General features: G+C 42.0%; 2 protein-coding genes across 2 annotated transcripts; both read right to left on the bottom strand.

The window, feature by feature from the left end:
- Nucleotides 1-4,546: 4,546 nt before the first annotated feature.
- Nucleotides 4,547-39,817, bottom strand: LOC308290734 (pleckstrin homology domain-containing family G member 4B-like; the record flags this gene model as incomplete). Its single annotated transcript, XM_080732643.1, has 25 exons — nt 4,547-4,558; nt 6,141-6,289; nt 7,200-7,316; nt 8,041-8,218; nt 8,335-8,505; nt 8,609-8,914; nt 9,347-9,436; nt 11,649-11,898; nt 12,415-12,879; nt 13,755-14,527; nt 14,845-15,042; nt 15,527-15,649; nt 15,923-16,061; nt 16,707-16,858; nt 17,059-17,157; nt 18,460-18,576; nt 18,945-19,031; nt 19,287-19,380; nt 19,889-20,009; nt 20,622-20,816; nt 21,092-21,271; nt 22,125-22,212; nt 23,190-23,564; nt 23,816-24,013; nt 39,704-39,817. 25 exons carry the CDS (start codon nt 39,815-39,817, stop codon nt 4,547-4,549), a joined length of 4,791 nt encoding a protein of 1,596 aa, XP_080588769.1.
- A 9,859-nt stretch (nt 39,818-49,676) lies between these two features.
- nsun5 (NOP2/Sun RNA methyltransferase 5) lies at nt 49,677-53,094 on the bottom strand. The gene is made up of 4 exons (XM_080732482.1): nt 51,888-53,094; nt 51,101-51,308; nt 50,642-50,806; nt 49,677-50,026 (listed from the first exon to the last, which is right to left on the bottom strand). The coding sequence occupies exons 1-4, from the start codon at nt 52,810-52,812 to the stop codon at nt 49,819-49,821; spliced, it is 1,506 nt and encodes a 501-aa protein (XP_080588608.1). The 5' UTR covers nt 52,813-53,094; the 3' UTR covers nt 49,677-49,818.
- Between the last annotated feature and the right edge of the window lie 10,623 nt (nt 53,095-63,717).

Here is a 63,717-nt window from a genome sequence, read left to right as displayed (position 1 = left end):
CACAAAAATCCTACGGAAGTACACATCGTACCACACTATACGGTATATACTCATCACTGTTTCATATGGATATTGGTTTGTTTAGGGAGTGATAACTGTCAATAAGCTGGGCGATTGGAAGAGTTATCATACCAAAATGTAAACTAGAGACATGTACGAAGACGAAAATGTAAAAAACGTACGGTCACCTTGGGTGGTACCAATTTGTGCCAATTTCAAAATTGGCCCCCGGCCTATTATTTATTAATTACTTCCCTAAAGTAGGCCTACTGCATATTTATTAGATCTCTTATCTGAACACTGTGGCTCACTTTACTATTATTTATTTAGCTGAATTACTGGACTGTAATGCTCCTGAAATCCCATTCTTTCATATTTTACATGACTCGTGCTGCACTGCGATTTTATTTTCTTATTTGTTTTATTTAAATGTATTCTCCTAACTCTTTAAAATATATTTTATTGTAAAGCATTTAAATTGCTTTAATTGTTGACATTTTCTATAGACATAACTAGCCTAGTAAACTAGACTCCTGCCGAGAGTCTGGTTTACAAGGCTATAACTTCCCTGGAGACAAACTGGTTCCATAAACACAGACCAGTTGTTCCCAAACCTTTCAGGTCAAGACCCAAAAGAGAAATTAGACATTTGCCCGGGACCCCAAACTAGTGAAAACAGCAGATCTACAAGCACTGCCTCATGACATGTAGAACGGCTATCTTATTTATAATATTTTTTGAAATGTCTTAAGATTTGTAATAATAAAAAATATATAATAAACTATATAATAAAGATAATATAATAAATGATAATATAATAAAATATAAAATAAAATCCATCAAAAATGGTCGTGACCCACAAATGAGTTCCTATCCACTGTTTGGTAAACAGTGACATACAAAGACCATGGACAGCCATCAGGAGTACAGTTTTAGGTGTTGCACAATGCAGCTTTAGCTATTTTTTTGTTGCCCAGGTCATTAGGATGCTGATGAGAGGGTTGTCCCAGTTACAGAATAGCTGAACAATCCACTCCATTTATCCAGAGTTGGAAAGGGTTGAGAGAACTTGTACATTCTCTTCATAAACCATCATCACGCCTCAGAAAGCACAGCACAGATTACTAGTACACAACACAATAGAACTGATGGGAAGGAATGACCAGGGTTGTGAAGGTTCTTTTGGAAAGAGTAACAAATACACAGCAAAACAAGTATATTATATACTTGTTTTGCTGTATTATATGCATTTGTATATTCTGTATATATACAAATGTTGATATAAGTGTATGATGTGAATACAAGTGATGCAAGTGTAAATCCAGGTGTACTGTAAGCTTGTCAACTGTATTAGAAGTAAATGATTTGTTTAGTTGTAATGTTGGTGAACTAGTAAATTATAGAACAGATTCTAGATTAGTTTAAAATAAATTGCAAACAAATCACCTAACTGCCACAACTAAAAGAACATCATAACAGGTTTATGACATGCACGCATGCACACACACACACACACACACACACACACACACACACACACACACACACACACACACACAAAACATTTACATTTACTTTTTTTCCACCATAAATAATTTATAGTATTTTTGTAGGTGATACAACATATATTACTGAGATTTTACAAAGTCAAAAGTAATAATAAAGAAATCAAAACCTTTTACAAGATTAATAAATCACATTTCACAATGTATCTTTTCAGAAGATTTCACTGACACAATTCAGCAATTTTCTTTACAATGCAAACATATATCTTTCTTACAAACTTGATCAGGTCAGCATTTTGACAGCTGCCTGGGTGGACTTGGAGTGTTCAGTTTAACAGTTTTCACTTTCACTTTGATTTGGGGGTTGTTCCCACCATACAACAATATTGCAGTCACTCTAAAAACTAAAATCCTGTGTCCAATCCTTCTTTAGAAAACTGACAAACTAAACAATATTTTAAGTTAAACAAAGCTGGAATCATAAATCACAACATACCGGTAGTTAATAATCATTAAAACCACTTGTGCAATAAGATGACACAGTGGTCATGCTGAACACTCACAACTTCCACTTGCTAAAATTACATTTATAATCATTGGTCTTGCCACTGATTATTAGTCCTGCAATCTATATGCTATGCAAACAATATTAAAGAATCCTCACTCTAATATTGAATTGCTGAAGACACTATCCCTACAGTAAGTAACCATAACACTTTAGCTTGTTGGTCATCATTACCTTTTCAGAGTCTGTTGGTTTTGAAAAAGCACCTGCACTCAAAACGTGGGGTAGATTAAAACACAGAATATACAGTAAGTAATGAGAAGACGTACCGGTAGCATATATAAGACACAAAACTCCACCCCACAAGGCATTACAGAATCAGTGAGTCTTGTAATCACGTTGCCACGGTACTCTGTCTGGAATAGGAAGTATCATTTTGCTGCGGCAAATTGTAGTCATACTAGTATCACATCCCCAAGTTAATGATAGTTCACACTCACAGAGAACTGAAAGTTGAAAAAAGTACAAGTTGAGAATGAGTGACAGGATGTGTGAAAGAGTGAAAGCAAGAAATAAAGCTATAATCTTTTACATTTGTAGGTGGACTGCCATATACTGTTACAGTGGTTCTGAAGAAGAAAACACAGCATCATGGCTAAATAATTAAAAACGACAACATAAAAAAGAAACATGAATGATCTTGCAAAGAGCACGTATTTACAATCATAAATATACAATAGGTTTTCTAATGGTCATTCTTCAAGAAGATGGCAAAGCTGGTAAATTGATGCATTTGGAACCAAAGGATGGACCCCAAATAGTGTATTAAGTGGTCTGTGCCCCATCTCTGAACAGTAGTTGTGAGCCTCCCTTGCTTAACATTGTATAGACCCATTTATTGAACACAACATTCAGATAGACCATGCAAATATTTTCAAAAGATGTTTTGGGGAAAGAAAAATCACCAATAATAGCATGCCCAAAATAGGGACACCCAACTGAAAGTGGCTGTCCAAAAGGCAAAAGCTAACAAGGTCTGGCAGAGACCCTGGGGTGGGTCTGCCAAACGGCAGGCCGGGTGATTTTCAACTGGTGGAAGGTATTGCTTGATTGTGGTCCCTGACCATGCATTTAGTAATGTAGGTGGGGTGATTTTTTCATCAGGTCGTCCAGACCTGATCTACATATCATCTGGCACCTAGTCTACTTGTCATCATTTCGTCATTTCGTGTTACTTTCTCCTTATTGGCTGGCCCCATAGCCAATGAGCCACAATCAACTGGTGACGTATGGTGACACATCAATGTTGTCAGTAACTGAGAAGTCGGACGTCAAGAACTTCTTAAAAGGGAGTTAAGGGAGTCTCAAAGGAAAGTTTACCGGATTGCCTGGTTGAATCACCATTATTAGGAAATGTGCCCAAGGCCAGGTCAAAGTGTATTTGGGGGTCCGTGAAATGTAAAGGTTTAGGGCAGTTATGCAGGCCTGTGTTGGCTTGTTGCGGAGGGAGAAACCTGTAGAGTTCTGAAAAGGATACCATTAACCTAAACCCATTCCTTTTCATGTTTGAGTAAATTCATTTTTGACAATCGGTCCATTGTACCGTAGTTTCTATGTACTGTACAGTATACAATATAAGGCCAATTATTGCAGGGAAAATTGTGATCATGCTTTCATGGTCAGTGTTAGCTACCTTTGTCCTAGCCTGCCAGACTGACAATGTGGATTCATTCACACATTCCTCACACAGTATCATGTGAGTGGTCGTACATCCCACAGACATGCTTGCTTATCATAACAAAATATACCAAACCACAAATAAAAGCAGGCTGGGTAATAGTGTACGATGCATCCCAGGTCATAATAATCCTATTCAGGCTCTGTGATACAACTTGGCTTCACGTTTCATCCCAGTCTCCCAGACAATGCTACCTGTGCTAAATCACCAGGGCAGCTTATTAGTCCGATTTTTGGAAGGTGTGTACACCTTAATTCATCGCACTACCAAAAAGGCCCTTTGCGTGGCTAGTGGTCTCACCTTATCTCCATGAGTTATTCAAAGAAAGGACTACCGTAGCAATCTCAGAGCAAATAAAGCGATATGAACAAAAAGAAAACTTGCCAAAAGAACAGCAGTATAAAAAGCTTCAAAGAAATTAAATCAAAAATACATTAGCGCAAATACAAAATCCTCTTTGATCCCTGCTTAAAAATAATTGTACAGAAGGTACAGTACAGTGGATCTGAAAGTAAAAGAAATGTATTAACTAATAAGACATGCATATCTCTTTAACAAACTAATTTGATGACTGTGTAACAAGAAGGCATGAGAATTCAACACATTTATAAGTTTCAGCACGAGACCCATTTTACATTTACACATTTCAAATGTTTGTAAATGTGACATAAAATAGGCAACTGATAAAGTGGTTCTTACCAAATATTGCTGCAGTTATATACGCTCATTTTCATTTTGTGCGGTCTGGTATCAAACATATTTTATTTTCTTTGTACATATTTTATCTACTTTGCAGGGTCAGTGCAGCAGCTGACAGAATCACATGCAAAGAGATTAATGTTGGGTATGCCAATAGGCTCAAAGGTCTCGGAGACAAAGCATGTTTTCAGGAAGTTGTGGGTTTACTTTGTGGCACTGGCAATCAAGCTTGCAACTTCCACATTTCCTGTCTGCCTCTTTACTTTCACATTTGTCTGCCTCCACAAAAGAGCATATTCTTCCTCAAATGAGAGTGGTTGCATCCTCCTCTATCAGTCCCATCTCTTCTCTTGTTACGGAACCAGACCTCATATATGCATATTTCACTGAGTGGCTGGAAAGTCATTTGAATTCAAACAGTGGCAGTTGAATTGGTGAACAGGTGTTCCTCCTTTCTCCTCAGAGTCAAAGATGACAGCTGCAATGAAGTAGATTCCCCAAATAGCCTGTTATATTTAATGTAACCGTCTGGCTTGGATGAAGTTAATCTGGTTTGGATGGAGATAATCCATCCCTCCATCCTCCAGGATATATATGGTGACCAGTAGACTTCAATGTGCTAATCTGAAAAGCAATAGATTATAAAACATCAAGCGCATCAGATCCACATACTGTATCATTGGAAAATGTATATTATGCCTTTTCTTACCGATAGTAACTTATCCACACTTTAAACCTCTGTTGATTTTCCAATGACAATGTCATCGCCCTGTTACAAGAAAGATATCACACATCAGATACATACAGTACATATAAAAACGATGATAGACTTCATGATAGCTTCAACTTCAGCTTCAACATACAATATAACTAAACATATACATCTTCCTGTATTCAATCAGTACAGTCTTCTTTTGCAAAAATGAGAATTCATTTTCATGGGACCAGGGAATATTAAAATAGCCTGGCAAGCCAGCCTCATACTGTGCATTCACTCACTCGTTCGTTCCCACAATATGAGTCTGGGCTTTGAGCTATAGGCAGCTTGAAAAGTGGGCCGGAGTACTTGCCTTGACAGACAGACTCCTCTAACCAATCAGCGTAGCAAAACAGCTGACGTCATCACAACAGCCAGTCGGAAAAACGGCAAACTAAACACATCTTTTCGTCCGATGAACTCCGCTAGGGCATACTCCTGATCCTTTTTAATTGTTGTAATTGATTCCAACTCTGAAATAACTTCACTTATTGCTTGTTTTATCGTTTAAGCGTTACTGTTACACTTGCTGCATCGAAGGTAGCCATTGTTGTTTTGAAAATGCCACAGCATGTATTCTACGTCACCATCTACACATGGACCAATCAGGGGAAGCTTTTCACTTGTTGTGCGGACAGTAGTTGAAACGCAGTCACTGATTGGCCCCGATCATTTTCTGATTTCTCATACTCGGTGCCTATAAGTCCAGACCTGAAACTGGGGAAGGAACGAGTGAGTGAGCACAGTAGGGCTGGCTTGCCAGGCTATTATTAAAATACAGTATACAGCATTTGTAATGTAAGAATTCAGAAACCGGCTCCCAAATTATTTTGGTCTGTATTGACTGATGGATGATCACATATAATATTATGTTTGTACCTGAGAGGTAGCCAGGCCTGGTGGCTTGGGTGCAATAGTTGTTTTTTTCCTGTTTACCATTGGTGACTCATTTGTCCTCAGGCTAGGTGTTCTACTGAGTGATGGGCGGGGCTTGGAAGTATGGGACGCAAATGAGGATTCAAGGCAGCTGTGTTCTGAGTTGCCAAAGAGGCTGACATGTTGTCCTGAGGATTCTGTGTTCTCCACTAGGTTAGAAAAACACACAATTATAGAAAACAATGAGATTATTTTAGGTTTAGATGCACATTTACTTACTGAATAAACACAACAGGGAATTAGTATGATACAATTTGGAACAATGGTTTCACAATTTCATATGGTTCATGATTGAAATAGCAAAAACAGAAGAAACAAAATGTACGATTCTGTCACAGCTAAAGAGCATTGCGGATAGATAATGACTATTTGTGTTTGTACAGTAGAAAATGTCCATTTGTAAAGAGTGCTATATACTAATATATACTAATTTTCCAAAAGGCTATAGGGCTGGCAAAGAAAGCCAGAGATAAAGGGGAATAAACTCACTCAGAAGATAGCCATTTGGTTTCTGCTGTTCACAGTTATGATGAAGATGATGGTGATAAAGATGATGGTTGTTGATTTCATTTTCAGTCACTGCCTCAGGGGAGGAACAGCCAATGTGATTGGTTTCCACTCCTTGCGACTGGTTTCCAATAGGGGGTAAAGAGCCCCGACCCGATGACGAAGATGATTGGCTAAGGGTGGTGGATGCCGTGCTGCCTGAGCCAATGGAGTGAGGCCGTGGGTATTCTAAACCCCTGTGTGAACAACACGCCACAGGGACTAAAAAAACATAAACAATAGATGTCATATTATGAGATATTAATATGGCAGGTGAATAAGCACAATAGCACACCGCTTTTAGTTGCTGTAAGTAAAATATAGTTAGTTTAGATTAGTTTGGTTTAGTTTAGTTTAGTAAATTGGAGATTTAGGAAACACCAAGAGCTGTTGGGAGATTTGTATCTCCACCTGACCATATTCGTGTATCAGCAAAAGGACCATCACATGAATATTGTCAATAGAAATGTCTTTGGTCTATTCCTGCTAAGTGTCATTTGTAGAACTACTTACTTCTCCCAGGCAGAACATAGTTGACGGCACGGTCACAAATGGCAGCTTCACTGGGTTGGATGTCCATGAATGGTTTCTTGCCCATTCCCATAAAAACTCTCTCCTGCATGCGAAGCTCTGGAAATATGTAGTCAATAATTCAATGGGCTGATTGGCAACAAGGTTATCATAGTTTTGTCATTCGTTTTTAATTAATTTAGTTTGACTTGATCAATTTCAGTTAGTTTTATTTCATTTTTTTAAAGTAGGTTTGGAAATATAGTTTTATTTTGTGAAAATTCATAGTTTTAGTTTAGTTTTTCATTAGGTTTAGTGTTAGCTTTAGTTTTTATCATAATATTCGATATTTCCGGGGTGAGATTCAAGTTAAGGTAAGAACAAGTTTTATGTATTAATAACATACCATTTAAAAACGTATTCACGGTTAATAGTTGGCATCAAATAAGAAATAGAAGATAGATTTCATATACAACCAAAATACTAGTCTTTTGTATGGAATAAATAAAAAATAAAAAAAAGACTTTGTGAATTTAGTTAGTTTTAGTTAGTAAGTTTTGTAAGCAAACAATACAGTTTCAGTTAATTATGTTTTTTTTTGTAAAGCCTATTCTATGTATAGTTATCTGTGATTGATTGATTGATTAATTGAATAATTCACTCTTGCATTAATCCACTTAACAACTTGCATATACTGTACTCACAGATACAGCTCCTACATTGCTACAGAGACTACAAACAACCTATTCCCCACATTCACAGTTCACACACAGACATTAATGCCCATAGTACAGTATACATATACAGGTACTGTACTGTAAAAAAAATTGCTGTACATGTTTACCTCGACTGTGGGCTGCCTGTTCCCATAGGATCCTCTCCAGGTCTGTGGTCCAGGCTTTCTTGACCTCCATGCTGTATGCTCTCAGTGTGTAAGTGTCCTCACTCTTCCTCCTGCGGAACCAGATCTCAAAACTCAGACCGGTGACCCCAGCATTGTGCGTCATCCCAATGTCACATGTCTGCAGAAATGAGAGAGTGGTGGACAAAAAGGTGAACAAATGGTTCCAGCTGACTCTTTAAAGTGTGTTCACGTCGATCACGAAATCATTTTTATTTTTTAACGTTGTGTACAAACCTTGAAAGACTGTTTGTAGACGTAAACATCGTTGCCAATGTCAGTTCTCTTGGTTTTGCTGAAGAGAATGAGGTGTTCAAAGAGAAAGATGCGGCGGACACATTTCTTCTTCCTGAAAAACACAGTGAACTCATCCTGGCGAATGAGTTGTCCCTGTTCCTTCAAATTCACCTGGAGAGGAGAGGAGAGGAGAGGAGAGGAGAGGAGATTCATTTACTCATCTCTTGAATTTAAATTCTCAGTTATTCTGTCTACTCTTTAAAGGCTATCTTACATCACAATCCCGGATGGCGTCCATGGTGAGGAGATCGTTGCCATGGCGCATCTGAAACCGAACCAGGTCTGCAGCAGCCTGGATGTCAGCCTTCTCCCTCTCATGGTTCATCATTTCAGAAGCACGCAAACTTTCATCACATACACTTGGGCCACATGTACCATCGTGGACCATATCGTGTGTCTTGTGCGAGCTGGTCAGGGCTAACATGTCCAAGAGCAGCAGGCTGTACTTGCTGATCCTCTGTATGGGTCTCAACAGGTAGGATGACAGGTCCATCATATCTCCTAACTCCTGTTGTTTTCTCTAGGAGAGAAAACAATGTGGTCTGTCAAAATGTGTGCCTTGGATCTGTGTAGTTTGATACAGGTGAAGTAGTGTCGGGTGTCCAAAACCGTTTGTTTTGTATAATTCTTAAAATTATTTAAACTAGTGAAAACAGCCGATCTACAAGCACACAATGCCTCGCACTGCGAGGCGTTGTGTGCTTGTAGATCAGCTGTTTTCACTACTTTTGTGCGATGGCTTTATAGATGAAGCAGTGCTTTACTTTGCGAAAAAATTACAAATTTGAAACTTGGAGATACAAGGCCTGACAGTGACGATATACAGTAAATATGAATATTGCATGAACTTCACACTCCTGCTTAGAATTGTAATGCAGATGCATTCACCACATGGCATTTGTTGAAAATGAAATGTACACAGTAGGAAGAGGGGACAAATGGAGAGGCTGACCTTGAAGATGTCGTGGCGTCGGTGGAGGATCAGGGCATCTGACTGGGGCTTGTTTTTACTGTAGTGAGCATACAGGCCAAAGCTTTCGCTCTGCAGAAAGAATTGCAGTAGATTAGAGTTTATCATGATTGATTATGTATGACGTTATAGAGTAGATCATGTATTCATTGACTATATTAATATCTAGGTCTGTACAGTATGATGATACTAATACTTGATAGTTAGGAGTCGAGAGGTCTTCAGAAGGCCTCAGTAACTATTGTTTTGATAAAGCCTATCTTGTTATGGTACAGCTTGTTCCAGAGGCCTTGAAGCCACAGTATAACTCTAGTGTTTGACCATTCTTCTGGGCAGAACTCTTTTACCACTGACCAGAGTGTTAATTGTACTTCTGTCCATGATATCATGTTATATATAAACTTGACCACACACACACCACCTAATATAATTGTCTTGTCTCCTCATTTTCTCATGATTATTGATTGATCTGAATTCCACCACAGTTGGCGTCACGGAACAGGATTCCAAACCCGTTGACAGATCCATGGACACAGAGAAGGAGTCGCAGCTGCAGTTAAGGTAAGGCATTGGCCTTCCCTCCTTTCTCTGTGTGGTTGGATGTTATATTTATTGTCATGCAATTAGTTGAGCCACACAAAGCATACGAGCAAAACTATTGCAACGAGGCTTTCTTATTTTATGCGTATGTTTATGTGTTTGTTCAATATATCGCTCTGCATGTGTCCACTTAACTCATACCTCGCGATCCCCGTAGAGACCGTAGATTTCCCGCTGTACCGCGCTGCCATGCCCGTAGAGCCCGCAAAGTTTAATTAGCTTTAATCATTATGAAAGGATTAAAAGTATTAGCGCAGATTTTCGCTGATTCTGGCTCTTTAGGCCCGCCCCCCTAACTGTATCCGGTCATTTCCGGTCTGGACCGGATCCAGCTTTCCGTATCCAGTCTGAGCCTGGGCCATAGTCCCGCCTCCATTGGTTTACTGTGTAACAGAAGTGGAAGCTACTGGGCGATGGAACACTCGTTTTTCAATCGGATTCTTGCGTTTGGAAACTTTGATCCAGTCTCTACACGCCTGGATTATGATCCCCGCACATATCGTGCGTTTTGTGCGCGAACGTGTCCACGTGTTACCATAGCGCACAGTTGGCTTTTTTCAATGCTTTTTCATGTAAACACTGGCTGATAAGCAGAGATACAGCGTGGCAACGGATATGTCTTTTTCAATGGAGTTTTTTGTATTCGAAAGCTTGTCACCGAGTCTACACGTCTACTAGATGAGTCGCGCACAGATTGTGCACGATGCGTGCGCGTGCCCACGTTAAAAGGTAAGGACAATTTGGCAGCTGCTTACTACAGCTATGTTTAAAATGGCAGAGAAAAGGTTAAGAAGCAAATGTAAACATATGAAGAAAGCAATTATGGGAAAATGGTTAGTTACTATGTCAATATGTGGCCAATATAAATGGACATCAGTATGGTCCTTCAAACGCTATCCCTCTAGTAGGCTACTACTCACTAGGGCATTAACCAAAAGATCGACAAATCGACTCAATCGACTTCGAAGTTGAAGGGAAAAAAAAGGAGAAAGAGACAGTTTAGACTGCATGCCTAATTGCCTGTTTCATGTAATCAATTCCCCAAATGTGTTATTTTGGGGACCGTTCAGTCTCAGCGCATGTTTCAGTTCATTCGTACCTCTTCTTTGTTGGCTGGTGAGACGTGTGGTATGCTCCTAGCGAGACATTTAACTTCACCCGGGCGCCGTGACGGATGGCATTGCGCTGAGAACAGCTGACTGAAGGTTACAAGCTTCACTGCTTCACTCGTACAGTAGCCTACAAGTCACTCACATTGCATCACGGATGTGCCCGTTATGAGGGCTTGCCTTGGAGATCTGCTATTCTCTGCACGCAACACCGTCGCGGGACGGAGAATAAATTAATTAGGCTTGATCATGGGCTGCAGCTGCTTTGATCATTGCAGCGCGACGCGCTGTGAGCTTGTAGATTGTCTATTTTTAAATAGCCTGGCTATAGGGCTAAAGGTAGGCCTACTATGTTTTATAATATAATAATTTATATTGAATGTCAGTTGTCAAGACACAGATCTTTTAATACAAGATGCTCAAGTTAAACAGCAGTGTGTCAGTGTGGTTTCTCCGCCTGACCGTCCGACGGTCCGACCCCCCGTCAATATGATGACATCATACAATGACGGACCGACTCAACTTCGACTTTAAAAGTCGAGTCGACGTAATGTTGTTAATGCCCTACTACTCACATGTCTGAGAAAGCAGCGTGCGATTAGTGCAGGCTCCCGCTGGCAGGCCTCCAGCTCTGGGAGGAAGTAGTGACAGTGGAAGTCATAAAGCTTCTCCAGGTTACCAAAGATAACCCCCCTCTTCCCCCTCAGGTCCTGGGGAATGTCTGGCCTGTCCAGCAGGGGGTGGTAGTGGGTCAGAATGTAGCCCAGGGAGCGGACGTACTCCCTCTCTGTGAACACCAACTCCTCCAATACACGCTGTAGCCTCCTGTAAATACACACACAACCATTTTATAAGAACAAAACACAGACAGAAACGCTACATGTTTGTTAAGGCAAGAGAATCACTTGACTTATACATTTACTGCTTTTATGGCATGCCAATGACAAGATGGTCTTGGGATATAGGAATTCAAAAAGAAACAAGTAACACAAACAAACACATTTTAGTAAATAAATCAACAGCCACGACACAGAGACAGAGATACTGAGCTTCTCTCATAATCTCAGCAGATATATAACAGAAAATAGAATAGAATAGAATAGAATAGAATAGAATAGAATAGAATATAATAGAATAATTCCATATCAGTTCAGGCAAGACTGTACCTGTGTTACTTCAATGTAAGCTTAGAGACAGATGAAGAAAAAGAATACACAAAAAGTCAGTCTCACATGGGTGAAGACGTTATCAAGTAGGTTAGAGACACACACACACACACACACACGCGCACGCACGCACGCACACACACACACACACACAAAACATTTATCATAAACTTACAGGGCATTGCTGGTGCTCTCCTCTGCACTTGCCACACACTCTGAGCCCTCGCATTTGCTGACTGGCAGGCTGGAGGTTTTAGTGCAGGGAGCGCCACTGCCTCCCGCAGTTCCCAGCGCTCCCACAAAGGCCTCCTCCGAGCAGAAGCTCCCATGGCGGGAGATCTGGAACCTCTGTGCCTCCTGGAGGATCCGACAGGACGGATGGCCGCGATGGGAGCAGGGCGATGACCCTGGAGCCAGGGGCTCTGGCGGAGCGGGTGCTGACCTAGACCCTGCGGTCGGGGACGCTACCACAGTGGAACACGAGGCCTCGCTCGCCGACCGAGTGCCCAAGCCTCGTCCCCATGGGAACCACTGGCAGCCGACGGTGTGCGACTGAGAGAGAGCCGCGGCGTCTCTCTCGCGCCTCGCTCGGTTGTTAGCCTCCCTCTTCTTGTTCTCTCTCTCTGTTCTCCTGGGCGACCTGGGAAGAGATGGTAAACAAGCAGCTTTAAGAGCCAATGTGTTTTTTGCGACAGTCAAGTCGCAGTTACTATCAAAACCTCCACCGGCTGTCAGTCTGTCAGTCAGTCACGTCACACTTTTCCCCTACTCATATTTACGCCTTTGTTGCCCCTATCCATGCACACACACTCCTTGGCTGCCAAACCATAACCTCCACCCCTCATTTCTCACATGGCCCTCTTATAGCGCCACCATGGGGCCGATTCTTGCAAAACACATTTTTGGACACTGCTCCCACAGATTTTCCCGTAAAATCACGCAAAGCGGTACACAGTATGTCTACAGTCATGTCATCAACATGGATCTGTCCCATTCCCCATATTCCCTCCTGATTGGCTACCATTGCCTTCTAAAGTTTGTGTATGCGACCTGACGGTCGCTTATCTCCCAATTAGGGAGTCTTACTGGTGGATATGCCACAAACATCATGTTTTCCTGAAACGTTGCCGTTGTTATGTTCTGGCTGTTAGACTGAAATTGGTAAATAAGAAACAGTATTAACCTACTTTAGGTAATTTTATTACATTTGCTTATTACAAAATGCTATTGAAACCTTTTAAGTAGCCTGGCATGGCCAAACATATATTACTGTGAGGGTTTTTTTAATTGCAATTGCAGATTCGGCTTTGCACACTTCGTGGTTATATGAGACACACGCCAAGACAGACAGACACACACACACACACACACACACACACACACACACACACGCACGCACGCACGCACGCACACACACACACACACACACACACACACACACACACACACACACACACAGATTCCGTGAATTATAGTATTTATTATTATCATTATATTATATAACAATAATTGTACCTGTGGGGCGAGTCTGGACTGGCCCTAGACCCCTCATTGGTTCTAGCATCATAGCTAGGAAGCATATTCTCAGGTTTGCCAGCATCACAGAAGGCTTCACTTATGGAGTTTGTAGTACTGCTCCCGAGGATTGGCCTTCTCTTCCTCATCTCCACTGCCCCTGTGATGATTCCCTCCCACTGAGGGTGACTTGGCCCAGGGGTGGACTGCAGTGCCATATTCTGACCACTAGGTGACACAGTCTGACCATCAAAGTCTCCCTCAGTGCTGTGGCGATCATCACACCAGGCAGTCTGGTGCTGTTGATGATAGGCCTCAGTCACCTCCTGCATCCTCTCCTGAAGCTGTTGCCTGGCCTCCTGGCACTTCAGCCAGGCAACATTCCAGACCCGCATCCCCCTGGAGCCCTGCAGGGAGCAGGCTTGGGCCTTGACCTCCTGAAATCGCTCAGGGCTGAATTTTAGGAACCGGAGTTCGTAAGCCTGGAGTAGGGTTGGGTCATAACCTGTCGGTGGGATGTCAGGAGTGGCAGGTCCCAATTCTGGCGCTGGGAGGGTATTAGGATCATGGTCATGCTGCTGGTACTGCAACGGTTGAGTGTTAAATTGATGGTGTGGGGTTGTATTATGGTCATGCTCATGGTGTTGGTCTTGTGTGACGAGGGTATGAGGTGGGTTCGTGGTGGTGTTGGTGTTATGATCTTGTTGTACTGGCTGGTTGTCGGGTTGATTCTGGTCCAGGTACTCATTGCATTCCATAGCCAGTGCAGTAGCCTAATAGAAGATACAGAGGTAGAGATTACAGCAGTTGGGCAAAACAGTATGTTTTCTGTATTTTTTTTGTCACTTTATGTATCTGAAATGTTTCAGTTACTAAAAGTCTATCGAATGAAAGAGTAACAAACAACATGAACAATAAAACAAGCAATGAAATACAGCAAGTTCTATAATGTACAACATTGGCACTGGTAAAACAAATCGTACCTACATCTGTTTTGTACACTGGTTTTCAGTGAAAGACTACATTTACTCATTGCGGTCTTAAAGTCTGAAAAACATTTGAGATCTCCCTGGCAAGGACTCCCACCAACCTGCTCACAGAAGTCGCACACGTTGACCATAATCTGCAGCTCCCGGCAGCAGGCTTCCGCCCTGGACAGGAAGTTCCCCAGGTCCGACTTGAAAGTGCGGACCAAGGTTCTGAAGACATCGGTCTCTGGGTAGGACAATCCATCTGCCTGAAGCCTCTCTGCCTCTGACACTAAAGCCATGGCATGGTGGTTACGGTCCTGAAGGAAGAAAGAGTGAGATATCAGGTTAGCATGTTAGTTCAGTTATATTGTGAGTTAGACCTATGTTTTTTTCAGTGATTGATTAAGGCTACTTCTCTTTCCATCTTTCTTAAAGCTGCAATAGGCCCATATAACTTTTATTTTAACTAATCTATATGGTAAAAGTATATTTACAAAATATAACTAACACAACTGCATTGGTTGGACATGGTCTCCCTTGTCTTCTGTGGTCAGGTAGGACCACTAATGGTTCACAAGAGGTTCTGTATGAAGCTCAAAAAGGAAATATCTCGCCATCCCAAATAAGCTCTCAGTTATAATTTAGTTCAACAGCAGACCTTTTTGTGCCCGGCCATGGACAAGAGATCCGGGATCGTATCCTGGGTACGACATGAATCCTACAGATTGCAGACTTAAACAGGGAAACAGACATACAGGGACAATTCGTATACAGCTACAATTTAACACAAACGAGACTCACATTGGCTTCAATGAGGAAGGCAGTGAAGCTGTTCAGTGTCTGTTCCACTCTGAATTTGGAGTCCTCCACTTCCGCAGCCTCCAGCAGGTGGCGCTGTCCCTCAGCATCAAACCACTCCTTGATCTTTCAGCAATCAGATGGAAGATTTACACTTATTACACAAATTAACACTTCACTAGAAATGTTATGGTATGCAATTTTATTAACTGCAGACACCTTTCTGGTTTTCAGAGCTAGATAATGAAACCTTCTATTTTTGTTATGTATTTATTCAGTATAAGCAAAACACTTTGACTTGAGCTCTTCAAATAGACTACACAGATAAGACAATAGAGCACTCTTATTTGGGTATTTTAAGTTGTGTTAATGTTGTTACTGTGTAAAAACCTCCAGTACCTGTGTGAAGTGTCCCTCCATCTCTCTCAAGCGGAGCAGGTACTCCAGGTGTTCCAGTGACATGTTGGACCTCTGCACCAGAAAGTGAGCCTGCTCCTCCACGTGATTGTACAGGCTGGTCACCGAGTCTACTGCATTGCTGCAAGGCAAGGAGAAAGCATATTCAATAATCCACGTGAGTGAGAATCATTCTATCATGCACGGTACAGTATTCAATGGTATACTGAAGTGTTTCCCAACCTGATGTCCGCCCCCCCCCCCCCTTGGGGGGCGCCAAGGGGTGTTTGGAGGTAGTCTCAAATTTTGCACAAAATCATAACATGCACTGGTCCACTGTCTACTACAGCACCTGTATGTTCTCAATATGCTATCACTCCAACTTGTCATACAGACACACAGTCAAAATTGCTTGACACTTGCTTTGGCAATGTAAATGTATGTTTTCTCATGCCAATAAAGCTCCTTTAAATTGAATTGAACAGAATTTAAAAAGATTTTGTTTTTACATTTCTTTCAAAAGGGTTTCAAAGATAGTGAAAATAGCTTTTTGTAAGACAATGGTTTGGTTGTACATTAGCCAGTTGAGATTATGTTCTCTAAGTAATTTCTGCAGTAATAATACACAGTAAAATCAACAGTGTTAATATATCCATTTGTGAGTGTACTGAGAGTGTACAATAATGTAATCAAATTGATCTTAATGGGTCCATTTGGTTACATTTGTACACTCCAGACAGAGTTGCGTGAACACCACCATACTTGGCAATGTAGTGGGGGTGTTTACCTGAAGTCCTCACAGTGGGGGTATTTCATGTCACTCTCCCTCCTTAGCCTGGCCAGATTGGCCCCGCCTTCTCTTTGCAAGCCAACCAATCGGCTGTCCTGAAGAACATCCCTCATCAGAGTTCTCTGATCCACTATGCACTGCTGTACATTCTATTAAAGGTAAAGACAGAAACACGCTGGTTGTAACGTAAAATTGAGCACTAGTGAATGTTTGTATTAAAGTTTATGCAATCACCAACACAAACAACTACTGTACAGAATCTATTATCAAGCAAACATATACATATACAGTATGTACTGTACATACAGTATATATATGTATATTGCAATGAATTTATAAAGACTGGTACCGGTACAGTGTCAATCTTCGGTGTCTCCTCCAACTTCCTGATGGCTTTCTGTAGCAGAGCAGCTGCCTCATGCAGGTCAGACACAAAGGGGTGAAGCTTCTAAAGAAGAGAATATTTACATAATGTTAAATATAGGTATGCACTATGTACATATAAATGCACTTGTAAAGCAAGGATTCATCAGATACAAATAACACAAAAATGTATAATAATAATTATTATTGTTTTATTCATAAACTATCGTTGTTGTTTTTTCCATTTTCTCCCCAATTTAGTCATTGCCAATCCCCCACTATGTGTTTAGTTCCTGTCACTGACAACCCCTACGGTTTGGTCTCTGGGAGGGAGGAGACAACCATGTCTCAATCAATACACATGGAGTCAACAAATCACTTCTTTTCACATGAGAGTGAGAAGTTTCACAAGAAGAGTTTGACGTGTGCAGAGGAACACGCTATTCCTTCCTGTTCTGCTCCCAGCTGAACAGGTGTCCCGACCAATCTCTAAAGAGTCGCTAGGGGAGCGACAGAGATCTCCCTCCCATGCTGGCTTACCACTTAAAAACACTGCCAACATGTTTTTGAGCGCTCAGCCGGAGGACTGTGGAGGAAACTGTAGAACCTTAATAAAAAAATCAAACCTCGGTTCGAAGTGGAGCGGTGAATTTGAGCAGTTCCAGGTAAATATATAAAATATATAAATATATTCACCTATTTATATATTGACATGTGTCAATTCTTGATTGCCCGTGGCTTGCTACGGTGGCTGCATGCTGAATAGATGGAACAGAGATATTTTGGATAGACTGTTCAAAGTCCCTGACTTTTTTCACCCATTTTATATATTGACATGTGTCAATTCTTGATTGCCCGTGGCTCGCTACGGTGGCTGCATGCTTCGTGAGCCTCCACTCTAGCGGCTATCACGGGCAGACGCAGACAGCAGAGGGGGTCGACTCCAACATACCATGCTTGTTAGTTGTTATTAACGGACTACACACACACACACACAACAGCTGATCTTCACGCAGACAACACCTCGATGTGCGTCTTGCGCGAGGCGTTGTGAGCTTGCAGCTCTCTCTCTCTCTCTCTCTCTCTCTCTCTGAAATACGATTCTCTCTCTCTCTCCCTCCTCTCCCCCCGTCTCCCTCTCGCTGCCGTTAACCTTTGTTTTTATCGCGACGTGGTGTGTGTGTGTGTGTGTGTGTGTGTGTGTGCGTGCGTGCGTGCGTGTGCGTGTGTGTGTGTGTGTGAGTCGCGCATGCGCAGCTAGATCCCGTTCTGACTAAGACAATTTCTCAGACTAGCCTGGACACACAAAACGACGTACAGGGAGCTTGTGCTAGCGCACCGCTCCAATAAAATAAACTTTACACAGTGAATGAGGTACTGTACCCACCTGGTGCAGGTCCAGCCAATCATGGTGGCTGTAGGACAGTGTTCCATCCAAACACGAAGTCAGCTGGTTTGCTTCTACCATCTTGTGCAAGGCCTTCACTGAAGTCACTATTTCAGTCTGTTTCAAAACACATGACAGACTGACATCAGCAACTTTACACAACCTTTACACAATATGTTTGAACTTCAGAGTAATTATACAGCCTTTCATGTAATTACAGTTGTGACTAAATGCTGGAATAGCTCATCCGTGCTGACACGTAAAATGTCATATATTGAGGCCTTAATTACACAACTATAATAGCAAAATGTAACACAATGCACAATAATATAAAGTGGTATACAGAATTATAGTGCCTTCTTACACAGCAAATACAAAAACCTTAAACAGAAACAGTCACGTTTTACACTTTCAGAGTGAGCAACCCAGTGTACTTTAAAAAAATGGCAACTACAGTACAATTCTAACTACAGTACAATTCTGACCTGTATCCCTGGACATCTGTCCGGGCGATGGCTGATGTCCTTCTCTCCCAACACCACCATATGGTGAACCACTTGGGGTGTCTGCTCCTGGAACAAAGACACAGCCTGATAATTCACTGATGAAATTCATTAAGTAAATGGAGCTCATACCATCAATGACACAATAGAGAAACAAATTGATGTGACAGTTTATATAGGTTTTAGTCACCTGATGAAGACAAGACAACATATGCTTTGAACTTAACAGGTAAGTCAGCCAGGCATAAACAATCAATCAACAAGACAATTCATCTCTGGACTGCAGCAATAGTGCTGATAGAAGGAGGTTTGTGTCCTTGGTACCTGCAGCATCGTCAAGGCTTTGAAGAAGTATGGCGGTGGTGGGTTCTTCCTCGCATCAACTACAACTGTTATCCCAAGATCTCTGGTCTCTCTCCTACAGTACATATACAGATACAGTAAATAAAAGAATACACACCAGTAGCACACAATGAAACAGTTCACAATACATTTGTATTCATACAGCAGACAACTACAATCATATTGTAAAAGAAAAACAATTGTTTGCTTTTTCACCTAAGTAAGTACAAGTGGCTTATTGTCGGTATTGGCCGAGAACAAGGGTGTAAATCCCCTTTTTCATATGACAGACCCCTGGGAGATGGAAAGCTAAGGTGGAGCACAAAACCATCAGCTCCCAGTACTTACCCCACAACTTAAGCCATGCTACTCATATGCTGATTTGGTGGGGCCAGGGATCAAACCCAGAACCTTGTGGTCCAAAAGTAAGTGCTCTACCAACTTAGCTACCCGGACACAAACACAAGCTTGTTCAAATAACCAAATGACTAAGCACTTTGCTGTGGTTCATTGATTAATTGAATGTATAAATGATTAAAAGCCATTATGCGTTAATAGGCAGGGCAAAATATGTTTCTACTTACCTAATGATAGAGTGGAAGTACAGCAGTGTTTGGCAGAGTTCCTGGTTAGTTACAAATGACCTCCATCCCTGGTGGTCTCCATAGACCTCAACTACTGCCCTTCCTGTTCTGTCTCTGCCTCCTAAAGGTAATGGAGAGAGGGAGAAAAAGTTAGATTACAGGAGACAAATCTCAAGAGAATATCTAGATATTAACAATGATCGCGTCAGGGAACAACTTCATAGAAATCACCCGCATTCCTCCATGACCAACTGTACCTCCAAGGGATGGAGGGAGAGAGGGGAAAAAGTCACATTGTTCCTTTCTCTTGAGGTAATAACTGCCTCGCAGGACATTTTGTCAATTTAGACAACAACTTTTAATAAGGTTCCTGCAATAAGCATTCATTTACAGTTAATAAGGCATTTATAAGTCCATATAAGATGCTTAAGAACATTAAAGCCTTATGAGTTTCTTAAAGTTGATAAAGTTGATTTACAATGTTATTATTAACTTATAGTCTTAACACACCAGCATTTTTATAAGGACTTATAGGGGGCTTATTAACTGATTATTAATGCATATTACAAACACCTTATAAGTTGTTACCACTGATGGTGTCGCTTATATTAGCTGCTTTGTCAAAGTTAAAATATAAAAGATGTGCAGACATCCTTTTTTTCTCTTTTGATGATTGTTAATACATGTCAGCTTTATCGATTTGTTTCTTATTTAACAAACCAAATTTGCCAACCTGTGAGACATGCTATTCCCAGGTAGATGGGGTGGGTTCCGATATCTGGGCATCCAGATGGCAGTGGCAGGTAGTCTGGTCTGGGTAGAATCGATTCAGGTTGGGGTGTTGTCTGGTTCTCTGTTGGAGGTGGATGGGTTTGTTCCTGATTCTCTATCTGTTGTGCTGTGCTGACAGCTTTTTCTGTCTGGTTGCCTTCATGAGAAACAGGATATAGTGTGGGATGTGATTGTACAATTGATAAGGTCCCTTCATGCTGACTTTTTTGAGGTAGACAAACTGAAGGAGCAACACAAATATGAACAGAGCAGAGCAGACTAGAATAGAACCCAACAGAATCCAATAGCATATGGCCTCAGCTCAAGTATTGAATACTAGAATAGACTCAAAGACAAAGGTATAAAATGGCTACAGTACAATAATAAAATAAAAAACAATACAACAAACCAACAACTTCCATAAAACCCTACCTTTGTTGAATATCTTCCTTCTGTTGATCTTGGGTGACACCAGCCCAAAGGCAGTGGTGTTTTTACATTTGACCACATGTAGCCTGGGCACCTCCTCTGTACTAGAGACAATGTTGTCTATCTTTCGAACATTTTGACCTCGTACCACGACCACCTCACACTTCTCTGAGGTGTCCACAACTGTGGTGGACAGAGATGAACATCTTCTGTCCACTTCTGTGGCTTCACGTCTGTTTTGTGACATCACACGAGGCCTAGCAATGTTGACATGAACCTCTGCAGAATCACTGTTATTTTCCAATACTTTACAAATGCTTGAATTCATCCCTGTAGGGTTGAATCTGTTTGGCGATATTATATGAGGCTTAACAATGTTTGCATTTGTCCCTGAAAGGCTGCTTGCACTCGGTGGTAATACACAAGGCTTAAAAGAGGTCATGTCTATCCGTTTGGGATGGTTTGAGCTCAACAAAACTCTTTGGGATATTGTGGCATCAATATGTCCTCCAAAATCTAAATTTGCCTCGTGTTTTGTCACAGCCTCCTGATAATGCACAACACCAGGAGGAGGTTTGTTATAGGCGTGAACATCCCTGAATTCCCAACATGGTGCTGTTTTCCTTTCATCCAAATGCCAGGGATGAGGGTCAACTGTCAAGTCAGTTTTTCCATCACATCTCAATGCATTTGAGTCCACACAAACAGCAGGAATTTCACTTCCAGATGTCCAACATGGTACAGAGTTCGTCTCCCCCGACTCTTTACAGACAACACCACAGGCAGGGGGAGTTGTCTGGTTCTGAATCCCAGGATCAGAGCACCCACCCTGGGCAGTATACCATGGATACCCTCTCCTCTCGTTCTCTGGTGGCTCTTGCCTCCCATCACATGATGAGCTAAAATCATACCCATCCTCATCCAAAACGGATAGTGTATTCCCCAGCTCTTTCTCCCTCTTAATGGCCACAGGGTTTTGTATGGCAGCCTGATAGGAATCTCTGTATCTGCACCTGAGCTCCTGAGCTCGGGAGACCTTCCCACCCTGTCTCCGTGTCATACATGGGGTACAAGGTTCCTCTGAGAACCGTGCGGTGCGGACACAGTGAGGCGGTTCGCTGTGGCTGGCAGGAGAGTGGGAATGCAGGTGATGGTGGGGATCCTGTTGATAGGAATGGTCAAGGGCCGGTGGGGGTCCAGCTTGACTTTGCAAGTTGTGTTTAAATAACATAGCGGGATCTGATTGGGGGAGGGTGTGTGTTTTAGTAGGTGGCTGTATTTGTGTTTGTGAATATGTTGGCGTTTGCTGTAGCAAGTGCGGCCGTGCTTGCATGCATGTCACCGTTTGTGACTGAATCTGTGCATGAGGATGTATCCACGTTTGGGTTGGTGCCTGTGGGTACATTTGTGCTTGGTTTTGTTGCTGTTGTGCTTGTTGCGCCAGTGCACGAGCTCCACCAAAAAGCATAGCTGCCTGTAGTATATCAATGTACTCCCCTTCTTCAATGTTTATGCTGCAGATCTTGTCTGCTGAATGATTTGTATTCGAACCGAGTAGGTTTGTGTCTTGCTTTGAATCTACAAGTGTACTTTCGCTTTTATCTGTGCCTGCAGATTTAATTGAATATTCCCTAACACTTGTAGTTGAATCTACACTTCGGCTACCTTTGGCTGTACCTGTTCCAGGGCAGCGACTGTCCCAGGTATTAGGAGACACCCAGCCAATCGGTTTTGACTCAGTGTCATTCACTTTAACCAGTCTAGATGAAGCAGCAGTGCTATTGTCCACTAGGCGGAGTGACACAGCGATGCCATGCTTTGCTGGACATATCCTGGTCTCCACTGAGAATGCACAGGGACGTGGACTACGTTCTGTTGCTGTTTCCTGCTTGGCTGTTGGCAGAGAACATAGGATGGTTGTAGGAGGATGACACTGATTAGATGGGGATTCCTTTGCAGATAAAAGATGAAGTGAAGGATTCGTCTGAGAATCCTGAGCAGCATCCGCCGCAGGAGAGAAAGAAGGACGAGATAGAGGAAGAGGTCGAGGTAGAGAGGAAGGGCGGGCCGAGGCCATAATAGTCTCGGCACGCTGCGGCACCTCCACAAACTCAGGCACAGCCACCCATTCCCATGGTAACCTTATGACGCCCTGCTCTGTGGCGAGCAGGCACTGGCTGAGAGGAGTTCCATGGCGGCCTCGATTGATCTCCTCCAGCCAATCAGAAGTGAATATGCAAGGATAGCGAGTTTCTGCAATGGGGGTTTCCTCAACCACTTTCGCCCTAAGCCCCTCCTCTTCTAGCAGGCTGCAGACCACGATACGAGTTGATTGGCTGCAGAACGGCACCACCTGGAGGAAGAAGTCACCAGGGCGGAGTAGCAGGGAGTTGATTGGAGCGAGGTGGACAACAACTTGGTCACGCAGACACAGTGGCCAGCCTTCAAAGAGGAAGACCACATCAGAGAACTGGGCCTGAAATGATGGAGAGAGGAGAAATATTTGTAATTACTGTACATAAAATAAATCAGCTAAATGCTTAGTATCTATTTATCTAAGGGTGTGTGTGTGTGTGTGTGTGTGTGTGTGTGTGTGTGTGTGTGTGTGTGTGTGTGTGTGTGTGTGTGTGTGTGTGTGTGTGCGCGCGTGCGTGCGTGCGTGTGAGTGTGAATATGTACAGTATGTACATAAATCGGTGTGTTTGTCTACAAAGACGCTCCACTCACACATGCGGCTTGCTGCACGCTCTCCAAAATGTGCTTGGCTGGGACCAGGAAGTCCAACAAGCACCGGAGGGCGTCACCTTGGTAACGACCCTCGATGACCTGGAAAAGCTGGCTGAGGACTATAGGGGCGGTGGCCTCAAAGGGCGGATAGAGGGCTGACAGAATGTTCTGGATCAACCCCTCCACAGAATCTGGGTTCTGGAGAAACAAGGGAGCAAGAGGGAGTGGTTTAGGAACAACAGGTGAAAGGTGCTTGATGCCGTGTCGGGTGAATCTTTTTTGGTCTTTCCGTTTATTTAAACCCTGGTGGCACACACTGGAGACTTGACATCAAAACCCTTCGGCCCTACCCCTCTCTCACAGCACACAACACTTCCTCCACCCCATCACCAGCTGAACATTAGTAAAACAAACCCAAGCACTAACACTCTGATCTCCCTCTTTAAACATACGTTCAGTCGGACTGGCTGCAAGACACGCCAGTAAACAGACTTTGGTGTGGTGTCTGGTCTGGTCTCAAGGCTAGCTCCTAGGCCTCGTCAGGGTTTATGGTTTCACATTCTCTTTGACCCGAACTCGTGGCCGGTGGCCCACCACCCACTTTTAGGCCCTGCTTTATTTAGACCAACGAAGGCCACGCTGGCAGCCCCAGGGGTTAAAATGTATATGTACTTGCATGTTTGAGGCACCGTGGGGAGATTTGTGGCAGTGGGATGGGAGAAGAAGAGTGAATGCAGGGTCGTAGTATGAATGTGGCAGCTACATCTCAGCTATGTGTTATGAGTTATGACTCGTGAGGATTGATGTCAGTGCACCGGTTACAAATAACAGGACTAAACAAAAATATATATGTATAGGACTAATGTTAATTTTAGTTTCATCTAGACAAAGGAAAAACATATTTGGAAAAATAGAGAAGAAAAGACGGGTCTGCGTCAATATGCCGACGGGCCGGGAGCCCGAATAGACATGGACTATAGTTTGACATGGACTACAGCTTTCACAGTAAATAATTGCAGATGGAGATAGTACATTGGATTGCAGTGTAGGAATATAAGGGAATAAGAAAATGAAAGGGTGTATCTGGGTGTGATCAATCTGGTCCCTTCAGACTACCTTTGGCTCAAACACTGCTGTCTGTTTTTCATCTGTTTGTTCTGCACCTGTCAGGGGGAGGAATGCAGTCCTCTTAGTCTTTGGAACAATGTCAAGGTTTATTCTGCATAAAAGAAAGTTAACTATTCGTCTGAAAACTCTGGATGTCCATCTTTGTCTGACTGAATTCCCATTTTCTCTCTAGCTAATATAAACTGAATGTTAATTTGGGACGTTCCATTGTTCAGGCTCATGAGTGACCAACCCTTGAAACATCCGATTCTCCAGTCAGGTCAAATCCCAAACAATTACATCATTTCCAGACAGTTTTCCAGTCCACACCTCACTGAGACATTGCAATGTGATGATAAGTAGGGAGAGAAGGGACACAGAGGACAATATGGATGAAGATGATGACTGTATAACACCAAACACTTGTTACATCAAGACTAAAACAAACAGTGTCAGTAAAACGCTGGCTTTGTGTGTGTGTGTGTGTGTGTGTGTGTGTGTGTGTGTGTGTGTGTGTGTGTGTGTGTGTGTGTGTGTGTGTGTGCGCATGCGTGCGTGCGTGTGCGTGTGCATGTGCACGCGCACGTGTTAGAGAGGCAATAGAACCTAGGAAATTCCAAGAATTTTAATGACCTGTAAGTGACCTGAAGTCATACACTGAAAAGTCTCGCTGGCTGGGATGGGTCTCCTGGCAGTACTGATACATTTCTAAATGAACAAACACATAAAGACTGGAAGGCTGAGGCCTTTTATAATGCTCACTTAATGACAGCGAGATTTAAAGCAGAAACAGAAAGGGCACTGCACATGGTGAGCCGCATGAGTCAGCATCATGACTATGCAAGGTTATGAGCAATTGCTCATCCGTGTTTATGTGAGCATACACAAATTAGCATTAGCATGTGTCTTTATATGCTGGTCGGCTAGCCTGTTTCCCTCTTGCATTAATTAATAAGTATAATGCGTGGTGTGTGTGTGTGTGTGTGTGTGTGTGTGTGTGTGTGTGTGTGTGTGTGTGTGTGTGTGTGTGTGTGTGTGTGTGTGTGTGTGTGTGTGTGTGCGTGCGTGCGTGCGTGCGTGCGTGCGTGCGTGCGTGCGTGCATGTGTACAGCCACTGACTCTCACTTGCACATGTGCACACACTCACACTTGCACGTGCACACCTCCCAGGCTGCTCTGAATACTGAATAAGCTGACTGGCAGGGCACAAACGCTTAGTGGTCCAAAAGTTCAAGGATGACTTTATTTTCCCAGAGGGAAGTTCTGTTGGTCAAGTACAGTAACAGCAGGGCACATAAATAATGCAACACAGCAGACAATTCAATACAGCACAGCCTGGAGTTAATTACAATAATCTGCAGCACTCATTTTGCAAATGCAAAAGGCAACTACGTAACGGGCACAATCGCACATGCACACCCTTAACATGCATCTGATGATGAGATGCAAACACTCACACAAGCTGCAACATGCAGAGCTTGCATTAGTAACAGCTGCATAAGATATGGTATGTACTATATGTACAGTACAGTATTTATAATATTGACTCCATGAACTAATGACCCTAGAAATGAAATCATTTCTATCTCTGTGTTAAAAATGTGTACATCATACAGGTACATCACACATCGTACACTGTAGGTTCTTGAGTATTTGAATGATCTATTGGCTAAAACCCAGAAGTTGTGCAACCCCCTTGCACCTAATAGTATTCAGTGCATGTGTATCTTGTACAAGCAGATCTCCCTAGCCCCCGGAATAACCAGGCTGGCATCCAGTTGCTGTGGATTCACACTGCTCTATATAAACACAGATCTCTCTCACTCAGCCACTGAAATAAATGGCTATGCTCACATTACTAGATAGGATGTCCCACAGCGGTAGTCGAGGACAGTTTAAATGTCTCTGTCTGTCAAATATCATTAGAAAACAGAAATAGGCTGGGCATCGTCCATTCCTGGAATCAGACTGAAATACTGGAAATAACTGGAAATAATTGCGACCGTAGGTCGCAGATTAGTATGTAAACGGTCACAGCTTGTCCGTATGTATGTATGTACTGCATGTATGTATCTCTGTCACGCCTGACACTGTGGTTCTATCGGTTTGTCGCTCTGACATCATGCTCTGATGTCACTGTGATTTCAGGGGAACCACAACAGAATGGGTTTGCCGCTCTGACATCACGCTTCACTGTGATTCATATATGACTTCTGTTAGTGTGGTATGTGGCCTCCATATATGGGTAACTGGTCCGATACACATCACTGGCCAGATGGCCAAGAATTGGCGTGAGTCGCATGTCGCCCTGAGGCGACTTACTATTAAATATTTATATAATATAATACAATCTGAAGCTAAAAACTAGAAATTGCACATTTACTCTCCAAGGTGAATGCTTATCAACACAGCCATTCCTCCCTTAAACCAATTTTAATATACAGAATTACTAGACACAACACTCTGGAACGATGCAAGTCATGAACAATTCAAGTTGGGAATGCATACCCCACTCGGTTTTGCAATACCTGTTGTACCCTGTACATGTCTGGGTCCCTTTTATGCTCATGTTTGGGGATTTCAGTATCTGTCTGTCTGTATCCCTTTATACCCATATATGGAGTTCAATGTGTTGCATACCCAAATATGGAGCCGAGGCTAGTCTATGACTCACTCACTAACTATATAGAGTATGGGAACATAAGAGCCCTAAAATAATAGCAAAGTGATTCCTAGATGCAGATCTAAGTAGATGGTTGTAAATATAGCAGTCCTAATCACCAGCCATGCACCAAAATTGAGAAAAGCCATAAGGATATATGTCTTCATTTCTCACCCTTTCTTTCCCATGAGATTGTGGAATGCAATAATGATGACAGATGATATTCGGCATAGCATCAAAGATTCAGTACACACTAATAAGACCTCTAAATCAGCATAAAAAAGTACATTTCCAGCATGTTTTTAGTTTTTCATCTTGAATGCGTTGCACTGTTTAATGACACTTGTTTGGATTACAAAGGACTCCTTCAAGTGACTACACAGAGATGCACCCAGTGCTTTACAGTCTATATTACTTATCAGTCTAAAAGCCAGGGTTTGAATGCAAGAAGCTGTGCTCGCTGCTTAAGCACAGGAAACGGTGCTATTCTCACTCTATTTTCGCTATTCTCCAAATGTAATCTTGTAAATGAAGAATTAAGGTGGTTATTTGAGGTTTATTGTTCAGATTTCCCTGTCAGTTACTGTTGAGACACGTGGTGAAAAATGTTTGTGAAAGCAGCTGTACAGTTGTATCAAATGACTCTCATAATACGCCTGTTTCAAGATTCTATATGAATAATAGGGGCCCTGGATTTGAATACAAGAAGATTAAAAGTACTGATATACAGAGTGAAACCACACAAGGACAATAAGGTTTACACAATATGTTGAGATAAATAGACCTACTTGTGGGCTGAGATATTAGAATTAGAATATGCTATGCTAAACTTGTCTGCAGTCTGATGGAAATTGAGGGATAATGTAAATATTTTGGTAAACTGAGAACTGACCAGTGTCACTCTGATAATGGTGTGTTGAAAAATATTTTTTGGTATTTTCTTTACTCAGACAAAAAGTAGGACAGCTATGGAGCGAGCATATGGCACAAAGGAGAGAAGGATTTGTTTGCATAGGTCAGCACAGCAGGGATTTGTTCCCATACGGTAGGTCAGCAGAGGAGGTGTGTGCGGTGTGGGTTAGTGTCATAATAACCACTACATAAATTCAACAAAACACAAAAACAACCCCATATTTAAATCTGTAGTTCCCATACCTACCCAGAGTATACTGAGAGCAGGACAAAGTTAGCTCAGTGATTTGGTCATCTGAGGGATAATCTAATTGTATAGTAACTAGATTATTGACACAGACAGCACTGTGACCATCCAATAAACAATCAATAAGGTATTGGAATGGCAAACACCCTGCATTCAGGGAGAATCCTGGTGACAAATGTCCAGATGCTGATAACATGTGAGATTCCTTCATGGTAAGAGAAAGTAATCTCAAGTTGAATATTAATTCTCAAGTTTAAGGTATATGATATGTTCAAGGAATTATACAGAAGATACAACCACTATAGTCTACAGTTGGCCAGAATAACCAAGAGCGATTTAATTTGACTGGTATAGGTAACCACAATTTTACAGTAGGAGGTGTCAACTGGGGGCATGGAAAGGAAATCAGGGCTGCTAGTCCAGGAAACATTCGCCAGAACATTCCTTTTGAGTCAAACAGGAAAAGAATTCAACTGGAAATAATGTATTTTAGAATCAGTCCCCGGGGATGTTTTGTCCTGACAGAGACAAAACGGATTGTTAGAGTCTTAACAGCTCAGTGGGATACACAATTCGCCTGAGCCAAAATGCCTTGGTACTTCTGCTTTGAAACCTTTAGGTTTCAAACCTTTCAGCAGCTTGAAGATTTAAAGATGTCACATTTCTGCTTCCTTTTAAACTAGTAACAACGTTTTCAATAGACAAAAGTCACAACGTGACAAACACAACACTTATTTTAACCGAGGGTAATCGTTTCTCTACCACAGTGCACACGTGTTGACGCCCGGGCATGGGCCTGTGCCAAATTGCACTTGGGGTCGGATATAAACACAAGGCTCAGTAGGCCTACTGTACATGACCGCTCAGGCACTGAGGCAGCCCAACGGTATATTTAGCAGCTTCACAGGGATCAGGGAAACAGCCCTTGTGGCAAGCAAACTCTAATCATGATAGCCTTTATCAGCAGAAGGTTTTGAAGGTGGCTTCAGAGTAGTCATCAGGCCGTCACTGGGCCTGTGTTTATGTCATTAAAAACACGTCAGGGGAGTTACGCAGGGAGCCCTGCGTTTAAACATGTGTATGAGCATGCAATGGGGGAAAGTTAAAGCCTGGTTTATATGTCGCCGTACGACGGTGTTGCGTGCTGAAAATAGCGCCAATTCTCTTTGGCACACGACACCACTGTAAGACGGAGCATAAAAGGTGTGTGTGTGTGTGCCCGTGTGTATGTGTTACCGCATGTCGTAACTGTTCATCTGTGGATTTACTTGTGCGTGTATGAATGTGTATGTGTGTGTGTGTGTGTGTGTGTGTGTGTGTGTGTGTGTGTGTGTGTGTGTGTGTGTGTGTGTGTGTGTGTGCACCATATGCGCGAGGAGTGTTATTATATCAAAGTGTGGATTAGCTTTCACTAGCTTACTCATCCATCTGTAATTAGCCCACAGCTGTGCTTAATGTAACTCATACCAGGAGATTTCATAACAAACAACCAGAAATGATCACTTAGCTACAGTAATAACAGGTGAAAACACTTTAAGCATCCAGACATCTAGACTGAGCTACACTGTCGGCCGCTGATTCAAGTTGATGTCATAGGTTACACCACTTTAGTGAAAATACATGAAGTCAAATTTCATAAATTACAATAAATATACTGCAACTACAGTATATTATAGCTCATGCCTGTAAGATACACTGACAAACACATTAGTATTTCCACTATATTATTACACTACTCTGGTTAAAGATATTTATTTCTATTATTTATTTACTTGGCCTTAAATTGCCTTGTGGGTTTTCAGATGGTGTACAGTGGATGGGTGTCACAAAAAACAACATGCCCAATATATAGTGGGGATCTAGATTTACAGGCCGCTTAGTCGCCTGAAAATCTAGTACTATAAACGTATGTCATTTTGCAAGGGTGTTGCATATAGTTGAGCATGGAGCTTATTTAGTAGGCCTAAATAATCACACATTAAAATATTTAAACCTCAACTTAATGATTTGTGCTTTAAATGTAATAATAGTTTATTATAAAAGAAAAACTCTAAACTGCAAAATATTTTAACACCTATTTTTAAATCCAAGCTCACGTAATGTACAGGGAACAGTCCTTAGGTAAAGGCCAAATGGTGATTTGTAGTTTTAGTAAACAGAGCTGTTGGGCTGACAGTTAGAGTGTATTTCCATTGAATCACCAGTGGAGTACAAGTCTGCCTTTTCTGCAGCAGGAGAAGAGATCCTCTGTTTAACCTGGTCAACACAGGAGCTAACTCCCAAACATTGAGGTCACACTCAAAACAGGAATAGACCAGGTGTAAAGGTTAATGGATTCTGGCTTCAACGACATGGCAAATATGCAGGAAGCCAGGCGCGAAAATCACTGCAGAGTACATAGCCTACTTGCCAAATCAAATGTACAAGTGTGCTAAGGCGGGCTTTTTTAAAATTCAGTTGCTCTCTGAAAACTTCACATAATGTCCCCTTAGTCAGCGGTCCAACAAAATCAATATTATGCACAAGGCACACCCATGCCTAGGACTGAGTAGCTGTTAAAGCACAGGGAACATAGATTCATTCAGACATTTTCATCATGAGAAATTCCAGTCTGGCTTTATCAATGGCTAACACATTCTCAGAATATGGGGTTACAAAATGTTCAACATTCCAAGTCCCATTCCATTTCCAATCCCATGCAACTGTCAACATTTTAGAACATTTTCATGACGATGTGGTCAGAATTCCGTTCCATTCCTTCCTTGCCTTCACTGGGTGTGTCACAGGAAATTACACTTATAGTTTCCTCTATGTAATACGCATTCTAAATCTAAATGACTATCATGCCAGTGTGTGGGGGGATCAAACATCATACAGTGCTTGCTAGAGCCAGGCCGATGGCACATTTTCAGTTCCAATGCTGATCCCCTACTCGGAGAGAACTAGACCATGGATAACAGATATTTTGACCAGAAAAGCTTAGATTTAATTAAAGTTTATATTTGAGAACGTTTAACTTATAACAAAAAAAACATATCTTTTTTTTTTCTTATTTTATTTAACCAGATAAGCCCTTACAATGGCCGATCTAAAATCTCGCAATGCAAGCTTGTAGATCTGCTATTTTTGACAAATGTTTTAAAATATCTTCCTATAATGACATGCCCAAATTAGGGACGCTATAATCAGGACACACCGGCTGCATAACAGCCGATACGATAATCAAATAAAACAAAGTCATGGCCATTACTTGACCATGACTTTGTTTATATCGGCTTGACTGATTTTGGTCTGGCCCTAATTCTAACTCTAAAGCAGTAGCACGTTAGGGCCGATGCATACTACACTTTTAGAGCCGGATTTAAATCGCTTCGGTTCGGGGTGTCACAACATCTCGGCAGCACTGAACAGCCGACTTTATGACGGTACCTGTGATAACATTAGATGGTATCTGAGACATTTTAAGTCACAATATGATAACTCCTTTGTCAATTCAAGCCTTGCATATTAGAATTAGATTTTAAGATCTAGAAATTTGGAATTACACAAGGATCACACCTAAAACATGGATGGATATCATGCTGAACTCAATGCCGCAGATAATGGAAACCTACATGACACCACCTAGAGAACCATGTAACAGTAGATAACAGCTTTATATATATATTAAAAACTGTAAATTAAAACATGAACCTAATACTGAGAGTTAAACCTGCTTTAACACGTGTTAGTAATCAGCAAGCTCATTTTACTACATGTAGCAGAGCAGAGATTATTGAGTTGGTATTTATTTATCATCACGTAATCAGTTGTCACTCTCAAATAGGACAGCATCATGTATCAAATCAAATATTATACAGAGATGACTGCTGAAAATATCAAAATCTTGTCTAACAGGTATTTCAGATATTTTACTTTATGATACAGTATATTTTATATATTTTAGTACATTGAAAAGTGAATAGATTAAAACAAAGCATATTACCATCTTCCTTTCTGTGTGTTGCAGTCCCCATTCGTTGCAACAGTGGTAATTTGTGAAATAATCCAAGATTAATAGTAATACTAATCTACAGATTGGCTGCTGATACAAAGCGGCTGGTGGTCCTCAGTGACATGCCTTCTGTCCTTAAAGTATTTCATGGCTGAGTGAGTGAGGAAAACCCTAAGCTTGCTGGGTGACTGTTCATTAGAGAGGTCGCTCTGCTCTCTCTCACTGTCTCTAACTCTCTCCCTTCTTCAAATCTCCTTCTTGTTCCCTCCTTTTCTGTAACTGTACTCTCCGTCTCTCTCTCTCTCTCTCTCTCTCTCTCTCTCTCTCTCTCTCTCTCTCTCTCTCTCTCTCTCTCTCTCTTTCTCAGTGTTTCTTTCACCTCTCTCCTGTCAGTCTGTCTGTCTGTCCCTATGGTCTGCTCTCTCTCTCTTGCAGCATGTTGAGTGCCTTCCGCTATGTTTGTCTGAGGGGGGCAGTATGACCCAACATGAGGGGAGGTGAGAGAGCAAGGGAGGGGAGGAAAATGAGAGAAGAGGGAAGGGGACGGTGCAGGAAGATAGAGACAGAAAAGAGAGGGAAAAGGAAGGGAGATAGAGGAGAAGGGCAAAAGAATGGTGAGAGGGACAGAGTCACAACGCCTTGCAGCCAATAAGAAATGCCATCTTAACTTTCTTGATTCTATCACACCGACAGGTACTCATTTTAGACACACATCATGCACACTTTCTCACTGCCCCTTTCTCTCTCCCCCTCTCTAGATTTTAGACACAAACAAAAGCATGCCGTTCACACGCACGCACGCGCACACACACACACACACGCGCGCACACACACACACACACACACACACACACGCACGCACGCACGCACGCACGCACGCACGCACGCACACAAACACACAGCCAATAACATGACCATAATTACCCCTATGCCAATGTGGAACATGATCCAGCATTCTCTGCCAACCAAAACAACATGATACATCACATTCACAACAACTATTCAGACAGTCACTGCAGACCAGTAGCCTCAACTAAGACCTGCTTATTGAAGAGAAGTGCCGACATCCAGGTCTGTTTTCAAACACTCTACAGTAGCATACAGATAACTAAACTTCACAAGTACATGTGCTATATCAATGTATACTCGAACAACAAATTGGAAAATTGTATTAGCACACAGGGCCGCATTGAAGAGAATAGAAAGAAAATGATAGAACTTTTGGTCCTCGTGCAAGGACATTTTACTTCTGGCTTCTCTACGGTAATGTATAGGTTTAAATAAAAACAACATAGATGAATAAAATACAAGGACAACATAATGATTCTACAGGATAAATGTGAGTGCTTTACTGACATTTCAAAGCGGAGATCTGCACAGATTGTCCTGCAGAAACCACTACTTTCTCTCTCTCTAGCAGGTTCTGTGGTCCATTTTACATATAACATATAACTAGTGGGTGAGGAATTTTTTTATTGTAGTTGTTATAGAACTTTGTTTCCCTTATTTCTTTCGCTATTCTCTACCCGTATCAGGGATGTGCATAACTGACCAAAATCACACTTGATTATTCTACTGCTAATGCTACTGATACATTTGTTATTATTTTATTCTTTTGGGTAATTTGTTTTGGGTATTCTTTTTCTTCTTTTGTTTTTCTTTTTATATAGAATGACAGAAATGACCATTCATCAGCCTAGGTTACAAGCATTGCATTTATCAACTGGTTTTGAGAAAAAAACAAAGACAGTAGTATGTCCATCTTTTACGTTCTAGACTTGTGCATTAGGCTAACATGACAATGCTAATGCAGAACAAAGAAATTACTACACCATACTAGGCATACTCTAAAACATAGTTACTAAGGGGAGGCTTTGTATGACAGTATAGCCTTTGCAAAAAACAAAAGCCAAAAAGTAAAGAAAATTATATTTTAATAATCAAATAATTGATTATTCTGACCCATCCCTAACCCGTATAACTCTTTTCTTGAAATTACAAAACATTGGGAGCTTGTAGAAGAGAATGTCACCCACAGTCACCACCTGTAAATGTTGTGATGTGACAATAAGAGAAGAAGAGAAGAGAAGAGAAGAGAAGAGAAGAGAAGAGAAGAGAAGAGAAGAGAAGAGAAGAGAAGAGAAGAGAAGAGAAGAGAAGAGAAGATAGAAGGATGGGGGACCATGATGATGATGATGATGAGAGGAGAGCAGAGGGAAGAGAACACTGACAGCAGCTGTTGTGAAACAGTGGCAAGAATATCTCTTAGAACTTTTGACCTGGTCATGTCAGAGAGAGAGAGAGAGAGAGAGAGAGAGAGAGAGAGAGAGAGAGAGAGAGAGAGAGAGAGAGAGAGAGTGCCACAGAAAGACAGACAGACAGACAGACAGACAGACAGACAGACAGGCAGGCAGGCAGGCAGGCAGGCAGGCAGGCAGGCAGGCAGACAGACAGACAGACAGACAGACAGACAGACAGACAGACAGACAGACAGACAGACAGACAGACAGACAGACACACACACACACACACACACACACACACACACACACACACACACACACACACACACACACACAGACAGACAGACAGACAGACAGACAGACAGACAGACAGACAGACAGACAGACAGACAGACAGAACTCATGCTCCACATTCCTCTAAACTGTTTAGCAACCCATTTTAGTTGAATGACCATATATGGACTTTTATACACTGAGAAATCTCGTAGCTTGTCTGACTGTCAGTACAGGAAGTGATGTCACGCATAAAAGATTTTTTTCTTTTTCTGGGAATGACCATATATGGACTTTTATACCCTGAGAAATATTGTAGCTTGTCTGACTGTCAGTACAGGAAGTGATGTCACGTGACATCCTTTTTATGCCCATATATGAGTCATTCTGTACCACATCACTGTGACTCACTGACATCACACTGACATCACTTCCTGTACAGCCAGACAGACAGACAGACAGACAGACAGACAGACAGACAGACAGACAGACAGACAGACAGACAGACAGACAGACAAGCTACAAGGTTTTTCAGGGTATAATGCGACCTTCAGTCGCAATAAATAGTCTAATATGATAGATATGAGAATTGCAATGCAACACAAACAACACTGTACATCAATAACACAAAGCGTGAAAAACAATACAACATATCAACAGAACACAACATACAATACATAACAGGGCAGTAAAAATGTTATTAATACCCATCAAAAAGACAAATTTACATCTCATAATTGATTTAAGAGCAAAGTGCCCTCTGTGCCAATCAGCTGAGAACAGACCTGGGGACAAACATGCATCAATGTTGTCGTGTTGAAGATACTGTTATCTCTCTCTTTCTATCTCTCTCTATCTCTCTCTCTCTCTCTGCTCCTCCAGGCTTTATTGTAAGCTCCGGCTCTACTGGGTGACCAAGCAAATTGTGCAAATGTCACAGAGAGAAAGGGAGAGAGAGAAGGCTTGTGCGAGTGTGTGTGTGTGTGTGTGTGTGTGTGTGTGTGTGTGTGTGCACTCACTGTGCATGTGTGTGCTGCACTTACTGGTATGTGTGAGTTTGTGCAAGCGCGTGCACGTGTGGTGTGTGTATGTGTGTGTGTGTGTGTGTGTGTGTGTGTGTGTGTGTGTGTGTGTGTGTGTGTGACTGTGTGTGTGTGTTTTATTAGGTCTTCGCGGAGCCACAAGCCCACAATGTCCTGACCTGAGGAAAGAAGCTGTTATTGTTGTCTCCACCAGCCGAAGGCTTGGGGGAGAGTATGTTTTCCCCTTCGTCCGTCCGTCCGTCCGTCCGTCCGTCCGTCCGTGCGTCCGTGCGTCCGTCCGTGTGTCCGTCCGTGTGTCCTCACAGTTTGTGTGCAGCTAATCTCAGTCGCCGTTGGCCCGGTCGCTGCCAAAGTGAGCACACACATTCCCTGGATGCCAATCTAGAACCTCTGCCCTAAATTTTTCAAATGGGCCTTTTCTAGCGCCACCTAGTGGCCGATGTTCACAAAACACATTTCTGTGCACTACTCTTACAGATTTTGTCAAAAAATCCTACAAATCGGTAGGCAGCATCTCGACAGTCATGTGATCGACACAGATCTGTCCGATTTTGCATATGCCATCCGGATTGGCTAAGATTGGCTTCCAAAGTTTGTAGGATTGAGCCGTTTTGAACAAAATGCCTCAAATCCCAAACGCAAAGTGCAATTATCATGAAATCGCGCACACACGTTCCCACTAGGCCGAGAAAGAAAAGCCACTTAATTTTTTTTAAATCAGCCTCATGGTGGCGCTATAACAGGCCGATTTGTGGTTTTACCTATAACTCCACCGATTAGTTTCAAACTTTGTAAGCGCACTCCCTAGAGGCTAAGGATAAACCTTTGCCCTGCATTTTTCACACCAGCCTTTTATAGCGCCACCTTTGGACCGACTTATGTAAAACACATTTTTGGATATTACTCCTTGAGATTTTATCCAAAAATCACGCAAATCGGTACTCATGTGATCAAGTCCGATCCGTCTGATATTTCATATTCCATCCTGATTGGCTAATATTAGCTTCCAAAGTTTGCAGGATTGCTCCGTTTTTGAACAAAATGCTTCAAATCATCAACGCAGCTTGTGATTACCGTGAACTTTGCCACACATATTCCCACTAGGTCAAGGAACAAAAGCTACCTTTTTTCACATTGGCCTGTTATAGCGCCACCAGCAGGTAGCCTTTAGCAAAACAATTTTTTGGAACACAATGCTTCAAATCATGCATGCAGCGTCCGATTTCCATGAAAGATCTATGGTGAAGAACATATGCCACCCTTTTTACATTGGCCTATTATACAGTAGCACCACCAGGACACACAGCCTGGTGGAGACCTGTGCTCGGAAGAGCACTGCTTCTAGTTAGAGTATGTTTTCCCCTCCGTCCGTCCGTCCGTCCGTCCGTCCGTGCGTCCGTCCGTGCGTGCGTCCTCGCAGTTTGTGAACAGCTAATCTCAGTCACCGTTGGCCCGATCGCTGCCAAACTGAGCACACACACTCCCTGGATGCCAATCTAGAACCTATGCCCCACATTTTTCAAATCAGCCTCATGGTGGCGCTATAACAGGCCGATTTGTGTGGCCTGGTTGTTACCAGCTAATCTCTGGCGCCGTTGGCCCGATCGTTGCCAAACTAAGCACACACACTCCCTGGATGCTAATTCAGAACCTCTGCCCCACATTTTTTAAATCAGCCTCATGGTGGCGCTATAACAGGCCGATTTGTGTGGCCTGGTGGAGACCTGTGCTCGGAAGAGCACTGCTTCTAGTTTCAACTGGTGTAGTCAAAGAAGCATGGTTGCCCTTGTCCTCTCCTCTCTCTGTCTCTCGTTGACAGTGTGTTTCTCTCTCTCATACATATTATAAATAGTATATTTTATTTAAATCTCAGCTTTCTGCTGCTTAAGGAGATGTTTTGCCTCTTGGCAGGGTGTCATTGTAAATTAGGATTGCACAGAATTTACTGGTTGAATAAAGATTACATACAATTCTTGCAACACATTTCTAGTAAGTAGAAGATTTAAGGTGCTTTTGCTTTGACCTTTGCAAACTCAAATTTTACAGAATTGTTTTTTAAATCTACGAATCGATTAGTTAATAGAAAGGTCAAATAACAATTTATTTAGTCAATGTCAGTCCTAGTTGACTCTCTGATTCTCTATTATTTGTAGTGTACATGCATGTGACTTTCAGTCTCTCGCTATTGTTGTCTTTCTGTCTACATATCCTTCATAATATCCATTCATTCATCTGTCCTCTCAATCTACACAGCCAGATATGTTCAGTACATAAACAGTACTGATGTTTTACATCAATATGTACCGATAGCAACAACTATGGGCCACTAAAACAAGACTACTTTTCAGAATGTAATACTCCTACTGTATATGGAGGTCCAAGTAGCTAGAGCTGAGCGATAGAGAGAGAGAGAGAGAGAGAAAGAGTGTGCCTTGACACAATACCCTTAATGGAAGAGGACTGTTTAAAAGCTGTTAATCCCAATGGCCGATGGAAACAAAACACACCTCACGGCTCTGGGCTTCTATTTCTGCCTTCAGCATCCTCAGAACGTTTGGTATGTACGCTGCCAAGCTCTGGGCTTAGGCAGCTAGCACCTCATTACCATGCTGCAAAGCAGTTAACGTTACTGAAAGGATGCATTTCCTTGAGAACGCAATCAGGGGTCAGTATTGGACTGAGCTCTACTCGACTAGAGGTAGATTAGTGCAGATCACTGAGAGAGTGAAATGAGAAATCAGTTAACTAGTTAAATGTGACAAATAATTGCGATTACTTATGAGATATGAGATTATGTATGATTATATTATTTATATGACATGTATCAGATACTATAGGTTGAAGAGTTGGATGCTAAAGAAAGCAAAGAAAGCAAATTACAGCTTAATATCAGTTGCTGGCCAAAGAAGGAAGGATTCATATACCGGTAGTATATTGTCTACTCTACCATTATGTCATATTAGCATCTACACAAATACTGGTCATATAATATCAGAAATTCTGAATTCAAATTCCACAACGTTTTTTCCACAGCAGAAGCATGCCATACAGACAGTTTATTACCAGCCATATCACTGTATTTCTTTTTTTTTTTTTACCATACATTTTTGGTTTGAAATTCGGTTTGATACAGCACAATAAGGAAAGGAATATGTTTGTAATGTATGCAAAGATATTACTGACCCACTTTCAAAGAAAGCTGTCAGTCTGGCATTGATGTCCTCATTATGTTAGTGATATGTAAGACATGTATACAACACGTGTACATGTTGTGTACACGGCTTCATTCCAGAATGAAGTCAAAGGTCACTGATACTGTACCCCGCTTACAGTAGGCCCAGTATAGGCACAAGGCGGTTCATGTATGATGGAAAAACTCTAATAATAAGGGCCTCTGATGGAGTGACCATGGGGCCCCGGCTCTCTGTGCTCTCATATTTGCTTTCAAACGACAGGTCTGGGTTGAGGGAGACAAATCGACCCAGCATGGATGCACGGGAGCAGGGGTCTATTTTGGCCATCCTACTGACTGGTTGAACTGACCCATGGTATCGTAAATCACTGAGCTGGTTGGTCGAGACTCACTGAGACACAGCTGCCGATGAGACGATCGCTTGTAGATATGTCACATAGGTGTGTGGGTCAATGGACATGTTTGTGGTGTGTGAAAAAGACAGTGTGTGTGTGTGTGTGTGTGTGTGTGTGTGTGTGTGTGTGTGTGTGTGTGTGTGTGTGTGTGTGTGTGTGTGTGTGTGTGTGTGTGTGTGTGAGGTTGTTTTATGATTTAAAAAGATATCACTTAGGCTATTAGGAAATGACTTTAGGTAGGGGTCAGATTTACTTACAACACCATTGCGTTGTGAACTTGTCGATTTTCTGTGCACAACACTGGCACACAACTAAGTATACTCAATATTTAGGGTTAGGATTAAAAGAGGTTAAAAATGTATGCATAAAATAAATTGCTGCCCTAAAAGTTTGATCCTCGCAAGTAAAGTAATACTAGTGTGTGTGTGTGTGTGTGTGTGTGTGTGTGTGTGTGTGTGTGTGTGTGTGTGTGTGTGTGTGTGCGTGTGCGTGTGTGTGCGTGTGTGTGTGTGTGTGTGTGTGTGTGTGTGTGTGTGTGTGCTATATAAACATTCTACTTTGAAGCCAAGTATGTTTAGCCTGTGTAGATGATTCTGTGTTCTCTAACATTTCAGCTAACACCCCTGTCATTGTTGTTAGCGAAAACCATAGGGAGGTGTTCATTCTCGAGGTCAGCTGTACTTTTAGCTTAGAGGATGCCTTCCTAACCAAAGTGCTAAAATACCATCAGCTAGGCTACAGATGTAAACTTTTGGTTTTTATCTTTGGTACCTCAGTACCAGCTATTATAGGAAGCCGCTCAATTTGGAGGAGGCGGTGTTTCCTTTACCCGCGATTGTTGTCTGCTGTGTTAAAAGCACACCAACATTATTGTTAGTAACAATGTTCTGCCTTATATGCACTTTGTCTGTTTTCCTATTATCTGTCTGCACCGGCAGCGTTTACGTCCTTTGTACAAGGCATTCTTGTACTTCTGTTTATATGGGCATAAATACATATTTCTGTGACTGAGAAACATTGAGGAAAAGATGAGAACCACTAACCACAGCATAATACAAAGTTCTTCCAAACCCAGTATATTTGTGGCTCACAACCTCATGTTATTCTTACCACAGCACACAACAGTACTTCTACAGACAAACTCTGGCTCCCCTTGCTTTAACATAATTCCCAGTGGCCGAGCCATAACATTGACCCCAGCACTGTCCGGCTGACCACAATACATCACGTTGAGCTACAGTTGAATCATACAGTACAGGTTCCTGTCACAGAGGGTTTTAATGCTGTGACTCCTCCTGTGTGATTCAAATACCAGTCCTGTTTAGTAGACCACATGACCATGAACGACAAATTGAAGTGGAGATGCTGGCTAGTATATTTTTCAATGTATTGAATTATTCTACACATACTGTAACTTCAACAAGCAACACACCCTACTTTGTTTTTGTTGTTTTACTGCAGGCCTCCGTGGACAGTTGCTGCTAGTAGGTGGTCTGCTTTGCTTCTGAATGATGTATTACACTTCCGGGGTAAACACTGCCTAAAGGCTAAAATGAGAGTCACTTCCTCTCCTAAGTACAGTAAATATACAGGGATTTGTCTTGTTGACATTAGAACACATGTCGACATTCATGAGAACATACAAGTCGGAAGGAAGAGTAGACCTTATTCATTGAAGGCAATTGTTGTCAACATTTTCAATCAATCAATAACCATAACGTTTTATTTATGATTGTGGACTGGAGGTCATTTTGAAATAAATTAGAAGTCTAAACCACAAAGTGGATCCTGCCCAATAATGCGGATGTGAAGTCCTCAAATATAGATTTGTGTATTATGTGACTATCAGTGCTGGTGGTCTGCCCTGCAATGTCTGACCAGCTTTCCCATGCTCCAATCAGTCTGTCTGGAGGACACACACGCATGCAGAACAATCTCAGGGCTGTCTCACTCTCTCACACACACACACCCACCCACCCGCACGCACGCACGCACGCACGCACGCACGCACGCACGCACGCACGCACGCACACACACACACACACACACACACACACACACACACACACACACACACACACACGTTTTAAATAATAGATATTTATTTGGTCATTGTTCTATTTACCAGTAAACATATGATGTAACTGTCTCTTATTTGAACACAGGATAACATCTACATTAAGATGTCTACATTTTAACTACGGTAATTGATGTTTAATATATTCAAACATACCGGTATGTGTCAAAATAAAGATTTGAAAGTGAAGAAATAGCCAGCACAAAATAAATGTCCTTTTCACATGTCCTTTTCTTGCGGACAGATTCAACGTTGTATCTGACCGTGAGAGGTAAATAAACCATGTGAAAAGGACATTCTTTGTGTGCTGGCTATTTCTTCACTTTCATGTCATTACCGAGCTGTGCACCATAAATACTTTTATTTAATATGGAGGGTTGCAGACTTTCTGCTTTGCAGTCATTTCTCTCAAAATAAAGATAAAATACACAATAACAATGTGTATTACACATACATAATTATCTTAGACGCAGATATGGATACACATACATTTAAGAAACAGAATTCTTGTGAATTTAGTAATAAAATCAAAGTTCAGAAGAATTCCTCTTTTACACATGCTAGCCTAGTTAGTACTCTTGACAGGCGAGGACCATGCAAAAACAAACAAACCACGCTGCCTTTCAAAGACCACCAAACCATTAAAGCAAGTCTCTGAGATCAGCATGTAGAAACCAGCCACTACACCTGCACTCCAAGAACACACACAAAACTACTCAGCAGCTGGCTAAACAACACACACACAATCACACACACACACGCATGTGTATGTGCCGGCGCGCTCTCTCTCTCTCTCTCGCACGCACGCGCGCGCACGCACACACACACACACACACACACACACACACACACACACACACACACACACACACACACACACACACACACACACACACACACACACACACACACACACACACACACACACACACACAGGCTTGCAAAGGCTACATTCTGGGGACTCATGACACACACACACACACACACACACACACACACACACACACACACACACACTAGCACTAAAACCTCTTAGTCTCTTATTTATAACCTGGCCCACACATTAGTGAAGATCCCCTGGAGAACTGGAGATAGACAGTAACAGCTGTCCTCAGAACAGTGCTACCGTGTGGAGTTCTCACATGGTGAGAATGACTGAGGGTAGTTGTTACCTTTTTACATTGCATTGTGTGTATGTGAATACCCAAGGGCCATGTGTAAAGGTTGTGATATGGCTATAATTGTTTTCCACACCTCCGGGTAACAGTATGGGTTCTTCTTCTACTGGGAATATAACGTAAAAATGAAACATCTAAACTGTGTTTCTACATAGGTTTCCAAATTGTTTAAAGTTTAGGTTGCGATCAGTGACATTCAAAATAACTGTGTGAAAGTGCATCTGTGTTTGTTTGTGTTCAATCATGTGCATTCTTTGGTCTATTTATGGTGCATGTTATTAGTGTGTTTATACACAAAACATCCGGTGTTAATTCAACTCTGAGACGACTCTCAGAGTTATATTAAAATCTGATTTTACTGTGTATGTGTGTGCAGTGCACATCCCTTTATATATCTATGTCATCACATCATCTGTCATAGGTGTATGTAACTGACCCTCTTGCCTAGTAAATATGTTCAGATTATCACCTTGTTCTTGGCCTCAGAATAAATGAATATCTGCTGATTAATAGATCCTTGCTTTAGTAGCTTCGCTGTAGAGAAACTCAATCCCTGTTTGTTGACACATGCTTGAAAATGTTTAATAAATCAACTGCCATAAATCAGTGCTTCTAAGAAATTATTATGCATTAGATACGGCCAGCTGAGAGCATGTTGCGACTTTTACCAAATGTACAGTAGGTCTACGTGTGTGTGTGTGTGTGTGTGTGTGTGTGTGTGTGTGTGTGTGTGTGTGTGTGTGTGTGTGTGTGTGTGTGTGTGTGTGTGTGTGTGTGTGTATTTGGCCTCTGACTATACGTGTATTTGGCCTCTGCCTATACAGTAGGTTGAACTTGAGCTATGCAATTTGTGTGAAGTATAAACTAACAATGCCTTCACAGATTAGCCTGACTATCAGCCTGAATTTTCATTTAGTTTAATTGTGAACATATTTCTTTTATGGGCGTGGCTAGCGATTCAGGGACTGGAGCCAGGCTATTCACAGATAAGATCTGAAACACATGTATCTGATACTCTTCTCTATACAAAGATAATAACGTATGTCTGTCATATTGTATACATGTCAGGCATGTACCTGATTGTGGGATGGGGGATCGCTACATACTGTATGTCTATAGTGATTGAATGTTGGGTGTCTTAAGGGACCACAATGCAAAAAAACCTTGTATCTACATTGATGTTTTTTAAATTGTCAATAAAACATATTTAATTCAACATGGCCTGAATATTTTAACGCCTTGAATGTTTGCAGGGATGACTGGTTTATCCTGTGCGCATCAATTAACCTGATGCCACAGGTGTGCAGTTACACCTAGCTACAGATATGACTGCTTAAATCAGCCATCCCCCATCCCACCTGATACGCTTCTCTAAACCAGTGGTTCTCAACCTGTGGGTCGGGTCCTGAAATTATTTTGGGGGGTCCCCACGTGATTAACCTAATGTGAAACATTGTTTTCTCTCTCAACAGTAAACAAACCAACATAAAGTTTAAGTGTACAGAGGGTATCTGCATATTTCTAAAGTGACAATTTAAGGATTTTATAATACCTCTAAAATGACAAATTAAACATTGGTCAAATTGTCAAATATTAGAGGCATACATTGTGAAAATAGCAGATCTACATGCTCACAATGCCTCGCGTTGAGAGGCGTTGTGAGCATGTAGATCTGCTATTTTCACCATAGAAGTTATAGAACCATGTTATACAAAATGTAATGCCTCAACTCTTAGTGCTCATCAGGGTGGGGGGGTTCCCAGATAAAATATGATTATTTTGGGAGTCACAGCCTGAAAAGGTTGAGAACCAATACTCTAAACAGAGATAATACATACGTAGGTCTGTCATACTGTACATGTGAGGCATGTATCTGTTACTCTTCCATAAACAGAGATAAAATAGCTCTGTCGTATTGGATACATGTCGGTCGTGTATCTGTTACTCTTCCATAAACAGAGATAATATAGGTCTGTCATGCTGGATACATCTCAGGCATGTATGTGATACTCTTCCTCTGAGGGACATATACAGTGAATGTGCAGACAGAAGGTGCTGTGTATTGCTCAGTGATATTCTGATGGGTCATGTGACGTCGTGGCACTTGATGGAAACGCCAGCTGTTGATAGGACCAAACAAACCTGTGACCTTTAGTTACTAGACAGTTTTAGTCCACAGAACAACTGTCCAGCTGTTTGGAGTTCAGTGAGACCTGCTTTCTTATTTGAACACTGGAAAGCTTGGGACAATGTCCAGTGTTGTCCTTTCACACACATGAAGGTAAATACATTTTACTTTACAATCATGAATAAAATCAAGTGCTGGAAGCTCTATATTGAAGAGGACTGTATAGGCCTATTTGCTAAACAAATACTGTAGACTATACCCCAACAACTATTGAGGACACATTAATAAATGTATACATTTATTATCATCATTATATTGTCCGGATGTATTGATTTTTTGGAGGTTTGCTGTATTGGTTGCACTTAAATTGTACCATAGACTATAGGCAAAGGACATTTTCAAGTGTTACCAAGACTGTTCTATTCTACTCTAAACACTAATAGACGGATAAAATATGGCTGTGTTCAGTTCAATACTTGTCATTATTGTAATGAATATCAGTGAGATGCTTATTTTGGAAATAAGGCTGACATGTGTATGGTTCAGAGACAGTGGGTAATTGTATTGAGCTTCTGTGTTCCTAGTTTGGGGGTAGGTATACCAACAACACTGTGTTAAAACAAATACAAGTCCTCAACATTTTTGTTTTATAATGCAATTACAGTATGTAAACGTGCAGAAGCATATTCCAAATGATGGGACGTGACATCCATCACATAATTAGAAAGAAACTATGAGTAGGTATAGGCCTAGTATAGCTAATAGCTGGTTACAGAAATCAAATGTTCATCTTTATGCTGACTTGCCTGTCTAGAGGCGATATTTTGGGTTGAAGCTTACTGTTTACATCACCATGTGACAAGTCAACAACAACTCAGGGCTGTGAAAACCACCCCAAACCAACTGCAACATTTTACTATAGGCTACTGTAGGCTCGTTTTCTTATAGTTTATAGAAACGCTGACGGGATAAAAGCTGTGGGGAAAGCGACTGCAAAAATATCAAAGTTTTCCACCCAATTCAATGAAACTATAGACTAATTAGGCTACTTACTAAGTTTACCAACGATTATCACTTTTATAGACTAGAACAAAAATACCTCAATACCTCAATTAACAAAATCAACCAGCAGTCGAGCGCTTACCTTTGTGCGTCGCTCTTCAAGTCGAATGATCTAATTGGTCGTATGAGTTGTCAGACTGCAACAGCAACATTAGTCTGGTGTAGCTTCTTTTCTCGGATAGGCCTATATATCGCTGTGTCGACAGGTCGACTTTGAAAGTCAGTGTCTTCTGCACCAGCTGTTTCTCCTCGGCGGGATTGCCAGGGTGTGAGAGAGGTCTTCACGACTCTCCAGTCACGGCCGAATGACAGGTCCTCCTGTTGTTGGGGTCACCTACTATGCCCTCATGGTGCCTTCGTGTCTCGTGTCTGGTCTGGTCTCTTAATAGGCAGCGTGGCCACACAGCGGAGTTACGCACCGCACTCGACGGGGAGCCCTTTGTAGCTGGCAATTAAACACTAAGCACGAATTAACTCTGTTGTGTTTTTGCCTATTTACAGTAGTGTTCCACCATGCCACTTGCCACCACACAGAAGCTCTTCAAAATAGTTGCACAAGAGTAACAGAAAAAGTGGTGCCAAATCTGCCAATCCAATCAGTGAAAATCACTCTATTTATGCACCATGCCAGAGGTTCGTTAAACTTCCTAACATAAAAAAAAAAGTCCTGCCTAAATATGGCTTAGATTTGAAGGACATAGCCGGCTAGACTAGGCCTACTGTATACCGGATATGAGTGTGGGAATATTTGGAAGTTCAACCCCTTATGCAATAGAATTATTTTAACTATTTGTCTATGGTCACTCCGCCCACACTCCTAGCCCCCTAAATAAATAAAATAGTGTAGTGTGTTTCTCAAATTGTTCCCCCATCCCCAGAAACTAAAATAACCCAGTCTTGATACTGAATGAACATTCAGTGAATCCACTATTTTTGCCCATTCTCTCCTTTTAGCCATTTGATAACATCCACATACATGGATGGTGTCAACATACTTTACTGGCCTAATCATTTTGCTAGGCTTGAAACAAATCTGATTGTTTTTCCTCATGTTATTGTAAGATATTGTTTATAGACCTACCCCAATGTAGTATCATGATACATTACATTCCTCGGGTGTTTACAACAGATCATCCTTTCTCATGGGAACAGAATAAAAATAAAACTAAGCATTATAATACTAAAGGGCATATTTCTTTGTTGAGATGTGTTAACCCTTTTATAAGGACTTAAATTTCCTGTCACAGTATTCAAAAATTAACATGGGTGGCCATGAAGTGTAAAGTGGTGAGAATACTCTGCATTTATTACTGTCAAGTGTTGACAACGATTGGGCTTGATTTTTTTACATTAGGGGTAAATAGCTGTGATCATAATATTTGTCTTTCTCCTTCTTCAAAAATAGAGAAAAGCAGTACACAATGCACTGTGATGTAACACGTATGGCCTATTTTCGCTATTTGTCATACGACAAAGGCTTAGGTGGTTAAACCTGCCTAGGTGTAACTAGGATTTGGGGGAGCAGTTGTTCCAAACACAGGAACAATGGTGATATTGTGTTATCTACATTTATAGGCTATATACTCTTCACATCAAATCACAACTAGGTGGGAAAATTCAGATGCTTTTAAGTCAACTGGTGGCTTATTTCCAGGCTTACATTGCATTACTTCATTTGATGGTTTTGGTTTTCAAATAACAGGTGTTTATGCGTACAGGAAAATGGCAATGTTGTTGACTCTGACTCATCTTCACCGGACCTCTAATTTCACATAAATCCACAGACCATTTCCTATTGCACATCCTTGAAGTTATACTTTTAAAGTTACTTTTTAATTGCATAGTTTAAAAAACACACGTTTTCAGTTCAGAGGTTATAGTAACAGTGTACATTGGCTGCATGTAGCTAAATAGAGTTCAGTTGGAAATCACAGATTGCACTTAGTATTCAGATAATTCTGAAGCAAAATGTTCTACTCCTGAACAGAAAGCAACAGTCCATCTGAGTTTAAACATTACATTCCTTCCATAGCTTTAGATGAGGGCAGATGTCTTGTAACAGAAATACATGACCAAAGTCAGTGAACAAACTGTGCCGTTCTACTGTTTCTATGAATTAATGCCCTCTTGAATGCAATCATCTTAACCACCTAAATCCTATATACTTTGATGGCTGGGTTCTCGCAGGGGTCTATACTTGACCCCCCATATTTTCCCTCAACATCAAATCTCTTCATTGAAAATTGACGACCCAAGGTCACAATGTGCCGCGCTGAGCTTGTAGATCAGCCATTTGCAAGTGCAACATGTTTACCTATTGTATGCAAAATAGGGACAGTAGGGTTAATGTAGTTAATGCTACTTCCAGAACACATGCTTTGGGTTTGTTGAGATGATTGAGGAAGAACTTGACTAGCCCACACAGAGCCCTGACTTAAAGGAGTAGTTCACCCCCAAAATGCCTTTTTTTTCCCTATTGATTACTCACGCCATGAAGACTAGAGTCAAATAATGTGTTTTTGTTTTTGTCAAAGCCAATAATTGATTATAATACATTTACCCCCATTGATTCCGGATCCATCCGGGTCAATGGGCAAAACAGTTCAAAATCAGAACTCAGGTCTCCATGGGGTGAGTAATCGATAGGGGGAAAAAATCATTTGGGGGGTGAACTACTCCTTTAACCATATCAAAAACTTTGGAATGAATTGCACACCTTCAGTGTCTGACCTCATCAATGGTCTTGCAGCTAGCATCCCACCTTTGTAAACATTCTCTTTTATTCTGGGATGGCTTTTCACCAGTAACATGGAACATTTCTGCTGCAATATGCTTCCATTTAGCCACAAGAGTATTAGTGGAGCATTATTGAAGTCAGACACTAAATATTGGGCGATTTTAGAAAGGGTGTTCAATGACATTTGGTAATATAATGCATGTGTTAAAACAGCTCAAGCCCATCTACTTTCATCCACTAGAGGGAGCCAATGTCCTCAATCTGCAGCAAGCTGTAATTGAAGCTCTGCTTTAGACATACAGTATTTAGTCTAAACAGTCAATAGTTAATTTACCTCTATTGTCCATATTGCAAACTACTCCGTCTTTCTCTCTCAAATACTTGCATACCTGGCAAGCATTCCATTTCACTGTGACACATGCACGCATGTGGCAACACAATCTAATCTCGCAGGGATATACCACATTTCTGAAGGAGCTTGGGAGATGTTTGTGCTTGTGGTGGACGAGACTGTGGTGGGGTCACTGGGGTGAGGGTAGGAAAGGCACCACTACTGTATAGTGCATTTAAAAAGATATGGATTACACCTCATTAGTATTGTTGGGTCCTTTATCACTCAGATTTTAGACAGAGCAATGATGTTACAGAGTAAATACTATGAAAATACACAAACATACACTCTGCAAGCAATACTCCCTTTCAGACCAGACATTGATTCAAGACAGTCAGTCACCATTTGAAAAACATCCCTTTCACTCCACTTTGGCTGTTTTCTTCTTCTTCTTCTTCCTTTTCCTCCTCTTCTTGGTTACCACGGCGTCAGTGTGTTCTACAGATGCAGACTGGTCCTCTGTCCCCTCCATTTCCTCTTCACTAATGCTGGGCTCCTCTGTGGCTGCTGTCACAGTCTTCTCCTCAATGTCAGTTGTAATATCAACTGTCATTTCTGGGATGGGGTTTCTGCCAAGAAAGTATATATATATCAGTCATATCAATATGGATTGTGTCAAAATCACTTCACAATATCAGTTTAAGTGTTATTCACTTATTTGGCTGGATTTTACGTTTAAATTGTCTGTGACTATTTAGAGTTACAAACATCATATTCATGAAACTAACATTGAATGTTTGCAAAATGACATTGTCAACATGTGATGTATTATGAGTCAGTCATTATGGTTTTCTGCTTTGTAAAGAAATGTAGTTACTTAATTTTGTACAACCTTTCCTAATATACATGTCAGTGTTTTTGAGACCCAGTGACAGTGAGACCAGGAGTGCTTGTTTTCTATTGACCATGAAGGAGGCGCGCCGTATCAGAGACACTGTAAAGCGAGCGAGTCGCCGTGTCGAAGGTCGCATGAGCCGACTCAGCGCCGCTAGAATGTGTAAACGAGGGGGAAAAAATAGTAAATATTGTTGTGGCGACTGCTCCTGCGACCGACTACCGCTCAAAGGGACTAACGGCAGTAGAAAACGAGCGCTCCTGGTCTCAATCTCACTGGGTCTCAAAAACACTGTAACATAAACTAATCAGAGCAGAGTATATAATATGACGGATGTTCTTATACTTACATTATTTCAATGACTTGCTCCTGATTTTCAATCTCTTCTTTGCTGCGTCTTGCTAACAGAGCAACAAAGAAACCATGGGTGTGGGTCTTGGAGGTGGAGGCACGCAGACACTGTTTGAGAGGCTCCAGGCCACGCTCTGGCCACTGTGGCAGCACAGGAACCAACCTGCAGAAACACAACAGACACATTCAGATCATGGAAAAGCAAAGATGTTGCTTTGTTGTTTTAGTTAATAGCATAGGTTGTTATAGTAACAGCATAGAGGGTACAGAAGTAAACTTGAAAACAGGAGGTGTAGACACACAGAAAAAAATCTTCAAATATGATCTCCACTGTAATGACTTAGCTAACGCATCTTGCAAGATAGAGGAACAAACAATCAAAGCAGATCACTGCCTCTTGAGAAAGTATCTGTCATGGAATGTTGTGTCAATGTTCATGTGTGTGTCTGTCTTCTACCTGAAGCATGGATTCTTTTGCAGGCATTCAGCAACAACCTCCTCATTCTCCTGGGTGTGGATGGAGCAGGTGGAGTAGACTAGGTGCTGCACCCTGGGAAATCTCATGGCGTGACTGAGGCAGTGTTTCTGGAAGGACGCCAGAGAAGCTAGACGATTCTGTTGCTTCTTCTGGTCAGAGGAGACATCACCTGGTAGACACACCATGCCTGGAAAACAATTACAAAGATTGTAATCACATGTTTGTTCCAACATATTTTGTCTGCAAATAATGTGGAAAAACATGGGTAAATATATGCGTTCATGTTTGTGCACAACATGCACACAGACAGAAGCGCAGACTGACTGCATAAATGACAACGTATTTTGTATAACGTATATTCCCCTCCTTTTTTCTCTCTATTTAAAAAGTTTCCAATTCTCAGTTTCCCATCTCGTGTAGTCTCTGTCACTGCAAACCCCTACATTTTGTCTTGGGTTGGCGGTTGAACCAACCACTTGTGTCCTCCAATAAAAATGAAAAACCAACAGCCATTTCTTTTCACCTGACAGTGAGGAGTTTAACCAGGAGGATGTAACGCAACGATGTGGCCGAGCGTGCTATTCTTCTCAGTTCTGCACCCTGCATAACAGGCACCCTGACCAACCTGTCGGAGTAGCTAGTGCAGCGACAGAGCTCACCATATTCCCCCATCGTCCAACCCTGCGCCACCTGTACGCCCCAAAAATATAATAAATGTATGTGACCCAGGCCAGGACAGATCTAAACAGTAAACACATTGTGTTACCTGAGCCACTGCACGAGGGGTCCAGTAGAATATACTCCACATCTTTATACAGAGGGCTGTCCGGGTCTACCTTCAAGAAGTCTTGGTGGGCCAGTTGCTGACATCTGACCCCAGCACGTAGCAGGAGAGTGGACATGGTAGACATACGCTTGGCGTCCAAATCAAAGGCAAACAATTTCCCCTTGTTATGCATGATGGCCGCCAGGTGGCTGGTTTTGTTGCCAGGAGCAGCACACGCATCTATAACATGGCAACCTGGACGAGGGTTGAGGAGATAGGCAGGGAGGCAGCTGGCTTTGTCTTGTAGAATAAAGTGGCCGGCCTTGTACAGGAAATGGTCATGGAAGTGGGTCTTGGGCGAGAAGACCAGAACATCTGAGAGGTGCATGTCCTTCACAAAATGTTTATCTTTGAGGATCAAATCACCCAACCTGCTGGCCTGTCCCAAGTAGTTGAAACCTTCCCTCTTCAGGTAGTCAATGGCATCATCTACTGTCGTCTTCAGGGTGTTCACACGCACGTACCTCGGCAGCTGGTCTCCTGGAGATTGCTGGACACTGTCGGGGAGCAGGTCTTGGTTCCTGCTGACCTTCTGTTTTATCTTCATGCGGGCCAGTTCTGCCTCGAGTCGGCAACGATGCTTCATCATCATAACTTTCCAGGATCCACCGCACTTCAGCCCCTTGCCGATCAGCAGGTCATGCACCAGCACCTTAGCTACTTGCATTCTAAGTTTAGTTTGTTTAAGCAGCTTGGTGGACTCAATGATCTCTTCTAGAACGGAGGAATATTTGTGAGTCTCGCATACCAAGGCGAAGAGCTGCTTGACGTTCTTAAATTTGCTTTCGTAAACCAAGGTTTTCACTGCGCCTTGTTTCCCCTCCACTTTCTCCAGAATATCAGCAGCTTTCATGTAAAGTGCCATGATGGTTCTCAAACGTGTAACAGCTGTAAAAACCTTACACTGTCTGTAGGAAATGTCTCTGGAAACGTAATGGATAGCTTTAGCTTACAGGTAACGTTGCCTTTTTGACTGCCGCCGCATTTAACGCCTGTCTCACACATCTAATAACTTACTTTTCTTCCATGCATGTTCATTTCCAGCTGTGGGAAACGAATCAATATAAACAAATCTATATAGATCTTTTTATAACTGTAATTAAACAACATTTGTCTAGTCTAGAGGATGGCTCGCGCATACAAGCATGGCAGAAGAAGGATCGTGACACCGGAAGAAAATTACAAATGGAGGCGTTTCTAGTATGACGTATTTCCTGTGTGTGTGTGTGTGTGTGTGTGTGTGTGTGTGTGTGCGTGCGTGCGTGCGTGTGTGTGTGGTCATGATACATTTGGCTGAAGGATTGAAGGATGCTTTTCTGAGAGCAAAAAGAACAAAGAGGACAATGAAACAATGTTGAAAAAACGTTGCTTTATTTCCCCATTTTCATACTTTAGGGGTTTGCTGCTAGAAAAAACAAATACAAAACTGTTTGGCCCATCAGAACACATTTTATGCTTTACACATTTTATATTCAGGATAAACTTATCAAGACACTGACCAATTTGCTGGATTGAGGCTTAGTTAAAACATTCACAGAAACGTATGTCGGTGACCCAAAGAACATGGCCAGTAAACCTTTTAAAACGTTAAATACATATTCCAGTAAGCTTAAAGTATACTGAAACCATCTATAATATAGTCCACTAAAAATGTAACTTCACTGCATGGTATGCATCTATCACAGAAAACCGATAAACATCAGGTTGACAATTAACACCATTAATCAGAGGTAACAGTTTTTTCATACATTCCAAGGCCTATTATTTGCCTCCTTAAAAGTCAGATGTTCTTTTTAAAGGTCCCAAAACTCGCTTATAGAGTAAATTACAGAGTACAGTAAAAGTAATAAATATAACCATAACAACAGTGTGGATTGAGGGAAAGACAACAAAACAATGTGGTTTTATGTCCACTCATTACAGGTACATGCCTGAAAAGTAAACCCAGTTCCTACCTAGAATTGAGGGTTTAATGAATGAATGAATACAAATGGCATAAGGCTACAGCGTAGCAGCCATGAGGAAGTACACCACAGGTGACCAAGAAATACAATAGCATAACTTATAATATTCAAATTCAAGGTGCATGGTGGCAGTTACTGCACTGACCACATATTCCTACAGAGAAACAAGGACCAATTCTTGGCCTTTCCTGCCTCTCTGTTTATAATTTAAACAAAACTGAACCCCCCTAAAATATCCAGCCAACGAATAAAGAAAAATAAACAGAGACATCCAACAGGATATCTTAGTGCCAAGAACTCTAGCAGCTTTGTAAGAGAACAAACAGAAGACGGAACATGGATAATATTTAATAATGTCTCTGATTTGTTCTTTTTAAGACAATATTCTTTAGGTAAAGTAAAACACAGATGGCGTTGGTGACATGCTTTAATGTCTTTCATTCTAAATAATTGAATTCCTGCATGTTAGTGCTGTTGGCATGGCAATTTTAATTGCGTCGTCGTTTGCATTACATGTCCTTTTGCTATTTTGTAATTATTTGCAGTTTTTGACTACTTGTAAAATTTTGCTCTAGAAACGCTAAAACATATTTATAATTGATTATAATTAAAAATACTTCGGGCGGCCCAGCGTCTAGTCGGCGACCTGGCCAACTCGGAACAATGTAAATAGGGAATGAATGCCCCGCCCTTTAATGCAAACCCCATTATACCTGTTTTCATAGGACCCGTTTTGACCATTTGTCTGCCTGTGTCCATTTTTGCCCATATATGGAGATATCTGTATCTGTCTGTCGGTGTCCATTTTATGTCCATATATGGAGATCACTGCAGTTATAGTTCTGGGTCCATTTTATGCCCATATATGCCCATATATGGAGATATCTGTCTATCTGCATCCATTTTATGCCCATATATGGAGATCTCTGTATCTGTCTGTCTGTGTCCCTTTTATGCCCGTATATGGAGATCTTTGTGATTCTGCATCCATTGTATGCCCATATATGCCATATATGGAGATATCTGTTTATCTGCGTCCATTTTATGCCCATATATGAGATTTCTGTCGCTTTTTCAAACAATCGTGGGTCGGGTCGGGTTGAGGCCGAGCACTGCACTACCTGCTGCGGTGGGGAACGCACGTGCCGAATTTGAAATAGGGAATGAATGCCCCACCCTTTAATGCAAACCCCATGAATGCCCCACCCTTTAATGCAAACCCCAATATACCTGTTGTCATAGGACCCGTTTTGACCATCTGTTTGTCTTTGTCCACTTATGCCCATATATGAAGATCTCTGCACACACAGTACCGGTTGCGGAAAACTCTGATGTCAGACTTTATGCCCATATCTGGAGAACGCGCGTGCCGGTGGGAAGAAGGGTTCTCGAGATACGCGGATTACATACATACATACACATTCACAGAGATTTTGTGTTGACTCATGTGGCGTACGTGATGTCAGAGCCTTTTATGAAGTGATGTCACAATGACTCAGCGCTTGCGCCGATTTCCTCCGGAACAGCCTGATGTCAACAATCAGCTCCGCATAAGGAGATTCCGAACGTTTCGCGCCGGTTTCGGAAAACCGCGAGTCGGGTCGGGTCGAGGCCTGGCACTGCACTCCGCGCGGCGGCGGGGAACGCGCGTGCCGAATCTGAAGCCGGTGGGACGAACGGTTCTCGAGATACGCGGATTACAAACAAACAAACAAACAGACAGAGATTTGTCGCATTTATAGATAGATTATATTGCAAATAATAGCATTTTTCTGTGAGGAACCTTAAAGTAAAGTATCTGAATTGTATCAAGCGTCACACATACATATGAAGCGGTATGGTCAGGCTGAGGACATTATGATCCATATTCCTGATCAAAAAGTATCTCCATACTTTTTTCACTCAAGTACTATGACTGAAAGACAGCTTATGCTCTGACATCACCACTGTTGGGCCTCTTTCTTGTCTTCGCACTTATGGAATCCCGGTAAAGCAGCAGCCTCTCTGTGGTGTGAGGGGGCAGATAGCTCTTCTTGGCCTTGACGATGCATGTGGCCATCGGGTAGAGCCTCTCAAAACCCCCGGAGGTCGCCGGTATGGCTAGCAGCCTCCTGGCCATGTCCTGAAGCTTGGGGAAATGGTGAGCGCGACTCCAGTACAACAAGCTGGAGCCGTCACTGACCAACTCTGGCTCTGCCAGATACTGCTCCAGTTCAGTCGAGGTCTTCATCTTCTTGGCAGGTGGCTGGAGGCCCATTTGTAGCAAGAAAATGTACTTGCGCTTGATGTCTTTGCTGTCACAGGATACAGCATTGCCTGAGCTGGCGCCAGCTGCCTCTGTCTGCAAATCAGCCTTTTTATTCTCCTGCTCGTTGTTCACACTGACAACCATCTGTTCTTTGACGGTCTCCACAACTGCCTGCTCCTCCATTGCCTCTTCAACAGCCTGCTCCTCGATCATCTCTGCAAATGCCTGCTCCTCCATTGCCTCTTCAACAGCCTGCTCCTCGATCATCTCTGCAAGTGCCTGCTCCTCCATTGCCTCCACAACTGCCTGCTCTTTGATGGTCTCCACAATAGAAGCTGAGGCTCCCAGGCCTTCCAATGTGGCCTCCGCCGTCGAGTGGGCCTGGAACTTGGATGGAGCTTTTAGGAATAATAATGTCTCTCCTTCCTCTTTGGTGTCAGAGAAAGGCTGTAAAGAAATGAAAAAGCCCAGGTCATAAGTGATTCTTTGCCATTTTCCCCATATGGAAAAAGAAACACAATTAAGAGGTTTTAAATAGGCCTATAATATCCAGTTTAAAAGATCACAGAGTAAACGTCACAGTTACAAAAACACATTTATTTAAGCCACCACACATTTATTTACACCACAGAGCGGAAAAGTGGATTTACATAAATGTGTTTTTAATTGTGATATGGATCTCTCTGGGTCTGAAATAAAGATAGAATTGAATTGAATACCTGGAGTTTGATCCTGGGGTCGAGCAGAGTGGCCAAAATTAGATCCCTCTGGGTGATCAGAGACTGGAAGTGGGTGTGGAGGCCTGTGCGCAGGGCCTGGGAGAAGTGAGTGTAGGTAGTGGTACAGTTCTCCAGGATCTTATCCAGGCCAATAAGAGACGGTATAATGAAGGAGAAGGTGACCTCATTTCCTTGGAGGACCTGGGTCAGGGGGACAAATAGGAAATGTTCACAATGTTTCCACAGTGTACACAAGGCTCGAAGTTGCGACCGTTTTGGTCGCAAATGTTCCTGAATTTTAATCTGTGCAACCTAAAAATATAATTTCTGGCACTCCTTCATTTTAGATTGATGCTGAGGGCAACAGTGCTACCAAGTAAAATAGATAATTCCGAGCCCTGATATACTGTCCGAAATCAGAAACTCGTCCCCTACTCCCTACTCCCTATATGAGGGATCCAGATGTAGTGGACTACAGCAAATTTCGGACACTACTCGGTTCGCCATCTAATTGCGTCATCGCTGTTGCACCGTTAGGACTGGCGGCGTCACAGGTTCGATTCCCGATCCGGACGACCTTTGCCTCGTGTCACTCCCCATCTCTCCCCCCATTTCCTGTCAGTCTACTGCCCTATCAATAAAGGCATAAAAGCCCAAAAACAAATCTTAAAAAGACTCGACTAGTGACTACAAATCCAGATTCATTGTGGGATATTTCAGTCAACTATATTAAGGTACAATAATGCTCACTCTACATTCAGACACTACTTCAAAATGTCGGAACCCCGATATAGTACACTATAATAGGGAATAGGGCAGATTTCGGACACAGCAATAGCATTATACAAATGCACTGATACAAAATGTTTACCTGGATGGCTTCCTCAAATGGAATTAGGAGACCCAGAATGTCGACCACCTGTTCGCGCTTGACATTCATCAGGGGCGGGGCGGAGGTTGAGTCCCTGGCCTCAATGCGTGCCTGTGCCAGCAGGGTTATGATGGCTTTCCAGGCTGACTCCTGCACCATAAGCCTCATGGACAACATCATGGAGTTCCAACGACAGTTTTGGGTAGGTGGGCAAAGTGCCAAGCCGTACACCTCCAGCAGTATCTGTATGAAATAAAACAATTAGTTAAGCTTGTAGTGCAGACTCGAAGCATATATACTTGCAGTTTTTTAAGAAATAATATTTTGTCTTCAACACCAAAATAACCTCATAAACAAAAGACAGTTAACTCTCTTGCCTCTTCTTTTCATGTGAAATATATTTTAAACTGTCAACAAGATTACATAAATGTCCCGAAACATCTATATTTTTGACTGTCCATTGTTGGACTGCATGGAGTGCTTGACTTTTCTCACCTCACTCCAGTAGGCGCTATTCCTGAAGAAGGCCACTACATTGTGGACCTGAAAGAGCAAGTTCTCCACAACCCGAGAGTTCTTCAGTGCCTCCTGGATGACCAGCTGTAGCCTGTTCGCCACGCAGTGGACGCTGGTACCGATCTGCAGCTCTGAGAAAGGTGACAGCTCCGTCTCCTCATCACCGGAGGCCTGCACCTGATCCTCCAAGAACGCCCCCATCTCCTCTCCGCCGGGGTTCCCCTTCTGAGACGAGGAGCACATGATCTTATAGTTGCAGAATATGTTGTTGGCCACCACGGCATCCTTAGCTCGGCTTGTAAGAATGTATCCGATGTTATGTGGAAAGAGGCCGTAGCTCAGCAGTGCATCCTCTAGCTCTTGAGCCACGCCGGTGCTCAGGGTCTTGTGGGTGATGTGTCGATATGCCACAGTGGGCCGGCGGATTTGCCACTTGTCATCCACAAAGTGGAGCTGCACGGAGACAATGGGGTCTTCCATCGTACGGGAGAGAACACCTGTGCTGCCCGCTGCCCAGAACTCATAGGTGACGTGGATGAAAGCCTGCCCTCTGTCGGTGGCTGCCAGACAGGCTTTGAGGTCACGGATGAGCTGGGGCTTGACGTTCTTCTCCACATCATCATAGAGGCGCAGGCCCACAGTGTGCTGGGACAGCTTGTCGTACTGGGGGCAGATGGTGGACATGAAGGACCTGAAGCCCACACCTTCCACAAAGCTATGAACAACGAAAGAAGTCGATTGGAATAGTTAGTCAGATTTGCGTAGTAATCTTGTCTTGATCTTTGATTAAAAAAAACGAAACTAATATATATACCTGCCCTGTATCTGAAATATCCTGTTTAAAAGGTCTTGCTCAGACATAATAAATAAAATAAAAAATAAAAGATCTATATTAGTTTTTCAGGGCACGACACCATGTACAAGTGTATACAAGTATAACTCAGGCTTAACAGTCACCTGATGGGCATCATGTCCTCAGCTATCATTCTCAGGGCTGCATCAGTCAGCTTCATCTGGAGCTCTGTCTGAGGTCCTGGTGCAATGGAGCTGGTGCTGGAGACAGTACTGTGATAGCTGTTATTTACTCTAGACATCAAGGTCTGAGGATGAGCGATCAAGTTTGTTTTTGGCTGTGGAATGAGGGAGACGAATGGATAGAGGGATATGCCTATTATTTTCATTTAATGAAATGTGATTTGAAAAAAGACTTGCCATTATGTTATCTTACCACTTCTGGAGATTCTGGCTTATTGTCAACAACAAAATCATATCTGAAGTCCACCTGTAAAAACAGACCAGTGCAACAAAGCATAATACAGCATTATAAACATCACAATACAGCCTTATTATGGTTGTGTCAAATCCAGCAGAGTGGCGCCATGTTGTATTAAGGCACTGTCAAAGATATATATGAAAAATGTAAGAATATAAGCAAGCTTACAACGCACATTTTGTGTATCAGGACAATTTATGCAACAAAAAGTAAGCTACAGATGATGAATATATAAAGATTGTCCACACTTTCTAGGATTGGGATCAAGTCACATCATATGCATGCATCTCACTAATGTAGATTAAAAGAAACCATAAGATGCCATACAGCTAGCTAATTTTGGTTGTCTCTAGATAGCATACCTCTCCCCGCCCAGACTGATCAGGATCCAGAGAAATTGCCTCGTCCTTGTAGGCCCCCAACTGAATCTTACTCGAACTCGACGTGTTCCAGTGGTTCTTTATAGAATTATCTGTCCTGCACAGGGGATTGAGAATGACCATTATTAGCAAATGTCTTCACATAATCAAGCATCATCCATGGTCACTTGTTCCTCCTCCAATCAGGAGCACCATATCACACATCAAAAATATCAGATCTACAGTATATTAGTTCATTTTCAGGGTATGACACCATGTACTAGTAAGACACATCAGGGCGACAAGCAACCTTGCCCTAAAGGGCGAGGTCGTGCCATGTCTTGGCCATCTGGCCAGTGATGTATATCGGACCAGTTACCCATATATGGAGACCCCTGGTAACCATATATGGAGATCCATGTACTGTATATGGAGATATGCTGTGACAGCCCAAACATGCTTACTCAGTTATTCGTCATGTGAAAGTCCTATGACGTCTATGACATCTGACATCATACATACAATCCCTTTTATCTCCATACATGGAGATCCCTGTCTGTAGAACCAGACACAAAGATATGGGCTGTCTTGGCCATATATGGATTCGGTTAGTGTGGTATGTGGCCGATGTGGCCTCCATATATGGGCATTCCCATATGAAGTCCTGTTAGATATGGGCTTAATATTGATGACATCAGGGAACTCCATATATGGGCATACAAGAGATTCTGTTAGTGTGGTTCCCATGACATCACAGTTAAGTCAGAGCGTGATGTCAGAGCGGCAAACCCATTCTGTTAAGAGTGGTTCCCCTGACATCATAGTGATGTCAGAGCGGCAAACCCATTGACCGTAAAAAAGTGCACACGTCTAGACGGAGACATGATGTGCCGTTTCAAATGCTAAACTGCGACCTTCAGTCGCAACAAGTGTATACAAGTATAACTCTGGCTTAACAGTCACCTGAGGGGCATCATGTCCTCAGCTATCATTTTCAGGGCTGCATCAGCCAGCTTCATCTGAAGCTCTGTCTGAGGTCCCGGTGCAATGGAGCTGGTGCTGGATACAGGACTGTGGTAGCTGTTCTTTACCCTCGATGTCAAGGTCTGAGGATGAGCGATCGCCGCCTTCTGTTTGATTATTTTCTGTGGCTCCTTTTTGCTTTTCTCCTTCTTGGAGAAAAGCTTCTATAGGAAATAAAATAAAAGCAGTAAGATGAAGTTTGTTTTTGGCTGTGGAATGAGGGAGACGAAAAATGTGTATGAGAGAGACAGAGAGGGATAAAGGGATATGCCCATTTTCATTTAATTAAATGTGATTAGAAAAAATACTTTATGTTATCTTATCTTACCACTACTGGAGATTCTGGCGTATTGTCAACAACAATATCACATCTGAAGTCCACCTGTAAAAACCAATGCAACACAGCATAATACAGCATTGTAAACATCACAATGCAACATTATGGTTGTGGCAAATCCGGCAGAGTGGCACGATGTTGTATTAAGACAATGTCAAAGATATACAGTATATAAAAAGATTAGCCCATCAAGCAAGCTTACAAAGCATGCGTTCACGTATCAGGACAATTTAGGCAACACATCATATGAATGCATCTCACTAATGTAGATTAAAAGAAACCATAAAATGCCATTTCTCCAAATCCAGACAGCTAGCTAATTTTGGTTGTCTCTAGATAGCATACCTCTCCCCGCCCAGACTGATCAGGATCCAGAGAAATTGCCTCGTCCTTCCAGAGAAAGGCCTTACGTCTTAGAGATGAGTTCCAGTGGTTCTTTATAGAATTATCTGTCCTGCACAGGGGATTGAGAATGATCATTATTTGCAAATGTCTTCATATAATCAAGCATCATCCATGGTCACTTGTTCCTCCTCGAATCAATCCTTCCCTTAATCCTGACCCTCACATTGTTTTGTGATCAGGCACCGTTGGACCGATCGGCGTGAAACTGGGCACACACACTCTCTGGAGGCCAGAGCAGAAGCTCTTTTGAAATTACTCTTTTGTCCAAACATCACGCAAAACAGTACACATTATCGCTATAGTCATGTGATCAAGAAAAATTAATAACCTGTGTTATACGTATAAAATATCTTCCAGGATAACAACTTGACTTATTTTCCAGGACATTTAAAATATTTTGCATGACTTGGGAACTGTATCATAATCCCAGGTGTTGATTGTTCCCCTGTACAAAACCTATACAAACCAACCCACCTTCCAGGAAGCAGCTTGGCGATCTCAGCCCACCGGTTGCCCAGGACGGCATGGGCCTTGTAGATGATCAAATCTTCTTCCTCAGTCCAGGTTTCTTTTCTGATAAGTGGATCAAGCTGGTTGTGCCAGCGTTCACGACATTGTTTCCCCACCCTGCCCTTTAGGTGAGCAGCGATACTATTCCATGATTTGCTGTATTTGCGAAGTTCAATCAACTGTGTGTAGCAAACATATGGACAGAAACACATAATTATGTTGAGAGATGAGATTTAATCATTTTACAAAAAAGAAAAGTGCCTCTACTATCGGATGCTTTATCAGATGTTGCCTCTGTAACACACACACACACACACACCTATGTACCTGCGCTATCAAACTGCTACTCCTACAATCACCTCCAGTCTCCCAACTATTCTGTTGTGGCCAATTCTACGGCCGTATATGTGTACAAAATACACAAGTGCAATGATTCATATTTATTACACTTGTACTCACCATATATCAGTATAATGAACACATTTTCACTTTCTTTACTTTTATCTATATTTTTGAGAATGTATTCAGTGTAATGCACCTGGCCTCACCAAGAAAGAAAGAAAAAACATTCTGAATATGTTTAAGACAATCATTAAGATATATTTGTAAATAGTATGTGTCCCTTTTTTCTATTCATCAGTTTGTTTCATGCCTCACCTTATTATCTTCCTCCTTTGTCCAGGACCCCTTTCTCTTTACCTGTTGATTATTCCATTTGCATATACACTGCCTGTCTGTTCTCCCCTGTAGCAGTAAAAAAAAATATATAAAATATTTTGGCAGTGATAAGGCAGCTCTCCACCGCACCGTCGGCGGCGGAGGAAAGGCATTGGAAAGCGGCTGTTGCTGCAGATGGAACACTTACAGTAGTCATTCCAACATTATCGTTTTCAATTTTTAATTGGTGTAAATCTGCTCAAGATCAGATATTTGCTACTTCATTGCCCACTATACAGTATTTGCGTGAAACAGAAATTATTCTTTAGGTCATGTCCATTTTAGTGGAGAGGGTTCTTCCAGTCTCTTTGGCTTCCCTTTTGAAGTTCCATCATGTTTTTTTATTTTCTTCCTCAAAGCTCTGAGCCAAAGCTAGACCAAAATATAATTTGAGATGATATGTCGACCATTATTTGACTTTTTTTGGTATCTGAATTTATGCAGCCGATGTTTAACCACTTTCAACCTGGCAACTCTATTTTATTAAAAGAATTCTCCAAGATACAAGCAGTTCTACAAGCGCACAACTCGTCACAACGTGTCACAATGTGACGCATTGTGAGATTAGATGAGACTATTTTTCCTCTCTCTCTCTCTCTCTCTCTCTCTCTCTCTCTATATATATATATATATATATATATATATATATATATATATATATATTTTTTTTTTTACTTTAAACCCATTATGTTTTTTTATATTGATACAAATTGATTTAGCACTTTTTGTGCCATTGTCAACATTTTATATACATTATATGAACTTAAAGTCTTAGGACATGGAAATGTAGTGGGTATTAATGTGATCAAATTGTACAATTAAAGAAGA

The sequence above is a fragment of the Nannobrachium achirus genome (genome assembly GCF_963921795.1).
Source record: "Nannobrachium achirus genome assembly, chromosome: 9".
Classification (NCBI taxonomy): Eukaryota; Metazoa; Chordata; class Actinopteri; order Myctophiformes; family Myctophidae; genus Nannobrachium; species Nannobrachium achirus.
The sequence above is the reverse complement of the archived record's forward strand: the minus strand, read 5'-3'. Positions and strand labels throughout refer to the sequence as shown.

Coding starts and splice junctions, on each gene's coding strand:
- nsun5 (XM_080732482.1), bottom strand. CDS start 52,812: ATGGCACTTTACATGAAAGCTGCTGATATTCTGGAGAAAGTGGAGGGG. Junction 51,309..51,887: donor CCCCTCGTGCAGTGGCTCAG/GTAACACAATGT, acceptor ATTGTTTTCCAG/GCATGGTGTGTCTACCAGGT. Junction 50,027..50,641: donor GAGCAAGTCATTGAAATAAT/GTAAGTATAAGA, acceptor CTTTCTTGGCAG/AAACCCCATCCCAGAAATGA.